The following is a 72089-nucleotide window of genomic DNA, read 5'->3' as shown; positions in this document are numbered from 1 at the left end:
CTCAAAAATTGCTAAGAAAATGGCTTGTATTAATTTTGCCAGAGTTTAGCTACAAAATTTATGTCCCTTTTCTAAGTAGTCCTAGTATCCATTTATAGAGATATGGATGCAACAAGCTTCGGACTTCCTAGAAGAAATATTCTTACCCTAACTATCATTTTCTCAAAAGTGTCATTGTTTTACCATTGAAGTTGAGGGAGAAGCATAACTTTATTTCTGGAATGCATGCTTCTATAATTGACTGGTCATTCAGTTGGAAAATGGCCAAAAGGGCAAGTTCCTATTACCCAAAATCTGTTACACAACCGATAGCTTCAAGATGCAGGTGTATTGTCACATGTCACAGAATCGGTTGGTTCCTCCTGATTAAACACACAACCATGCACCTATTTTCTCTGCAAAATCTCCTTGAATACCTCTTTGCAAATTTACACTTCAAAACAATGTAACCCTTTTGAAGATTTAAATTTTGGCACCAACAGACCAAAAAGGCTTTCTTCTGAGTAATTCTCTTTTAGTCGTTGATCTACAAAGGTTACAAAATGAGCACTTTCCCATTGCAGTATCATGACAGCCATTGGATCACTTCATTATTACTTGGGCTTTAAAGAACAGTCACAACTTAAGCGCCTGCTTTAACCGCCAACACATGACAGATTAAAATTAACAATTGGGACTATTGGCAGTCTATCGCTGAGTCGCAAGGAATAAAATTCTGGGCACTTCACAACCGCGGTACAACAACAACCATTGATAGTCCCAAAATTTTACTTGGGTGCCACTTGTCCACCACCTCACCTTGAGCCAAACCCACCACTTGACCTTGGTTTTATACCCTCTGCTTCGCCATGTGTCACCTTAGGATTTGGCTAGCATATCCACCTGTTCACCAACTCACTCGCCATGTCAGCACCGTTGGACCCACCTTAGGCTTTGGCTCCACTTAGTCGCCCTGTCGCGATGGATATTCTAATGGGCAGTTTCCCATCATGACCTAGCGACCACCGTTGGATTTTCTGTGATCGTCATCTGATTTTCTAATCTTACCGGATCTTTAACACACCTTGGCCTCTTCCTTCTAGAGGACCCCACCATTCAGTCGCTATGTCGCGATGAAAAACCATGATGCAACTTCTGATTACAGTGTAGTGACAGCCATTGATTATTGAGCTACTAACCGTTCGATCTTTAAATTTCTTTTAGAACTTAGCCGCCACCGCTTAATTGTCTTCCTTAATTGCTTGCATTAACTTTTTGCCTTGACCCACTGCTAGTGGTTTGTCGTTGGGTCGCAAGAAATAACTATCGTGCACCTTTATGTCGTGGTCTCACGACAACCGTTAGATCTTCCTCCCGATCATCCGATTTTCCTTGGACTTGCTCAACTTTTACCTTGTCTGAGTGGTTCTCTTCTCACGGGCCCCACCACTTGGTCGCCATGTTGCGACGAATATCCATCAAGCAACTTTATGTCGCAGTATAGCAACCACCATTAGATTGAAAAGGAACTTGCTCAATCTTTAGGAAACCCGACAGATACATAGGAAAAAACATAGGACTTAGGAAAATATGCGAAATATTTCAAAATTAAAGGAACCCGCCTAAGCCTAAAACATAAAGTGCCCCCCCTTTCAACAATGCAGTGACCCTTCTACTTAAGTGGAAAAAGGTAATGGGCAAATAGAATATTTGGAGAAAAAGCGACACAAAGGTTTATTTTTTCAAATGTTTTTGAAATGCCCAAAAACCCTAAACCCTTAGAACCATAATCCTGCAGACAAAGGTCAAATTTTTGAATTTTGATAGACTCCAACAGCTAAAAGGAAAGATTTTCAACATTATCAAAAACAGTGATAACAACTCATAAGGTGTTTTATCATTACCTTTCTTCAACAGTACCCGGTTAAGTGTGTAAGCAATAGTACTGACTTCTTCTCTCCAAATTATCTTAGGTACATCTCCCTGTATCAACATAGTTTGAGTTGCTTCAACAATAGTCTGGTTTCTCCTTTTTGCAATTCCATTATGTTGTGGTGTCCTAGGTGTAGATAACTGCCTCTTTATTCCATTTTCATCACAATATCTCCCAAACTCATCTGATGTAAACTCTCCACCCCGGTTAGATCTTAGGCACTTAAGATTCTTATCAATTTCATTTTCTACTAAGGCCTTGAATGCCTTGAACTTGCCGAAATCTTTTGACTTTTCCTTCAGAAAAGTAACCCACATCATCCTTGAAAAGTTATCAATAAACAACATGAAATACTTATCACCATAAAAGATTCTAGTCCTCATAGGACCACACAAGTCAGTGTGCACCAAATAAAGAATATGCTCAGAAGAAAAATATTTACTCTTAAATGTAGATGTATTCATCTTACCCATCTGACATTCTTTACACAACACATTGTCTAGTTTAACAAGTTGTGGCATACCTCTCACCATACTAGATTTGCTAACCTTAACCACATTATCAAAGTTCACATGACAAAACCTTCTATGCCATAGCCATATATCTTCAACCTTAGCAACCAAACAACTATTCACATTAGCATTCAGATGGAATAAGCTAACTTTAGTTTTCTTACCAATAGCAATTAATTCTCCTTTGCATCCTAAGATCTTGCAAACTCCATTCTTAAACTCAAGATGATAACCTTTGTCATTCAACTGACCAACACTCAACAAGTTATGTTTTAAACCTTCAACCCAAAATACATCATCAACATTGCTTGTACCATTCAAAGAGATAAAGCCTTTACCTTTAACCATACAAGGTGAATTATTTCCAAATCTTACCACACTACCATCAAATTCTTCAAGAGAAAGAAACTTGTTCTTATCACCGGTCATGTCATGTGAGCAACCACTGCCAATAATCCATTCATCATTGTTATCAATGCGAGATACTAAAGCCTTCTTATCAGACAGATCTTCCCTAACAACAACAAAAACAATCTCCTCATTGTCTTCATCCTTAGATTCTTCATCAGTGATTCCTTCACCAACTGCAACATAGCATTGTTTCTTTCCTTTTCCCTTATATTTTCTAAACTTTTCCTTTTGATCATTATTAGGATAGTGTGCAGCAATATGTCCTATCTTGTTACAAGAGAAACACTTCATGGGAAGTTTACCTTTATACTTACCAGTGCCTCTAGGAAGTCTTTTTGCTAATAGAGCTTCAAATTCCATCAAATTATCTTCATCATCCACATCAACTTTGCTACCACCATGATGACTTGACCTGCATTCATGACTTTGAAAAATATCTTTCCCTTTTCTCACTGGTACACTAGATATAGATGCTTTGAAAGCATATTTTGTTTTAGGTACATTGTTATCAAAACTATTTAACTCAAAAGCAATGACTTTACCAATCAAGGAATCAATAGTTACCTTATCATTACTAACAGATCTCAACTCTTGAATAGAAGACACTTTGATTGCATAGGGTTCTAAGCATCATACTTACAACAATGTCTTCATCAATAGTACCACCAACACTTTTAATACCATCGACAACCTCTTTAATCTTTTGTCCATATTAAGTAATATTTTCACCTTCCATCATTTTCATATCATCAAAATTTCCTCTAAGAGTCTCTTCCTTAGCCTTTTGAACATGCTTATCACCACCATAGATTAGTTTTATATTTTCCCAAACTTCAAAAGAAGTCTCTAAACCATGGACATCAATATATTCAGTATCAAACAGTGTACTTACTATGGATTCCAGTGCTTGATTTATTTCTTGTTGCTCCTTAAGTTGATATGTAGTCAGAGGACTGGTAGGAGATACATACTTAGTAATAACATGCTGCCAAAACTGAGCACCCATACTTTTGATATAAATATTCATTCTATCTTTCCATATCCTGTAGTTGTCCTTAGTGAATTTGGGACCCTCTTTCTTCATCATCTTCCTCGGATCTTTTCCTCAAGCAGTTAAGCTTCTGCACACAGAGGGCCTAATGCTCTTATACCAATTGTTATTGTGAGGATTTAGTTATTACTAAGAGGGGGGGTGAATCAGTGATAATTATAAACTGCAAAATTTTACCAATTTGAACAATAATTCACAAAACATTTCATAACCAGTACTGGTAGCTGATCTAACAATCACTTAATGCAGATTTACCAAAACGTTATTAGTAACAACTTAAGTGTTCATCATAAAGTAAAGACATCAAAAGCATAACTCAATAATCCAATCACAACATGAACACAAGAATTTTTCACGTGGAAACCCAAATGAGAAAAACCACGGTGGGAATTGGTACCCACAAAATTTGCACTCTTTTGAAATGCACCTTGTTAGGAGCCTAGCCTAGTTAGAAGCTTTAAAACAATGCCCGGTTAAGAGAAGACCCTGTTAGGAGTCACCCGGTCAAGGAATTTTAGAACTTATCTCTGTTAGAAGCTTTACCCTATTAGGATTAACCTCGCTAGAAGATTTAAACCCAAACTAATGAGCCACCCGGTGAAGGGATTTACAAGATCAGGCCTGTTAGGACCTACCCGGTTAAGGGATTTTAGTGTTGCTACAACTGTTAAGAAACAATAGATAGATGATCTTATCAATACACTCCTTGCTAATATAGATCCTTGTCAGCTCCAATCTGCTTCTCTCATGTAGACATCTCAATCTGGTTCGACACACACACACACTTCTCTAATCATCGACCCACTTAACCTTCTCAAAATTGACCTAAATAACCTTTACAATTAGGTCGGTTACAAAACCCTAATCTATAATGAATCTACATCACAAATCATATCAAATATTTACAAATCATTACAATTGATCATACAGATCATTACAACAAATTACAAGACAATTACAGTCGTTGAATGATAATAACTCATCACCACACATCGATCTGATAAACTGCCAAACTCTTATCACATTCTGTTAAGCACTTCGTTGCTTCCCAAGAAATTTGATCCTTGAACGCGCCAAAACAACATCTTATCTCTTCACATGGATTTTGACACATCATCATCAACTTATAAACATGAAAAGAATCACCGCCAAACCATAAAACATCACTGGTCAAAGATCTTGTTACCGGTTCTCAAACCCTACACTAAAAATATAACAGTCAATTACAAACATGACTTTCGGTTCTCCAAACATGATGTGGTTCATGTCATAGACTCATTATGATGTTATAAACACACATTCCAAACCGCAACATTTGAATCAACCTGAATCTCAACCGCAACTATCTCCTTCTCTGTTCCTTCTTACCGGTTCACTGTCACTTGACAGTTTTGCTTTCCAACTCAATTCATTTCAATCCATTACCAGTTAGACTTAGATGACATACCAAGCATAAACAAACATGGACAAATATGGTTTCCATCAATAACAACACAAATAATTGATCAACAAGCATCATATCATAATTATATCAATATCAATAGTCCTTTAATATATCATCACCAACAGTCCTTTAATATATCATCATCTCCATCAGTTATGCCAACATGCCAACACCAAAACACAACAATATTAAACACAGAAGAACAATCTGCATACCAGAATCCACAACTCATCCAAATCACCACATAGCATCATGGAATCAATAAAGAATGAGGTATCTGTAGTTGATTCAACATCCCAAACAGATAAACCAACCATATCAACTCAATGCAATCACCAGAACAACAAACACAGGAATATGTTGACATCAATGACAACAACATATCCTAGCAGCAATAATATCCAACAATCTCCCCCTTTGGTATTGATGACAACATATGAATGTGAAAAATAGTCAATAAAAAGGAATGAATCAACACCATAAAACTCCAACAAACTCCCCCTAATATCATGCATGCAAAGGAATAAAGATAAAGAAGTTTTTCACATGCTTCTCTCCCCCTTTGACAATAATGCCAAAGATAGAATACAAATCAAGCTCTCTCCCCAAAACTCATCCTCAAAGAAGGACAAACTCTCCCCCTTAGGATAAACTCACAACTGATCATTTGAATAAGTGTGTGATTCAAACACTGACTACTCTGGTTGAGTAGCAGCACCAATTCATCAACCCAGATAAAAAAATAAGGCTCTGAAATCCACCGGATAGATGCAACTCAATGCATCTAGTTCTCATCAGGAGGGGAAAAGATCCCTAACTTTTCTCTCAAATAGACAAATGTATTTGCAAGCAAAGGCTTGGTGAAAATGTCTGCAATCTGATCCTTTGTAGATACATATTCCAATCTGACTTCTTCATCACTTACTTTCTCCCTCAAGAAATGTTTCTTAATTGATACATGCTTTGTTTTAGAATGTAGTACTAGATTCTTGGAAATATTGATAGCACTTGAAATATCATAATATATAACAGTAGGCTCATCCTAAATTACTCTAATATCCTTCAATATTTGCTTCATCCAAACTATTTGAGTACATTTGCTGGAAGTAGCAATGCATTCAACTTCAACAATAGATAGAGATACAACATCTTGCTTCTTACTGGACCATGAAATCAACTCATTTCCCAAAAACAAAGCTCCAATGGTAGTTCTCTTCCAATAATCAACATCACCTGCCCAATCAACATCAGTAGGAAATCATCATTCTTCAAATACTATAAACCATAGTCAACAGTCCCCTTCAAGTATCTGAAAATACTCTTCACAATAGTAACATGAGTCTCTTTAGGATCATCTTGAAATCTAGCACAAAGACAAACAACGTGCATAATGTTTGGTCTAGTCTGAGTTAAGTACAACAATCCACCAACCATAGATCTATACAAAGTCTGATTAACTTTACGAGATTCATCATTTTTAGACAACTTGCATTCAATCACCATAGGAGCTCCAATAGGCTTAGAATAATCTAACCCAAACTTCTTCAATAATTCCTTCACATACTTATATTGAGAAATAAAAATGCCTTTGTCAATTTGTGTAATCTACAATCCTAAGAAGAATTTCATCTCACCAATCATAGATATCTCAAATTCCTTTTTCATGTCTTCAACAAACTTCATACTCAAATCATCATCTACTCCAAAAATGATATCATCAAAAAAGACTTTAAAAATCAAAAGGTTATCATTATCAACCTTAAAGTATAAATTACTATCAGTGGTACCTTTACAGAATCCCAACTTCATCAAATGCTTATCCGATCTAGCACACCAAGCTCTAGGGGCTTTCTTAAGTCCATAGAGTGCTTTCTTCAGTTTGCATACCATATCTCCTTCATTTGATAAAGAAAATACATCCGGTTGCTCAATGTAGACTTCCTCTTCAAGATCACCATTCAAAAAGGCTGACTTGACATCCATCTAATATACCTTGAAATTCTTGTAGGCAGCATATGCAAGCAACAATCTAATAGCTTCAATTATGGCTATCGGAGCAAAAGTCTCTTCATAGTCAATTCCTTCCATCTGAGAACACCCTTTACATACTTGATTTGTTTCTAACAACTTCACCGACTTCATTCAGGTTTATTCTAGAACACCCATTTAGTACCAATCACATTCTTATCTTTAGGTCTCAAAACAAGCTCCCAAGTGTTATTTTTCTCAATCTGATTCAACTCTTCTTCCATTGCTTTTATCCAATTATCATCTTTACATGCTTCTGCAACATCTTTGGGTTGAATCTTTGAAATCAAGCATCTCTTTTCAGTAGCAATCCTTCTCCTAGTCATCATGTCTTTATTCTTATCACCAATAATCTGATTTTCTGAATGATTCAATCTTACATACCTTGGAGTCTTTTGATTGTTCTAATTCTTAGGCTCTTGAACTTCTTCACCGAAAACAACAATATCCAAATTATGTGCCTCTACCACATCATTCTGCTTCAAGATCTCAATCTGCACAGGCTTTCAAACAACATCTTCATCATCAAATTCATATCCACATGCTTTGATCTTCTTTCCAAGATATTCATCAACCTTCACATTTTCACTCTCTATTATCTTCTTCAACCTCTTATTGTAACACCGATAGGCCTTTCTCTTAGTAGAATAACCCAAGAAGATTCCTTCATCACATCTTGCATCAAACTTTCCTATATACTCATCTCTTTTGATATAACATTTACTTCCAAAAACTCTGAAATATCTAGTAGTAGGAATATGACCAAACCACAACTCTTAAAGAGTCTTACTAGAATCACTTTTTATATGCAACCGGTTGAATGTGTAAACAACGGTGCTAACAAATTCTCTCCAAAATGTTTGTGCAACATTTCCTTCTATCAACATAGTCCTAGCAGCATCCAAAATGGTTTTATTATTCCTTTCAACAACTCCATTCTGCTAAGGGGTTCTAGAAGAAGATAAATGTCTTAAATATTCCATTCCTCTCACAGAATGTGTCAAATTCTCCTGATGTAAATTCTCCCCCCTATCAGATCTCAGGCACTTCAGCTGAACAACCCTATCTCAGTCTCCACTCTAGCTTTGAATATCTTGAATTTCTCCAACGCTTCTGTTTTCTCCCTTAGAAAGGTAACCCACATCATCCTAGAATAATCATCAACCGAAAACATGAATTATCTATCACCCTGCATGCTTCTCACTCTAGTAGGTCTACATAGGTCAATATGCACTAGATCTAATGATCCATTAGATGAATACAACTTACTCTTGAATGTAGTTCTTGTTTGCTTTCCCAACTGACATTCCTTACATAGTGGATTAGATGGCTTCACAATTTTAGGCAAATCTCTAACAACTTGAGTAGAACTTATCCTTAACATGACACATCCTTCTATGCCACAACCAACTTTCATCAATCTAAGCAATCAAACAACTTTTCTCACCAACATTCAAGTAAAAGATATTACCTTTAGTCTTAGTCCCTGATGCAATCTCTATACCAGAGGCATTTAGGATCTTGCATTTTCCATTCTTGAATTGCAAATCATATCCCTTGTCAACCATTTGTCCAACACTCAAAAGATTATACTTCAAACCTTCAACATACAAGACATCATTAGTATTATGCTTCCCATTAAAAGATATAGAACCTCTACCACAAATCACACAATCTTTATCATCTCCAAATATCACTATACCACCATCATACCTCTCCATAATCACAAGTCCACTTTTATCACCTATCATATGATGTGAACAACCGTTGTCAATTACCCATTCATCTTTCTCTTCAATCTTAGCAGCCAAATATTTCTCCTCAACAATGCAGCTTGTAGGATTCAGTGCTACCGAATCATCTTCCTTGATAGCAATAAATACAAACTCATCTTTCTGAATTCCCATTCTTTGATTCTTCATCTGACACACCTTCATCAACAGCATAATAATATCTCTTCTGATATTTGAATTTCTAGTTAGGCTTATAGGGCTTATCATTCTTTTCATGCTTCCCATATCTATCACACTTATATGATCTATCATGCCTTTCAAATTTATCATGCTTATCATATCTAGACATTCTCTCAAGGCACCTAGAAGAAAAATATCCTATCTAATTACAAGAGAAACATTTCAAAGGTAACTTTCCATTATACTTACTGGCTCCCTTAGGCAATCTCCGAGCAATAAGGGCTTCAAGCTCATCCAATTCTCTTTCTTTCTCTTCCATCTCTCTCTTTTCTCTTTCATATCTGGATACCCAACATGAACTTTCTCCCTGATCATACTTCTACTTCTCGGATATAGAGGCTTTGAATGCAATCTTAGATTTGCTATGTGATTCTCCAAATTTTCTTAATTCAAATGCAACAAGCTTTCCAACCAACATGTATTTGGTCATAGTAGTCACACTCCAGATTTCATCAATAGCAACTACTTTATGCTTGTAAGCAGTAGGCAATGATCTTAGCACTTTAGCGACAATCTCATCTTCTTCAAGAGTTCCACCGACACATATGATGTTCATTACAAGATCATTCACCTTAGCCATAAATGATTTTATATTTTCATCTTCTCCCATCTTCAATGCCTCATACTTCCCTTAAAAACTCTACAACTTAGCTACTTTGACTTGCGCATATCCTTCATACAAGGTCTCTAACTTCTTCCAAATCTCATGTGTATTCTGCAAACTCATCACATTAGTCATTTCTGAATCGGTCAAGCCACTCAACAATACTTCCTTAGCTCCTATGTTATGTTCAACATCCTTGATCTTAGAAGCAATAACCGGTCCATTATGAGGAACATTGTAGACATTCTTTGTAATATTCCAATACTCATCTCTAAGACACTTCAAATGAACTTCCATCTGGTCCTTCCATACAGTATAATTGCTTCCATCAAATCTAGGACTCCCCTTCTTGAACACATAAATTGCCATCCCAGATCTCCTCAAGTGGTCAAGCTTCTTTCAGAGGATCTAGCTTTGATACCAATTGTTGGCAACAACAATGAAGGAAGACTAAGGGGGGGGGGGGGGGGGGGGGGGTGTGGGGGTGGTGAATCAGTTTTCACCGGGTTATACACTTTAAGAACAATCTCATATTTCAATCAACTCCAACAAGAATAAAGATAAAGACAATAGCAACAACACACATAACACCAAGATTGTGACGTGGAAAACCCAGTTGAGGGAAAAAACATGGTGGGAACCTACCCACAATAAGATGATACTCTATAGTAGTATGTGTAAATATTACAATAGAGAATGCACATGCATTCAGGAATAATGCCTAGAGCTCACTGCTCAAAATACAATGACCTAGAAGGCTCCACCCTTAGGAAAGGTTCACTACCTTACAATAATGTTCAGACTACAATCTGGATTACATGAACTGCAAAGATAACATCTGCTAATGCTTAATGACAGTTCTGGTTAAGCTTATTTGTCTACCCTGCAACAATCTTTGCTCAATACACCGTATAAAAGGATAAATTTGCTTATGCGCACATACACCACTCTTTGACAATGCAAACACCACATTGACACACAAATTACATGAGTATAACACCTATTATACTGTAGCTAGGAATCTGGAAATCATCAAAGCAAATAGTATTAATAATCTAACTCAATCACAAAAGCTCAAATGCAATGATCTATCCTAAAACACTCAATAAAGACATGAAAACAAAACATTCAATATTTGAAAATTAAGCAAACCAAGTGCAGATTTGAATGTCTCCTTCATGTGGCTCCATTTTCCTTCTTTCTTCTTCAAATAGCTTTGTTGTGGATCTCACCTACTAGTGCATGATCATGATATGAAAGCAAGTAGACAAGATGATTGCTCAAGAATACTCGAAGCGTGATTGATTCGGGAATCGATTTGAAAAGTGATTCGTTAGATAACGTGATTAGCTGGGATTGAAGAAATTCATCCAATTTATAGACAAATTGGAGAGATGATCAAATTAGCATGAAGATATTCAAATGGAAATTGCAAATCAAGAATGTCAATTATGACAAATTTGCACTTTCTATGCAAAATTGATTGATTGATAATTTATGACAAGATTATGACAAATTTCTATGTCAAAACTGATTGATTGTCAATTATGACAAATTATGACAAACTATGACAAATTGAAATGTCATTCCCATGAAATTAGGAGAAAAATAGAAGAAAATTGAATTAGAAATTAGGAAAATTAGAAAATTGGAAAATAGGAATTAGGAAATTAGAAAATGAGGAAAATAGGAATTAGGAAATTAGAAAATGAGGAAATTAGGAATTTAGTGAATTAATTAATAATTTTTCATTTATTAATTAATTCACAAAGAGGGAATTTAGAAATTGATGAAAAATTAGGAAATTAGGAGTTAGGAGAAATTAGGTAAATCAATTAATAATTTGTCATTTATTAATTAATTCACAAAAAGAGGAATAATTAGTTAACTAATTAAATTAAACGTTTAATTGTGACACGAAGACTTCGGATAAATAAATAAATTATTTAACCTAGAGGGAGAAATGACAAACAGGGTTAAATGAATAACATCATGAAACCCTAAAAGATGAATTAGAAATGCAAGGATGACAATTAGGTCCTGATTGAAGGGTCGATTTGATCATGATTTTGACTTGATAAAAGACCAATGTCGATGAATGATTTGATTGATAAATGTGCCAATTGATGAGGAACAATGACTAATTGATCCAAATTGACATGATTGAGAAAGACGATGATCGATGACAAATCGATCGCAAAATGACAAGATTGACAAGGACAAAGATCAATGACAAAATAGATCACAAGACGACAAGATTGATGACAAATTGATAGCATGATGACAAGATTGATAAGAGGACAAAACCCTAATTAGGATTGACGATGTCCAAAATGATGACAAATGAATACGTACATAGATGCGACAGGATAAGATTGACCAAAATCATGACTGAAGATTGTTGTCGACAAGACCAAATTTGAGAGCGAGATAAATGAAGAATGCAGAAGAATGACTCTATGCTCGCAAATGATAAAGACCAAGTGCGTGACATAGAAGAAATTTTAATGCGACGCAAAAACCATAAAATAAGGCAATGCGCAAATGTTAAAGTATGATTCCGCAAGCATTGACCATTTTTAGGTGTCTACATTTTGCCCCTCTTTGAGACAATGCAATTTTAAGCATTGTTTCAAAGAACAATAATGAAAATGCCCCAAATGGTGACAATGACATATGCATGCCCCCTCGAGGAATTGGCCAAAAACATCCAAAAAAGAGGCCAATTGATCGATAAAAATGATAGGAGCGAACGGACTGACAATTGGAGATCGGATGCATGAAGGACAAGCAATTAAAGATGCAAAAGACCATGACCAACATAAGATGGAGCGGGTGCATGTCCATCTATGCACTGACAAAGATCTATAAATGAGACAAAGAGAGTGAAAATTGCTCATTTGCACTAGCCAAAGAGGAGGATTTGTTGCTCTAGAAAAGGACACTTGCAAAGAGATGGTGAACATTCCAATGGCAGATCACCTCGGAGAACGTGTACGCATGTACAGATGATCGGATGACATAGGAGCAGCGGTATGTATCTCAAAAACCCATGTTTTCAGTTTTATAAATTTGATCGGCTTGCAGGACATTGCAGGTCCATAGAAAATGCAGAAAATGACTTCTGCACTTGAGTAGGGTGAACCCTGTGCTTGTGTAGGGGGACACAGGTGCAGGTTATGTGACACAGGCGCAGGACTTGTCACACAGGTGCAATTGTGCAGTGTAAACCCTAAGTTTGGTCAAAAACAGCATGCAAATGATCCGGAAAGGGGGGATAAGGGTAGGATAGGTCAGAATAGATGAAAAACACCCTGATGTAGACATGAAATGAGGAAATGCAACCCATAGGAGCAAACCCTAAAACTGATAAAATGTGCCCCAATTGTGATGCAGAGTCGACAGTATCCATTGATCATGCGGGAGAACCGACCTGACTACTTCATGTTACGACATAGACTCAGGAGCACAGATAGAGATACACTAGCAGGACTTGGGATATACTATATCACATTCATGCCCGAGATTAGGGCAAACACAGGACTGCTTACCACATTAGCAGAGTGATGGCATTCAGAGACCTCCTCATTCCATTTGGCGACTGGAGAGGCGACTGTGACACTAGAGGATGTATGGTGTATCCTCCGCATTCCGATTCATGAAGAGATGGTAGAGTATGACCCAGTGACAGGGAGAGACACGTTGTGCAAATTATTTGAGTGCGACGCAGATGATCTAGATATTGTAGAGAGGGAGATTGGCTGGGAGACAATGGCATCAGAGTATGATCGACGATATGTGGTGATAGCATGCCTACTAGCAAGAGACAGACGAGGACATGGATTCCCTATTGGATGGGGAAGAGTGCTAGAGCAGATGGCGATAGAGGGGACAGTGTACACATGGGGACCATGTTTACTACCTATGTTGTATTTTTAGTTGCATCAGATAGCATATCAGGGAGTGCAGACTTTGAGCTGTGGAGTCACATTGTTACGGGTATGGGCATTTGAGCATATAGCCATATGTCGACCAATTGCAGAGAGACAGGTATTACCACATCGACCATATGTGTACTGCTATGGGGGAGCACTGAGACAGGTTCCGTTTGGATACATACTGTATTGGCGGCACGAGCTAGACAGACTGAGAGAGTTCACATGGAGGCCATATCATGATTGCCCTAGATGGTCAGATGATAGTGATGAGCTACCATATTGTAGACAGGAGAGGTACCTGATTGGGTGACCAGTGAATTGCCAGAGAGTGATTGAGATGTACCTACCAGAGAGAGTCAGACGACAGTTGGAGAGAGGCAGGATGTACCTAGGAGGACTGCACACTTTGCCCGATCTCACAGAGAGATGAGTCAGTGGGGAAGTATGATTCAGCCACACATAGCATATGCTAACTTCACATAGCTATAGTAGAGATAGTGGGATTGGAGATCAGATGTGGAGGATGCCAAGATGACAAAGGAGTATGAGAGATGGTTTGCACGATGGCGGCCAGTGCCATTGACAGATCCTGAGATTCCAATACCGAGGAGACAGGAGGACTTCCCACTCACAGGAGAGGAGGAGGGAGATGATGAGGATGAGGAGGATGAGGGTGGTGATGAGGATGATGAGGATGACGAGGATGGAGATGAGGATGGGGATGACGAGGATGAGCCAGATTCAGGCGAGCAGGAGGCATTGCAGGATATACCCATAGAGCTAGAGACAGCTAGCATAGAGGAGATGGAGATGTGCAAGGCTACCATAGCGAGTCAGCATGATCACATTGTGACATTAGAGAGATAGAATTCCATCTTGAGGATAGAGCATGAGTAGTTCAGAGCTGAGATAGCCAGACTCACAGCGGCTCGAGATACAGCAATAGCTCAGGCACAACGAAAAGAATAGAGAGTCACTGAGTATATTGGGTCGATTAGGGATGTCAGTGCACGGGAGATGGCACAGATGTTGGTAGAGACCGGAGAGGAGATACGCCATTGGAGGACACTATATGAGAGTGCAGTTCCACCAGAGCAGAGAGCAGCATCATATCAGGCACGATCAAGGACAGAGAGCAGGGCACGCTCTCGGAGGTCATTGAGTAGCATGGGGGTGAGTGGACCTATGAGACCACCACAGCTAGGACCAAGAGGGACATCATCCATGAGACATGGCAGGGATGAGGAGGATAGAGGGAGCACCCAGTGACAGAGGCATGTGCTCCTTATGATAGAGACATATGTAGTGTGATATTATATAGTCAGCCTGCGGGCCATACTTAGGACAGACAGTCCAATTTTGTACTCCGATATTATTGTGACATATGATATGATATGCATCGATATGATGGGATGCAATATGTTATGACTGATGTTATTTTCCATGTATGGATGACTTATGCACTATTGATGTATTATTGTGGAACATGGATGGATGCATTTTTTTATGTGTTTTTGATGCATTTATAATATGAAATGGATAAAATGCTTGATGTGATGCTCGATGTGATGCAAATGTACTAACCAATGAATGCAGGATGCAACATATGTGTTTGGGGAAATCGGAGCACTAGACCGAACTGACTATCCGAATGGACAGAAGAAATGTTAGTAAGAAGAAAATGAGACAGAGGACAGTTAGAGACGAAGAAAAACTTGCTTCCAGTAATGCACTTTGTAGGTGAGAACCTTTATTTTAATGTAGCAAAATGGATGCGTAGCATCATGGCATTGAAGGCTAGAGCTGAAATGCAACCCTTTTTGGAAAAGACAGACACATCATAGACAAACAACAATCACAACAATAAAAGAAAGGGACCATGAACCATCCCGGTCACTCTAAATCACTCAGTGACATCATCGAGCAACATAGGAACATGATCGAAGATAAATCAATAATGATAAGACTCGCTAATTCCAACAAGTCAAACAAACATCTTGATCTTCATTGTCAAAAGTTGAAAGTGTTGATAGGACGATCATGCTATCTGGTTTCAGGACATGCAGTACCCCATCTAAGACAGGACACAGTCTAGTTTCAAGTATACCACACCCTGTATAAGACCCATGATAGTAGTGACAAGGACAAATGATAATGTTGATGCTGAGGTTTGATTGATAAGACAATGTTGATCAGTTTGAATGTCTGGTTTGATTGAAAGAGTTCATCTGTTTACGCATGATTTCTTTAAAACACAGTGTGTGATTGCATGTCGTTAGATGTATACTTGGTGATCTGTCTATGCACAGAGGGGTTATTTATTGCAAAATGCTTTGTTTTTGGATTTTATTTGACTTTTTAGGGATTTTTTCAAGACTTTTTTTCAATTTTTAAGAGATTTTTTTCAGGACATTATTTGATTTTTTTGGATTATTTCAAGACATTTTTCAATTTTTATGATCTTTTTGAGGACATTTTTCAATTTTTTTGAATTATTTCAGGACATTTTTCAATTTTTTTGAATTATTTCAGGACATTTTTCAATTGTTTTGAATTATTTCAGGACATTTTTCAATTGTTTTTGAATTATTTCAGGACATTTTTCAATTTTTTTTGAATTATTTCAGGACATTTTTCAATTTTTTTTGAATTATTTCAGGACATTTTTCAATTTTTTTTTGAATTATTTCAGGACATTTTTCAATTTTTTTTGAATTATTTCAGGACATTTTTCAATTTTTTTGAATTATTTCAGGACATTTTTCAATTTTTTTGAATTATTTCAGGACATTTTTAGATGCAAAAGTTCCAGTGATTGATCATGACAAGGGGAACGCACCCAATGCACATTTGAAAGACATATGTACAAGAAACCAGATTATGCAAGACAATGATGTTGACCAATCACAGGCCTGGAACAGAACATTGGGTCAAGACAAAGATAGACATGATAAACCGGTCGAGAAAAAGCATAGCTAGAGGTCATGATAGATGACGGAGCAATGATCTCGTTACACATGGCACCTGATTGCCAGGTTTTCACCATGATACTTGCCCAAAGCGCCTGTTTGCTAGGTTTTCACTAGAGGGCGAATCATTTTTCTTTACTTTTTTGCTCTTTTTCTCTTTTGCTTTCTTTTTTCACTTTTTTTGTATTTTTTCAAGATCATACTTGAAGAAGTGCTGATAGAAAATTATGCCCAGTACTTGCGAAGGTGCATGCTATTTACAGGATCGGACAAAGGTTCACCTTCTAGGGTGGCAAGCTGATATGCCCCCGAGCCATATGCTGCAGTCACTATGAAAGGCCCAACCCAATTAGGTTCAAACTTGCCTTTGACCATGTCAGTAGATTGTGCATTCTTAGGGTTTGCCTTTAAAACCAAATCTCCCACTTCGAAGTGTTGCCCTTTGACCTTCTTATTATAAGAGTGACGAAGACGGTTTTGATATGCTTGCAAATGTGTCAGGGCTGTTTGACGTTTCTCAACTAACATCTCAAGCTGATGCAACCGAGAGACTCTGTGCGACCCATCATCAATCAGATGTTGCAAGGAAACACGCAAGGAAGGAATCTCCACTTCCAAGGGTAAAATGGCTTCTGCACCATACACCAAGGAATAAGGTGTTGCGCTAGTAGGTGTGCGGATAGAAGTGCGATAGGCCCATAGTGCTGGATTCAACTGTACATGCCAATCTCGACTAGTGTCATTGACAACCTTTTTCAGGATCTTGATAATGGTTTTATTTGATGTTGCGGCTTGACCATTCCCCTGTGGATAGTATGGACTGGAGAAATGGTGTTGGATATGAAACTTTTCACAGAGTTCCTTGACATCTTTATTCTTGAAGGGACGGCCATTATCTGTGACTATGGAAAGGGGAACCCCATATCGGCATATGATATAATTCAATAGGAATTTTGAAATTTGCACACCAGTGATATAGGTCATGGGGATAGCCTCGATCCATTTTGTAAAATACTCTGTGGCTGTAATTATAAACTCGTGTCCATTTGCAGATGTCGGGTGAATCTTGCCAATAAGATCCAATCCCCATTGAGAAAAGGGCCACGGAGATACGACAGAATGAAGCTCTTGGGCTGGTGCATGAATGTAATTTCCATGGATCTGGCATTTGTAGCACTTCTTAACAAAATCGTGAACATCTTTTTCCAGAGTGGGCCAATAATACCCAGCACGAATCAACTTTTTGGCTAAGCTCAGACCATTGAAATGGCCCCCACATATACCATCGTGAACCTCGTGTAAAGCCGTTTGTGCTTCATCAGAATCCAAACACCTGAGGAGGGTATGGTCAAAGGAATGACTGTAAAGGGTGTCGGCGATGATGACATATTTGGCTATCTGTCGAATGAAGGCTCGGCATTGGTTAGCGGAAAGGTTAGGTGGTAAGGTTTGGAATTTCAAATATTGATATATGTCATTATACCATGGGGAGTTGGGACCAACAAGAACGCACATCACATCTGTTGTCGGAATGTCAAAAGAAGGGACAAGCAATTGTTCGATCAAAAATTCACATTTGTCCATATTGTGGGGCATATTTAACATGGAAGCGATCATAGCCATTGCATCTGCCGACTTGTTTTGCATTCTTGGAACTTGACTGAAATGGATAGCCGTGAATTTTGTCTTGAAGAAATCTACCATATGCTTATAGGGAATAAGCTTTTCATCTTTTGTTTCGTAGTCATCATTCACTTGTCGGATGACTAATTGAGAATCTCCATAGACTTGTAAATGTGTGATGTTCCAGTGGACTGCTACTCGGAGTCATGTGACCAGTGCTTCATACTCGGCAATGTTATTGGTACAATGAAAAGTTATCCTGTAGGACTTGGGAATAGCATCACCTTGGGGGGTGAAAAACAAGATTCCTGCTCTGGACTCGAACTTGGTATGGGATCCATCAAAGTATAACTTCCATTCATTAGAAGATGTGAGAGCAAAGACTGATTCATCTGGAAAATCGGTCAACATGGGATGATCATCATAAATAGGAGCCTCTGCAAGTTGATCTGCTATGACTTGTCCTTTTATTGCCTTTCGCTCCATATATTGAATATCAAATTCACTGAGAATCATAACCCACTTTGCTAGGCGACCCGTCAAAGCTGCTCTGCTAAGCAAGTATTTTAGGGGATCAATTTTTGCAACCAACAATGTTTGGTGATTTAACATATAATGTTGAAGCTTTTGTGTTGCAAATACCACTGCTAAGCATGCCCTTTCAATAGTTGAATAATTTAGCTCATAGCCTACTAGTGTCCGACTGATATAATAAATAGCTCGTTCTTTACTGTTCTCATCCTGTTGGGCCAAGAGAACTCCTAGTGCCGTTTTAGTTGCAGAAATATACAATATGAATGGCTTTCCTTCTATAGGAGGCATTAGAATAGGCGGCGACAACAAATAGTCTTTGAGAGCTTGAAAGGCTGATTGACATTTCTCGGTCCATTTAAAAGAGATACCTTTATGCAATAGATGCTGGAATGGATGACATTTGTCAGCCAACTGAGCTATAAACCGGCGGATTGACTGGAGCTTTCCTTGCAGACTGCGTAATTGATGGAGATTAGAAGGAGGAGGCATATCCATTATTGCTTTAACCTTGGTAGGGTTGACTTCAATGCCTCTGTGAGAAATAATGTACCCTAGTAATTTGCCAGTTGTAACACCAAAGACACACTTCTTTGGATTGAGTCTGAGCTTGTAGGTCGCCATTCGGTCAAAGATTGGGCCCAGGATGGCTAGATGACTATCTCTTGTGACAGATTTGCATAATAAGTCATCAACATAGTCCTCCATCAAAGTATGCATGAAATCATGAAAAATTGTCGTCATCGCTCTTTGATATGTGGTGCCTGCATTTTTAAGACCGAAGGGCATCACATTCTAGCAATAAGTACCCCAAGCACATGTGAATGCAGTCTTATGTTGGTATTCAGGAGCAATGCGAATTTGGTTATAGCCGGAGAAACCATCCATCAATGAGAGCATCTCATATCCAATAGTCATGTCAACTATGATGTCGATATTTGGTAGTGGAAAATCATCTTTAGGGTATGCTTTATTGAGATCCCTAAAATCCGTATAGATTCTGATGCCCCCAATTACTTTGCTTACTGGTACCAAATTTGAAGTCCAGTCTGCATAATCGATGGGTCTGATAAAGCCCACATCCAATAGTTTTTTCAGTTCTACCTTGACCAAAAGAGCCACCTGGGGATGCATCTTTCTAAGTTTCTATTTGATAGGCTTGGCATCTGCTTTTAATGACAAGTGATGAAGGACTAATTCTAGATCGAGGCTAGGCATATCTGCATAGGACCATGCAAAGCTGATCTTCTTCTCAAGAAAGAAATTGACAAAATCTATCTTTTCCTGTTTTGATAGAGAAGCAGCAAAATGAATGACCTTAGGGTTGTCAGGTGTACCCAAATTGATTTCCTCGGTCATTTCCAAATGCAATGTTGATTTATCCTAACTTGATAGGGGTATGTCCACTCTTCCACCTTTGGGTGCCTTAGAGAGGTTTTCACCCTCAAGTATGTCTTTTATTTTTACTTTTGCATGATCAGAGAGTACCTTACGGTTTTCACTCAAAGATCTATTCTTTTGATTTTGTATTTTTTCTTTTCTTTTTTCATTTTGATGACTGGAAGATGGAGTTGACTCCCCAAAATATGTTGTGGAATCTAGGTCAATAGCAAATCCTGCCTTATGATCACCTTGTGGTATGCCTTCCCATAGTCCAAGGAATTCTGCAATTGCTTTGTCATTTTGAAAACAGTCCAATGTGAGTGGTTCTTGTTGGTCATGTTGGATAAGCTGGGGATAGATGAGGGGCATATCATCATCGGTTGTAAGGAGAGAGAGGGCTGATATGGTAAAGATGTAAACATCTGTGGTATCACTATCCGAACTACTTGTATCCGATTCAGAGCTTGGGTCCCAGAATGACTCTATCCAAGCATTAGGACATGTTTTAGGAAGAGGAGTTATTTCATGTTTGTCTTCCATAGGCAAATTATCAGGGTCAAGGAAAATATTGTCAAGGGCATAGGAGCTAGAAGAAAAAGAACTCCACTCCCATTCATTGGAATCAGTTTCGGGTCGGGTATCCTCAGGTGTTATTCCATCATCAGAGTCACGCCCTTTTCCACACGTGGTCACTTTGGAAGATGAGGGTCCAATTTGCAATGGTACAAAACCTAACCCTAAAGTTGGAGGTCGCATCTTGGGTATAACAGGTTCTAGCCTTCCATTGTTGTTCAGGCCTAAGCCACTACAGCCGTCATATCCTTTCTTTTACAGCATAGTAAATCCTTTGCCGTACCGTTCCACTGGCAACCTGACAGGTGGAGTTTCAGTTGGATCCTTATAAAGCCAATCTATGACATCATCATCTAAAGTTTCTTTGTCAAGTTCACCCCATCTTGTAAATGTAGTGGGAGGCTGATATTGAATAATGACCTTAGGTTCCTTTTGCAATAAATGCGGTTTGCCATATGATTTTGGAGATATTGGTAAATTCTTGATGAGGAATGTTTGATCCATTGAATATTCTCCACATCCTTGGTCCTGTATCTTCAATTTTCCTTTGACAACATCTAACAATTCATTAGGATCCACATAACTATGTGGTTTGGCCTCTCTATTGACTGGGACTTGCTGCTGCGGAGAATCCTTTAGGGTAGCACAAAATTGAAATGGATTAGGATCTCCTGGAATTGTTATCTCAGTTCCATTGTAAGGATATTTTAAACATTGATGATAAGTGGATGGAACTGCTTTCATTATGTGGATCCATGGATGGCCAAGAATCATATTATAAGGGAGATCAAGGTCTAGGACCTGCAAGAAAGTGTTTTCTATCACTGGACCAACTCTGATAGGCAATGTAATTATCCCTTTGGATGGGCGCTCAACATCATCATATGCTTTGATTGTTATTCTTCTGGAAGCATCAATGTCATTTTCTGTATAACCAAGGCCAATGACCACTCTCAAGGTACAAATATTAAGACCCGCTCTGCCATCTATCAAGACTCGTCGGATTTTGCAATTATGGACAAAGACTTCAAGGTGTAAAGGATCATTATGAGGGAGCTTATCAGGTGAGATATCATTATCAGAAAATGCGACATTTTGGGAAACAGCTAGATGTCCAATTTGGGCTTGAAATTGGTCAACATCAATGTCTGTCGGGACAGTGGACTCAATTAAAGCTTTATTTAGGACTGCATGATGCATGGGGGACATTTTCAACAACTCAAGGATTGATATTTGTGCAGGTGTCTTTCCTAGATGATCCAAGAGATTATACTGACTTGCAAGAGTTGGTTTGGGAGGAGCTACAGGAGCTCCTTTCAGGACTATTTTGGATCGACGAGTGGTGACCGCGCAAGAAGGATCTTGTTCCTTTATTCTTATGGTAGAAACATACTCATTTGATGCTTGGAAACAATTGATGACATTGTTATAACCAGTACTTGCATAAGTTGCTATTTGGGTAGAGTTTGAAGAAGACGCTTTACCCTTGTCATGATCAAGCAAAGGAGTTTTGAAAATGGTATGATCAGTGTTAGAGGTCGCGTTGGGCAGATCTACCTCAATTACTCCTTGCTCTAACAAGTCTTGGATCATATGTTTCAATTGAAAACATGACGCGGTTTTATGTCCTTTTGACCAATGGTACTCACAGTATGCATTATCATTCCACCAATGCGGTTTTACCACTGGTTCTACCTTGATATCTGGTAGCTTAATAAATTTTGCTTGTATTAATTGTTTCATTACTGATTCAATAGGCTCTCCCAATGGCGTAAATTATCGAGGAGGCCCATCCCTTGATCGGAAAGGTTTGCGCTACTGGTTTTGTTGCTGGCCTTGTTGTTGATTATATTGTTGAGTGTATTGTTGAGCATGTTGTTGGTATTGTGGTTGTTGAGTAACATTGCTCACTAGTGTTTGATTTTGTCCCATAGTTGACATATTAGGCACACTTAATTTCTTGATTGTGAACAGGGGTTGATTTGCATTCACCGCTCTTGCATCAACAACTCCATCATTAGTGACATTCTTGTTCTTATACCAAAATCTATTTCTGTCCCCTGAATTGGCCATGTTGTCACTGTCTTTGTTAAGCTTAATGATTCCCTTGGCTACAAGAGCAGTTTTAATGTTCATCCCTTTCTTAATGAGTTTCTCTATAGTACTGGGACTTTTCAATTTTAGTTCGTACATCATTTCTAGGACCAAATTTTGGATAAACAGATTCCCTTTTTGTTCTTTAGGTATATCTAGGGAAGAACGACTATACAAGCTTCGCCATCATTGCAAGAAAGTCACTAACGGCTCGCCTTGCTTTTGCTTGGTGTTGCATAAATTTGACATGGTCACGTCACTGTCGATGTTGAATGCGAAGTGAGATATAAACTTTTGAGCCAATTCAGACCAAGTCTTTATATTTCCTGGCAGATGCGAATACCAATCCATGGCTTGTCCAGTGAGACTTTGTGCAAATAAGTGCATTAAATATGTTTCCTCATAACTCACTTCAGTACATGCCGCGAAAAATGCTTGAATGTGATCTTTTGGATTGCCATTCCCTTTATATTTCTCAAAATTAGGTGCCTCAAAATGTTTAGGGAATGGAGGCATGTATAAGCTCTTATCAAATGGATTAGGACATAAATCCTGATCTGTATACAACTTCTTTGTTCCTTTAGTTTCTAATGCGTCAACTTGTTGTTGCAACTTCTCAAGTTGTTGCGCAATTGTATCAGATTTTGAAGGTCCATCATTAATCCCGGTGGGTACTCTTTGTTGATACATCGTGTTTCCGATCGGTTGTTGATGCTCTGAAATGGCCGTTTTTGGTGTCTCCGGCATATAATGTTCTTGATACATATCTTGTTGTTGTGGTTGTGCCATGCCTTGATATTGACCTTGTTGTTGTGCTTCTTGTAGCCTAGGTCGATATTGCAATTGAGGGTGTTGTTGATATTGCACAGGCGCCAATTGCGGTTGTGAAGTATGATAGCTTGTTTGCCTTGGCACATATTGAGGCACATGTTGTTGTTGATGCTGACGAATCAGAATTTGCTGACTTTGTGCCAATTGTTGTCGTGGTGTAAATCCCATCATTTGCAAAAAACTTTGTTTGGGCGGTTTTTGTTGTTTCTCCTTAAGATGGGGTATGGCACTTGCATTAACTTGTAATGGGGCAGAAGGTGTTGCAATTTGTTGTTGAATGCGATATTATTGTTGTTGTTGTACATTGCTTGTTTGCACATTCGATTGTACCTTTTGTGTATTACTCAATTGTTGCAACAATTGTTGTTGGTGCAAACCACTATCCATAGTTCTTTGTGTCGCCATTATCGCAGGATCTGTCGCAATAGTGTTTGGCAAATATATTGAGCTTAACGGGACATAAGAACTTTGTTGCATTGTGGAATTGTTTTGGACATTGGTGATATCAGGCATTCCAGTCGTGAAGCTTTCCTGCATCTTAGATTTTGATCCAATTTTATGCATGTAAGGAACCATTTCTTGTTGAGGGATAGTTGTCAATATTTGTGTGGTCTTCATTTGATCTTGCGTTATAGGTGTTGTATTGAATAATGGATTATTTATTGTCTCAAATGGTGACTTTTGCAGAATAGTCACTGTTAATGCCTTTGAAACACGTTTACTCATCAAGGTGGGTCGAGTTTCTTGTTGCACATTTTCTTCATTTGGATGTGGAGAGAAACTTAACAACTCACCGCCTTGTTGTTTTTGCACATTGATTTGCTCACTTGAGGAGGTCACATTACTCATCATGTTAAGATATTTTTGCGGGAACATCTTAAAGACCTTGTTCAAGAATTTATCCATCTATTTTGTCAACTTTGGATCTTGAAGGAACATATCAACATCATCAGAAGCATCAGAATCTGATGAAGAATCTGGTTGGACATTTGGATTCGTTTCTTGTTGAATGCCTTGATCTGAACCAAATCCTTGTGAAAGAGTTTGTTCCTCATGTAATGTTTGAATTTCATGTTGCAGGTTTGGTTGATTCCAATCGAAAGGTGCATTTCCTCTTGGAGTTGGTGGAACACTCCCATGTCCTGGTTTCATGGGTACAAACACTGGTTCATATAATGGAGGTGGTCCAAGTTGAACCATTCCATATGGTGGTAGTGATGTGTTTGATAAACCTTCAATTTGTATTGTTTGACTTGTTTGAAATTGTGAATTTGATATGTTGTCAATGGGTTGATACGTTGGTTCACCCATCTTTTTAGATTTTGATCTTGTTTCAACAGGCATGTCACTTATACAAATGCAATATTTTTGAAAAATTTTCAAGGACAATATATGATATGCAACTAAATGCAAACTAAATAAATGAGAATGCAATCTATGGCAAGAATGCAACCTATGTTTTTGGTTATTTTTCAAGATTTTGACAAACTTTTTGGAATGCAAATCTAAAAGAGACCCTTAGGAAATTGAAATGATGTCTAGACCTCAAAGGACAAAAGGACCAAGTGACAAAAGGACAAATGACAATGTCTCCCCTATATGCTTGGATACTAAGCTAGGTTTGACCAAATGACATTGATGACAAAAAGACAAAAGTTTGATATGGTCTAGACCTCCTAACAATAACTTAGGGTTTATCAAAGATTTGGATTACTCAAGTATGACAAAACCTAGTTTTGACACTATATGCAAAGGGACAATTACTATGCAAATGACCCTAATATGATATGATAATGACCTAAACTTAATGAAGAGACCTAGGGTATGCAAATGCAAATGTATGACAATGGTATTACTCTAATGCAAGAGGACACATGTAAATGGATGACTTTTATTGATATGCAAAAGAGTATGACCTAGGTGAAACCTAACCTTGGTACTTGACAATGACTTTGCAAAATGCAAACCTAGGATGAACCTAAATCTAAGTGACATGAATGTTGAGACAAGATTTTGAAAAAATGTTTGACAACCATGTTTGAAGGTGTTTTGAACTTTGTTGAATGAAATACTCCTATGTTTAACCTTGTTTTGAATCAATTTGTCTTGAGATGCAATTCAACTTTTGACAAACAAAGAAGACAAGATATTTCAACTTAGACTCAAGACAATCATGCTCATTAACACATTTCTTATGGTAGGCAAGGACATTAGGTACTTGAGAGGTAGACTCGTTATGAGATTCAAGGAGAATACATAGATGCTTGACCCCACGGGCTCCCCTCCACGACACTCAGTTCTCAGGGTAGCCAAGCATCAGTCCCCATGGAAATCTCCCCATGGCGAACTTAGTATCTCTTCCAAGTATCCGAACTTGCCCTTCTCAAGCAACTAGAAGGATTTTTGGCCTCTAAATACAAGGTGTTTAGTAAGGATTTTTGTTAAGCATTACTCCTTGATGTCACGCAAGTGTGATTGAGACATTAAGCCCATCAAGATACCAAACAAATGTAGTTGCACAAGCATGATTTAGACCGTGAGGTCCTACTTAGATGTTGATATGAGAAAGAGTTCAAGGGTCATCACTTCCCAAGTAACTGCAATTCCCACGTAACCCTTCCTTCAAAGCTTTCACCCATTAGGTATTTGTTTATAGTGAGTTATAATGCCAAGGTATTCTAGCCATACTCACTTTGGGTCATTCCCTTCTCACGATTATCACTTGCCTGCAAAAGCAAATGGTCGGGAAGGCAGGGCCTCTAAAGGTGACACACAATAAAAAACATGAGCATGGTATCAAAGATCTGGATTTCTGATCACCTTAAGAAGGATGAGAGCATACTCTCCTACTCCAATGTCAAACTCAACAATCAAGGCAAACATACATTCATTCCATCCTATTTAGAAATCACTAGGTGCCTAAATATTAATTGCAAACACAAAGTTTAGTTGTAGTCCAAGGCAACCTGCAAAACCCAAGTGAAAAGTTTGATATGTTTAGTCTTTGACTATCGAACCTGCATAAAACGTGTTAGTAGTTTCATTTGTTGTCTTTGTCATGCATATGCCAAGGTTCTGCATAGAGAATCAGTACCAACAAACCAAAAAAAGCAGAAACAGAATGCAAAAGAAAACAATTTGCAAGTGAAAAACACTGTCTTTTACCTCTATTTTTGGCCCTACACAGGCGCAAAATGTCTGACACAGGCACAAAATGCTTGACACGGGCGCAAATTGTCCTTGACATAGGCACATAATGCATAACATAGGCGCAGAATGCTTGACACAGGCGTAGAAGTTCTCAGAAAACCCTGCATTACCCTGTTTCTTGGGTTTTTAACCTACAAATCAACTCAAAAGCACTCAAAAGCATGGTTAAGTGGTTAGTTCACGCCGGGTTCACAAATTAATGTAGCTAGGAATCTGGAAATCATCAAAGCAAATAGTATTAATAATCTAGCTCAATCACAAAAGCTCAAATGCAATGATCTATCCTAACACACTCAATAAAGACACGAAAACAAAACATTCAATAATTGAAAATTAAGCAAACCAAGTGCAGATTTGAATGTCTCCTTCATGTGGTTCCATTGTCCTTCTTTCTTCTTCAAATAGCTTTGTTGTGGATCTCACCTACTAGTGCATGATCATGATATGAAAGCAAGTAGACAAGATGATTGCTCAAGAATACTCGAAGCGTGATTGATCCGGGAATCGATTTGAAAAGTGATTCATTTGATAATGTGATTAGCTGGGATTGAAGAAATTCATCCAATTTATAGAAAAATTGGAGAGATGATCAAATTAGCATGAAGATATTCAAATGGAAATTGCAAATCAAGAATGTCAATTATGACAAATTTATGACAAATTTGCACTTTCTATGCAAAATTGATTGATTGATAATTTATGACAAGATTATGACAAATTTCTATGTCAATTATGACAAATTATGACAAACTATGACAAATTGAAATGTCATTCCCATGAAATTAGGAGAAAAATAGAAGAAAATTGAATTAGAAATTAGGAAAATTAGAAAATTGGAAAATAGGAATTAGGAAATTAGAAAATGAGGAAAATAGGAATTAGGAAATTAGAAAATGAGGAAATTAGGAATTTAGTGAATTAATTAATAATTTTTCATTTATTAATTAATTCACAAAGAGGGAATTTAGAAATTGATGAAAAATTAGGAAATTAGGAGTTAGGAGAAATTAGGTAAATCAATTAATAATTTGTCATTTATTAATTAATTCACAAAAAGAGGAATAATTAGTTAACCAATTAAATTAAACATTTAATTGTGACACGAAGACTTAGGATAAATAAAATAAATTATTTAACCTAGAGGGAGAAATGACAAACAGGGTTAAATGAATAACATCATGAAACCCTAAAAGATGAATTAGAAATGCAAGGATGACAATTAGGTCCTGATTGAAGGGTCGATTTGATCATGATTTTGACTTGATAAAAGACCAATGCTGACGAATGATTTGATTGATAAATGCGCCAATTGACGAGGAACAATGACTAATTGATCCAAATTGACATGATTGAGAAAGATGACAATCGATGACAAATCGATCACAAAATGACAAGATTGACAAGGACAAAGATCAATGACAAAATAGATCACAAGACGACAAGATTGATGACAAATTGATCGCATGATGACAAGATTGATAAGAGGACAAAACCCTAATTAGGATTGACGATGTCCAAAATGATGACAAATGAATACGCACATAGATGCGACAGGATAAGATTGACCAAAATCATGACTGAAGATTGTTGTCGACAAGACCAAATTTGAGAGCGAGATAAATGAAGAATGCAGAAGAATGATTTGATGCTCGCAAATGATAAAGACCAAGTGCGTGACATAGGATAAATGTTAATGCGATGCAAAAACCCTAAAATAAGGCAATGCGCAAATGTTAAAGTATGATTCCGCAAGCATTGACCATTTTTAGGTGTCTACATATACAATTCATCAACCTTGACTACAAGGTCGACCGAACCCTCAACCCTTAATTACAAAATTACATCACATGATACAAAGTAAACCACCAGACCAATACAATGCCATAGACGACATAACATGCACCTAAATCAAATCTTCAAACACACATCACCACCAGAAATCTCGCCAAGATCAACGACAACACGTTACACCACCCAAAATACCGCATAACACAAAAAATATCATCGAATCAACAAAATCACCAATAACATGTACAAGGATCAATGTGGACCACCAAAACAAATAAGAAATGATCAAGAAACACCAACAAGCACATTAGAACCATTCGCAATAGCTGCACCAACACAACTTATTCAAATCTTCATTGATCAACACACTAACTAACAACAACAATTCAAACTAAAAAGATAACTTGCGGAGCACCAAATCACGAACCATTTGAAATGTAGATACACATGAACATCCAAAACACTCTCCCAAATCTACAACCAAAGATATAATTATACCGGAGCACAAAGGATCAAATACCAAAACATAGCAATACTGAACACAAAAGACCAATTTGCATACCGGAATCCACAAGTCAACCAAATCACCACATAACATCATGGGATCAATAAAGAATGAAGTATCTCTAGTTCATTTAGAATCCCAAAGAGATAAACCAAACAAATCAACTCAATGCAATCACCAGAACACTAAATATAGGAATATGTTGACATCAATGACAACGACATATCCTAGCAACAACAATATCCAACAAAATACCGGTTTAGGAATTAACCTTGAAATTGAAATGGAATTGAATCATGAAGGAATATTTTCCTTTCAAGGGAAGGAGTAGATCTTAATTTGAATGCTTGTAATTGAAGTTGATACTTTGATGAAGCTTGCTTGAATCCCCATGTCAAGGGTTTAAGATGTCATGTAGGATGTCTTCATGGAAGGTTGATCATAGATACCATCTTGAATGCTTGAACTTTACTTGACCTCTCCTTAAATTTTTGACAAATGCTTGATTGCTTGCTCACTTTAATTGAATTTTCTAGAGTGTAATTGAGAGAGATCCATCCATCTATCTTTCAAATGAGAGGGGAAAGCCTCCTTTTATACTTAAACACCCAAAAAATATTTGAATTTTTGGACCAAGCCGAGGGACCTAAATTCCTACCCAATTGAAATGACCATTGATGGGACCAAATTTGGGTCTTGTTTAGGAGGACCGTGACAATGGGGGTGCCCTAGTCCTAAGCCATGACCAAGATGCCCCCGGTGCCCTAGTCCTTTTAGTCAAGACTCAAATTTGAATAGGGGTTAGAAAGAGAGTTGAAAATGTAGATTCTAGGTAGGTGTGAGTAGAATCAAAATAGACATTAGGCACTAAAAGACATAGTGACAAGGTGAGGTCTAGGTGAGAAATAAATTGTATGTGATACAATTTATGATTCTACATGCATGTGCAGTGGTCGTCATCTTTGGGTATGATTATGTGTGATAGGCATGCCAATAAGATCCACTAATTCAAAGATGCACTCAAATGTGCAATGTTTTTTGACTTACACAAATGATTATGATGTTGATTAGAAAATGAGAATTTTCCAATAGGAGGTAGTAGAGGTTGTAAAGAGGACTTCACCTTGATTGAGGAGTACAATGAACATTGAGGCCACACTTTTTTTTGTAATGAAATGTGAACTTTGCACTGTTCTTTTCTTGCACTGTGTCAATGATGATATTTTAAAAAATGGGTTGGAAAGTTTAAGTTTTTAATGGAGAAAATACTTTTGACATTGTATCTTTCATTCACTTTAGGAGGATAATTAGCCTGAGGATGAGGATGATGAGCCGGTGGATGAGGTAGAGGAGGATGAAGACTAGGTTGATAAAGATGATGAGGCTCGTGATGAGGATAAGGTTGACAAAGAGAATAACAATATTGATTATATGAGGACACAAAGGGCGAGGCTAATGATGAGCATGCTAACATTGAGGGAGAAACTAATTTGAAGGAAGGTGTAGCATCTTAAATTGTACTCACCTACAATTTTGTCCTCACTTTGGCGTTTCATCCTCTAAGGTTTGATTGAAGCACTCATTCTTCTCACACCCTTCATTCATGTCACATTTTCACCTATTTTCCAATTTGACCCTCTTTTCTAGAGCCTTGACTTGCAAGGCTAGGGCATAGGACCATGCCGCTCACACCTTGGGCCCAATCAGGACTAGGACATATTCAACCTGGGCTCCTCGATTGAGCCCCAAATTGGCCCCTCTCAATGGTCACATTTTGGGAGTGGGAAACTATATTTTGTGTCATCTTAGGTTAAAAATTTAATTAATTTTTTAACAAGTATAAAAGGAGGTCTACCCCTCTACTTTTGAAACCTAATCTAACAAATTCAAGATCTCAATTACACTCTACAAAATTCAAGTGAACAAGCAATTAGTCTTCTATCAAGGATTGGAGTAGAAGTAAAGTCAAGATTCAAGCATTGGAGATGACATTCATGTTATATGTTCTATGAAGGCAATCTATATGAAACCCTAATTCCTTGGTGAAGACAAACAAAACTTTATTAAAGTTCTATCCTTGATGTTCATTTATTTTCAGCCTTTCCCTCAAACAGAAAGTATTTTACTGTAGTACTTTGTTTGTATTTTCAATTCAATTTCATGGTTAATTCCAAAACTAAGGTTGGACTTGGTGCAGGAGCACCTAGTTTTGAGTGCATTTTCTAGATTTTGGTGTGTTAGTCTTTAGTTTGGTTTTGGTTTGTGAATAATGGACTACTCTTAGGTCCACATGTGTTCTTGATATGCATTTGGAGGATGAATTCTAATTAGATCATGTATTTACTCAATTTTGGCTTATGAGCCCTTGTAAGCCTAAAATGGCATACACTTGCATTTTGGTGTCAAATGTCTTGAAAAGCCTCATTTGGAATTGAGACATGTCATATTAGTGTTTGTAAGTCATTCTAGGTGGTTGAGGATGAGTGACAATGCATAAAATGCAAAAATGCACTTTCTGGCAAAAGTTGTCAATGTTGCTTGACAACATTTTACAACTTTTGAGCAACTTTTTGAAAGTTTGAGCATATCAGTGGTTAGGCAAATGATGGAGAGCTGGTTAGGATCTAAATGGCATATAAAATTATTTGTGAATGAATGTAAATAGGTTGGTGAACGCCTTGAGCAAATTGGAATACATTGTGAAGACTTTTTTTTCCAGATTTACCTTGCATTTTCTCAAATTTTGAGCAACGGTCCGTGCTTCATGGATTGATTTCATTACTATAATTTGATACTTGATTTGTACATGTCCTTGTAGTGCTCAGAAGGCATTTGAGTTTGTTTTTAGTGCAAGTTTTAATTAAGTATTTGATTTTATAGTGCTCTTGGCATGAGTAAGGGTTTTAGAGCCCAAACATGGTTCCAGCTTGAAGTCCTTTGAGTTTCTCTCAATAACCCTTGGGACTCAAGCCATGGAACCTTTTTACAGTGTATAAAAGATTTGTTTTGGTTTGGAAGGCATTAGAAGGCCATTTGACATCATTTCCTAGGCGAGCTCAGTCATAGCTCGGTTAGGAAATGATTGAAAATTTGCAAGTGCTTGCAGGGATGATGAGGTTTGAAGATGCCAAGTGTTTGGAATGAGTAAGTGGGGTGTGGTAGAGCCTATGTGGAAGTTTGGAGGTGTGGTAGACCGGGGAAGACATTAAACCCTTGGAAGAAGACCCAAAAGACCCAAAAACCCTTCAAAAATGCCATTTTTGGGTTCCATACCTGTACAAATAGACTTGGTTTCCTCACCTAATGAATCTAAAATTTAATCCAAAAGGGTACTCAGATCATAAATGATTTTTCCTGGTTCTTTGAGACAATTTTGATTAATTCCACAAGAACCGGTTAGGTAGGGCTAATTGGGGCTCTAGGGATACTAGGCCTAGAAAATAGGAGAAAGAGAGAGCGATGAATGAAATCCAATTGCAAAACTAGTTGATTGGCTTGTAAATGCCTTAAAAAAACCTACTACAACCCCTACAAGCATATGTTAGAAGTTTGATAGATTGAGGTTGGATTTACCCTTGTGAATCTAAACAATGCTTGGGCAGTCATTGAGCACAATTTGATTGGGAGCACTCCTAGAGAGTTTGAATGTTTTGATTGGTTGATAGACCAGTGTAGAATGAAGGGAGCCCAATAAGACATCACTCAACTTCCTATTGGGAAAGGATTGACTTTCTTTGAGTACCCCTCCCCATCATGACCTAAGGCAAACCCCTATTCCCAACAATTTTCCCATTTTCACAGTGTGCAAGAACATGTACTGAGATGCATTTGGGAGGATTGATAGAATTCATAGAGATGAATAGGTTCAAATTTTGATTACGATAAATTTAGAGGACCATGGCGAAGTGATACTACCTGGTCTCAAAAAACCAGGCCGAACTTTTGAGAACAAATCTGTTTCATCTTCTTCTACTTAGATGCAGGTTGGTGACCCTCCGTATGACATCTGTAGCTCACTCTTTCTATCATTTTGCTTCAATAATTCACTATCTTGCCCTAATCTTCAACAATTCAATTGAATTCAATTTAAGGAGGATAGAGCCTTATCGAAGTAGCCTGGAATCTGATGATCATAATCTTGGTCTATCAAGGATAGATCTATTAGATTCCTCTCCTCCTTAAGATATTGGTAAATTAGGCTTATTAGTGGTTTTATTATCTTAATTTAACCCTAACCCTAATTTTGCCACCAACACATTTTGATGAGCCCAACTTCTCACATCTTAATTTTTCATTTGTGTTCTCAAATTTGATTGTTTATGCATTTTCAAATTTGCATTCATAAGTTTTATTTTCAATTGAATTACATAAATTTAGAGGTTAAATTCACACAAACCCTAATTTATAATTCTAAAATTGAACTTGTGGGTTGCATAATTTTGAATCATTGTCTCAGATCTGATTGTTTATGCATTTTAAAATTTAAATTTTCACTTATATATCTCATTTTCAATTGAATTATATAAATTTAGAGGTTAAATTCACAAAAACCCTAATTTATAATTTTAACTTTCACATATGTGTTGCATAATTTTTCAAATATATTTTAAGATCCAATCTCTATGGCATGCTATGCTATGATTTAGAGGCATTTATTTTTCAAATTCACAAATAAAATTACTTAATTAATTGGTTAATTAATCATTTTTACAAAATTTGCATTGTTTAATCACAATTTTCAATTTTTGCATTCAAATTTCCCTCCTTTGTGCATGAGTTTTGTTACCATTAGTCCTACATATGATATTATTGTGAGAAGAAGTTGTAGAATTAAGGCTTCCCAAATTTTAATTACTAAGGATATGGAGCCTAATTTGGATAACTTATTTCATGAGAATGATGGTAATTCCTCCAACCCAACAAATGATGTCATGCATCCCCATTTTCTTCATAATTCTCATGATGAACATGAATCACTAACTAGGGTTACCAATGACCAATTGGAGAAGATTAGTAATGAATTTAAAAATATTCAACAATGGATGAGTCAACAATACTCAAAAAGTGAGGCAATCCCATTGACTGGAGGATTAAAAAGAATGGTGCAAAGTGATAAAATTGACCTGTTGATTTGTTGCGTGGCCTTGTTCATATTGTTGACACTAATATCATGCCCATCAAAAGTTGTGCCGAAGTCTTTGGATATTCTCAACGCACTAGTCAACTCAATCATTCATTCCTATGCCTACATCCTTCCCTAGTGTGCCTACATTTACATCTTCTATCATGACTACTTCCACATAAAATGTTAATCCTACGCATGTTACACATGGGGTCAATCTGGTTAATCAATATTCTTACATACCTCCTTCCGAGAGTTTTCCATTTGTGTACCAATCATCTCCCATACCCACATATCATAGTGTTCCACCTCCTCCTTACTCTCAACCTCCACCTACATACAACAATGTTACCCCTCTATCACAATCCAATATGTCCAATTTCAATCCATCTACCGAAGCAATCATTAACAACCTTCCCAAACTGTTACATCCCTACAACAATAATTGGCTTCTATTACCCAATCCAAGTTTAATGTGCCTGCATTTGATGTACTTCATTCACATTTTCAATTCAATTTCCTGATTAATTCCAAAACTAATGTTTTACCTAAGGCAAACCCCTATTCCCAATAATTTCTAAGCCATTTTCACTGTGTGTAGGAACATGTGCAAAGTTGTGTTCGAGAGGATCAACATGATTCACAAAGATGAATATGTTCAACTTTCAACAATAAGAAATTCAGAGGACCATGGCGAACTAATATTACTTGGTCCCAAAAATCAGGTCAAACTTCTAGGAACATATTTGTATCATCTTCTTCTGCTCAGATCCAGGTTGGCGGCTTTTTACGATAACTGTAGCTTAGTGTTTCTATCAAATTGCTTCAATTATTCACTAACTTGCCTTAATCTTCAACAATTCAATTCAATTCAATTCAATTTTGGGAGGATAGAGCCCTATCAAAGGAGCATAAAATTTGATCAGAATCTTGGTCTATTAAGGCTAGATCTATTAGATTCCTCTCCTCCTTAATGTACTAGTAAATTAGGCTTGTTAGTGATTTATTATCTTAATTTAACCCCAAACTTAATTTTTCCACCAACACAGAAGGAAAGGTGGATATAATATTGTAATTGTTTTTTCACTTGACATTGTACAAATGTTGTGCATTGAATATTTTTCATGAAAAAGGGCATGCTATTTTATTTTCAAAATTGTTTGTGTAGGTATGTACTCATCATAGAACTGAATGAGTGGGTAGTAGATTACTCCACTTCTGTGATTATGGTGCATGTTTCATAGGAGGAGTTAAATTTGGGGGTTTGAGAATGCTAACTATGCATAAAATGTTGAAGCACAAGCTTTATTTTGTTAGGCCACAAAAGTACGACCAAATTGCTACATGACAATGAAAACATCCACATCATTCCCACAACAAAATAAAAAGGCATATCGAAAAGAGGGAAATAGATGTTGGTTACCAAATGCAGGGGTGATATAATGCACAAAGAAGACATGTAATTGGAAGGGTATGTAGAGTCCAAGGCAAAAAAAAAGAAGAAAAACTATACGAGGAACTCCCTAGAAAAGTAGAGGAGGAGGTTGAAGTTACAATGCAATCTTACAACAACAAGGAGAAGAGGGAGGAAAGAAGACAAAATATATTAGTTGCAAGAGAAATAATTTCAACCAAACAACTATTTGCAAATCTACTCTAATTTTTTTTTTACTGCACCAATTAAGTATTTGCATGCATATGAATTCAATGTAACATTCACATGCATGTGATGACATGCATTGGTCAAGGAGTAACTAGTGGGTCTCAACAAGATACCGTTGATTTAAGAGAGAAAACACTACCTAAGAAAGCAAAACATTATTTCTTTACTATATTCCCCACCCGCTTTGAATATGAGAAAGTAAAATTATTAAATTATATAGTGTATTTTCAACCTACATTTCAATAGAATTGATTCACATTTCAATTCACCCATTACTTGAATATCATTCTTTACTTTATCCCCACCTACAACTGCAACTTTTGTCCGGAGACTCCACTCTTTATCTTTGAACAATATAAAGTGTAATTTGCTTGCAAAATTGTTATAGAAAGTAAAATCATTAAAAAAGAGAGAAATGACAATTGAACATATATTGACTACGATAATAGTATGAAATGTACCATTAATAACAATAATGTGCAATTCCATGTCTTCTTTCTCATAATACGCTCTTTTCTATCATCATATGTGTGAACCTTTGTTAGGATACTATATAATATAATGTATTTTATAATAACTTAGACATACCATTTTGTAGGAAGAATAGCCCAATCCATTTTTATATTTATATATAGATATATCCACGCTAATTCCTATTTATCCACGTACACTTACCCACACACACTTCTTTACTCGCGCAAAGGAAAATGGAAAAAAATATCTGTATATCCAAAGGCTGAGGCTTTCACACTTCTTTGCCCTACCGTATATTTTGCAGGCGTAGTTTTATGAGCTTTGCTTGAGAAGAATTGGTGGTTACATTCAACAACAATTGAATTGTGTTCTGTTCAAATTGATTCACTCTTCTCTCTTATATTAAAAAATCAAATATTGTAGTACTGGGTTATTTCAATTATGGCTGTTCTAGCCCAGTATTGGCATGGCAACCTGGGCTCCTTGCCAACCGTGACAATGTCGTATAGAAGCATGTGTTCAGGATACATTGAGAGGTACCATAAAAAAATGTACATGGGAAGCAAGCAGGCAAACTGGAGCCATCTGCAAGGTGTTAACAAAATGAAATGGAGGGCTGTTAAAGGAGGAGGTGGTTTTGAAGAGGGCATTGATGATGACAATGAAGAAGAAGAAGAAGAAGAAGAGGAGGAGGAGAAAGAGGAAGACGAAGAGGATGAGGAAGAAAATTTGAGCTTTTGGGAGAGGAAGGAAACTCAGGATAAAATGAAAGAATTGGAGGACATGAGAGAGTTGATTAAAGATGTAGAAAAGTTTCAAACTGAAGAGGAAGGTGCTGCAGCTGAAATTAAAGATGAAGCTTCTACTGAGAATCAAGAATCTGAAGAAGAAAGGAAAGCAAGATTTCGTGAAGAGCTTGCCAAGGTTAGTGATTTTTAGAGGTTTGTATTTTCTGAACTTTGGAATCCAATTGGGGCTTCTTTTGTTTTTAATTTTCTTCCGCTCTTATGCAATGAATCCCAGAATACATGGATAGGACTTTCGGTTTGATATTGGTCATGTCTTGGCTCCTTTCTGTGTTGTTTTAATCTACCTATGTTCGTACAACTCTTATCTCTTCATATCTCCTTATCCCTCCACTGTAACGAGCCTCCCTTATCACTCCTATCCTTCATCCTTATACCTCCCGTTATCTCTCCAACTGGCACCCCCTTATTTCTCCTATCTCCTTATCTCTCCAGCCACGTCCCCTTATCTCTCCATCTTCACAACCTTATCACTCCATATTTCTCCTTGTTCCTCTGCGATCCGCCTTATCCCTCGGATGCGCTGAACCCGCTGCCTCAACTGTAGTTGGCATTAACACCAACGCTGTCTGCTTGTTCCTGAGTTCGCATCATCAAGACCCGCTGCCAGTTGTGCCTGTGCTGGTCGCACCAGCTGACATTTCCATTCCACCGCAAGGTTATACTACTAGCATCGTCAGGGTAGCTTCAACGTGGGGTCAACAATTTGCACCGTGGCACATGAGGTACCGATGTGAGAGGCAACGACACGATCAACCTGCATTCACACATGTGAGTCGCCTGTAATCTCCACCGCAGGAAAGGTCCCCGGTGAGAATCGAACACAAGACCCAACATTAACGCTGGGATGCAAGTGCCATTGCGCTGCGGCGCCAACCCCAGGATTGAATCGTTTATTAAATTATTATACATTATTATTTTTGTAAGTTGGTTTTTTTTATAAGTGTAGTCTGTAAATGTGCAATGTAATGATATTTTTCAATGGATTTGACAAATTTGATGTATGAATAGTATAATTATAGGATTCAATTCTTTTCAAGTTTGAATCTTAAGAAATAGGACCGTGAACAATACAATCAAGAATATCTTCTCACTCTTTAGGGCACAAGACAGTTTTGCTTCTAATTACCTATTTCAGATTTCGGAAACGAGAGTGTACTTAAAGTACATTCAAGTTAACTATAACCGATTGTATCATTGATACAGTCATCTGCACAAAATGGGTAACTTTTTAAAGAGGAAGAAGATTCCTCTATTGTGTTCCTGAATAGTGCCCCTTTTTTTGGTTTCATCAGGTATTTTTTTTAATACAGGAGTCGTTTTTTTTATTGTCCTCAAGTTGTCTTCATGATTAGGCATTTTATTTCTGATCTTTAGTTGGTTTCATCATACCGATTTAATTGTTCTTTAAATGAAAATCCATAAATTTTAGGGGTATGCCATAATTTTACCTGACTCTTGTTTCAATAATGCTTTTAATATAAGGTTTCACCGAACATGGGATCTACTTTTGGTAGACTGGTGTGGTAGCTATACCCAGTTTCAGTTCAAGGTAAATCCTGGTTGGCTTCCATGGAATAGGTGCCTACCCTGCATTTATCTACTTGGTAGCTATGGTCCTATAGATAAGAATGAACTGTGAGTATAGTTATAAATTTAATCTGGATACTTAATAAATAATAAGCATGCCAACCGGGATGAAAAGGGGTCCTTCGGCTCCAAAGTCAAACATAGTTTACTTAACAGGTGAGGAGAAAAGAAAAGAGAAGGGCTTTCAGCTAATCTGTTGCTGACAAAGTGATTAAACAGAAATAGCACAATCCAGTAACTCTATATAATGCAAGAGGCGATGTCACGTTCCTCTCATTCGCTGAGCAGGAGAATATTATTTAACTTGATAAACAGTGTTTATAAATACTAATTACTAACAATAAAATATCAATATTCTTAATAAGTAAATAATAATATTAGCACCTTCCTGGGGTCAGCGCCAAAGAAATAAGAATTCAGCTTCCTTTTCATGAAAGTTGGCCCTATCAAATTCATATATATATATAATTAATGTATATTTTTTGGAGAATTTTGTCTGAGTTATCTGCCTTCTACCTGAGACGGAAACCTCAGCGCAGAAGCCAACTAGGTGGGGTGAAAAACCTTGCTTGGAGTCTGAATTTAATGCCTAATCAGTCTGTGTGGGACATAACTAATCTGCCCTGTTCTAGGTTGGAGGGACAGCAAATCCAAGGGATGAATAATTGTGAATCGTGGTTGCTGGGAGTTGCCATACCATGGGAGGCCAGATGAGTCTATGGGTAGTGCACAACACTCACAGGACACAGCTTAATCCACCAATCATGGGACTGGAGTGGCAACAAATTTGCAAAGGAACCAAATAGGACCGCGAAACAAATGTCAGAGCCAATTTCGAGCGACTGGGTTAAACATCCTTCTGTGCAAATTAACATCTATCATGCCTGAAGATCCGTGTATGTCTGTACCCCTTTGTGGTGGCTGATTGCAGACTCTAAACATCTGTAACAGGTCGCCTGTATACTCAGCGACACAAACAGTGATATACTGTAAGGATTTTCATTTATGTTTTCAGAACCATTTTGTCTAAATTGAGTGATGAGGATTGTTATATGGATGTATGAATATTTACTTTGGAAAAGGCAAAACTGTATAAACTTCTTTGATAATTTACTGTAGTCTGTACATTTGCAATCCTAATGTGCTGGTTCCTTCAGTCTGATAATTAATGTTATAAAGCACTATTTATGATGTCTGTTGTAGTTAGAATCATTAAAGTTCAATTCCATTACATTGGTATCAGAGCAGGCTGTCCTGCCAGACTAAGGGCATTTTTGTTTGATGCATTTGAGTCAAAGGGACAAGTGTGCCCTAGAGAGGGAGAAGAAAATGTTAGAGGTAGCATCACAACAGGTGGGAATTTAAGGCAGGGGTAAGGAAAATGAAAGGAAGCTAAGGTGTGGAAAATGCATCCTAACACTAATCTAGTGGGGGAGATAGTACAAAGTTTCTTACATATCTTCACTATTACAAAAATAAAAAACACATTCAAAAGGAGATAATGGACATGCATAAAGTTATACAACAATGAATGCAAGATATATCATGGGGAAAACCCTTTCGGGAGAAAAACCGCACACTCCAAAAGCACAATAGTTTGTATTACTGAAATAATAGTCACAATACAATAGCATACACTGCTTCTTCAATAGGAGTCTACAACTGTCAACCCACAATCTGGATTAATTTCGGCAGCATTACACTTCACCTGCAAAACACAAGATACATAATGCTCTCCAATTCCACCTTGTATAGAGAAATTCAACTCAAGAATGAGCTTCTAAATGAATATACAAGATGGGGTGGTGCAAAACACTTGGCACAATTTTCTACCCACTGAAAAGCATGCAAATGACACATGCACATCTCCAAATGACTCCCCATTCAAACCTCTTTAGTTGAGTGTACAAAATTTACTATCTTGATTTATGACAAATGCTCTTACACATCTTACAGCTGTCATACAAATCTGTCATAAGTATTGTCATAACTTACAACACTTACAACTGTAAGAGAATTTGTCATAACCGACCATGAATAGCACATTCTCTTGCAACCTGTCATAACCCAATTTGGGTGCCTACCTTTTCCATGCAAAAGGTATCTCCTGACACTTCTCCATTCTGTTATAGAAAATGTTATAAAGCTGTCATAGGAAGGTGTGTCATAAAATCTTGTCATATTTTTGTCATTACCTGACACTTGTCACCCACCTCCACAAAAGTCCAAGTTCCTCCAAGTCGGATGCCTACCTCCATGTGAGGACAAAATAGTCCATGTCACCTTCCCAGTAGGATGATAAGTCAACATGCCAACTCCCACTAGATGATGAAATAGCATGTGCAAACAAAAAAATCCTTGTAGGGTCATAAATTAAACCAAATATTAAATAAATAAAATCAAATACCAATGTTAGGACTTGCAAAGGTTTAGACACTTTAATCCCAATAGAAAAGATGTTTGATCGAGGTGAGAATTGGGATGCCTTCATGCAAATCGAGCAACAAATTGCACAGATGCAAGAGCAAATGGCCAAACAGCAGGAGCAAACAACTCAAATGCTCCTTTAAATCCTATAGAGCATGAACAATGCAAACAATCCTAGACCTACACAGCCCTCATTCTTACCTAGAGTTGAGCTAACATATGAAGAGGAGCTGAATCCTACAAGAAACGATTTCAATGCAATCTGAGAGGTCTTTTCTCAACTTGATCCGGAGTTTGTCAAATTACATTCATACAATTTCATAATGCGAGAAGTGGATCAAGAGGGAGACAACCTATGCAGCATTTTAATAGGGATCTTTAGTATAGGGTGAGGAAGTTGACTTTTCCAACTTATGACGGTTTAAGAAAGGTCACTGCATGAGCTTGGGTCAAAAAACTAGACACATACCTTTCACTCAGCCCTTTGACAAAAGAGGAAGCCATGAAGTTTGCTATCCTCCATTTGGATGGTACAACACATGAGTGGTGGCATCATGGGTTAATCACACAAGGGCACCGCAATGTTGTGACATATGTTGATTTCACACAAAGGCTCATAGAAAGGTTTGATAGGAAGGATCTTGAGATTCACTTCAGATAGTTGACATGCTTGAAATATCATGGTTCAATGGAGGACTACAAAGTGGAATTCCAATTTAGTCATGGTTCTAGATATTATAGTTAGGAGGCTTATATTCTTTTTCATCAAGGGACTCTTAGAGTCACTTCAAGGCTTGGTTAGGGCTTGTGAGCCTACTTCTATGCAAGATGCTATTCAAAGGGCCTCGAATTTGGAGGATACTACAACCAATGGCAAGCCTTACCCTAGAAGTGCACCATTAGGATCACATGGGAGACCTTTTCACAAGGATGTTTTGCAACCAAGGGCACTATCTCCTAAGCCAAGCAAGATGGAAGTGTCTAAGAATGAGCTTCAAAGGAAGAAGTTGTGTCTCACATGTAGAGAGCCATGGGATTCAGGGCATACATGCTTGGGCAAGGGACAAGTACACTATATTGAAGTAGCACCCAAGGAGGTTTTTGAAGTTGAGGAGTCCAACCTCAAGATTGTGGTAGAAGAGTTGGAGCATGAGAAGGAAGGAGATGCTCCAAGCAATGCACTTGCAGCACTTTCAAGAACACCTAGATCTCACTTGATTCATATTAGAGGAGCCTTACAAGGACAAAGGGAGACAATTTTGATCAATAGTGGGGCAACCCACAACTTCGTTAATTAAGGGTTGGTGGCTAAGATGGGTTTGAAGATAGAATACTTCAAAGGGTTTAATGTCATCGTAGCAAATGGGAACACTATTCCATGCAACCAAATTATGCAGTAGTTAAAGTTGACTCCAGGAGGGCACAAGATGCTAGATGACTTCTATGTGATTGGCATTGGGAAGATAGAGCTAGTTTTGGGAGCGCAATGTTTTCCTTCACTTGGTGAGTTCACACAGAACTATTAGGCCTTGGAGTTGAAGTTCAAATCTAATGGGAGGGAGGTAGGTATTTGTGGCCTTTCTAATGGAGGTCCCATGGTGGTTTCAGCCAAGAGGATGGAGAGAGCTTTTTGTAGAGACCAAGTGGCTTGGGCAGTAGAGTACTTGATTACAGATATGGGTCCATCCAAGGATTTGAGGTCTTGCCATGTTGATATTTATCACATCCTGGATAAGCATAGCAAGGTGTTCAGCAAAATTCTTCTTGGTCTACCACTAGATCAAGCTTTTCAGCATGTGATTGAGCTTGAGGAAGGAGCAAAGCCTGTCATCACTACTCTATATTGTCACCCTAGGAGATACAATGAAGAGATTGAGAAGGGAATTAAGGAGTTATTGGACATGGGACACATCCGACCTAGTTCTAGCCCATTTGCTTCATTTGTAGTTTTGGTCAAGGAAAAAGATGGGACTATGAGGATGTGTATTGATTATAGAGCTCTCAATAAGAAGACAATCAAGAACCACTATCCCATAACCAAGATCGATGAGTTGATAAAAGAGCTTCATGGTGCGGTGTACTTCTCCAAGATTGACTTAAGGTCGGGGTATTACCGGATAAAGGTTAGAGAGGAGGATGTGCACAAAACAACCTTCAAATGTCACTATGGGTAGTATGAGTTCTTGGTTGTGCCATTTGGATTGACCAATGGAATTGCCACCTTTTAGTCATACAAAGTATATATTGTGCAATTGTGAAAGTTTGTATTGGTTTTCTTTGATAACATCCTGATTTTCAGTAAAACATGGGAAGATCATTTGAGGCACATAGATAAGGTGATTGGCATACTTGAGCAACATCCATTCTACACCAAGGAATCCAAATTCGAGTTTGGTTTGACTAAAATACTATATTTGGGATTTAAGATTAGTGCTCTAGGGGTTAGCATGGATGAGGAAAAGATCAAAGTGATTCAGCATTGGCCTAGACCAAGAAATTTGTCACATGTGAGGGGATATGGATTTTGCAGCTACAATCATAGATTTGTGAAGGGGTTTTCATAGCTCGCAGCCCCATTGACAAATTTGATGAAGAATGGATCTTTCTCTTGAAGCCTTGTAGCACAGAGAGCTTTTGACAAGCTCAAGGAGGTGATGAGCTCATGCCTAGTTTCAGCTATTCCAAGTTTTTCATTTCCTTTTGTTTTAGAATGTGATGCCTTAGGAGGAGGGATTGGAGTTGTGTTGATGCAAAATAGACACCCAATAACAGTTGAGAGTAGAAAGCTCAAAAACAGAGAGGAGCTTCTCTATTTATAACAAAGAGATGTTAGACATTATTAATGCACTTGCTAAATTTAAACAATACTTGGTTTGTGGGAAGTTTGTGGTGAAAATGGGTTATAACAACTTGAAGTTTTTCCTCAATCAGAAGGATTTGAATGATAGACAACAAAAAATAGGCAAGTAATAGGCAAGCCTATGATTTTGACATCAAGTATGTTAAGGGGAAGAATAATGTGGTGGCTGATGCACTCTCTAGGAAGCCTTATTTCTATTCTATGATTGATATAATTGGAAGGTTTCTTTAGTAGCGGAGCATGCCGAAAATATCTTTGCTATTGACATTTTGGAAGGGAAGTTAAAGGATGATAGGTACAAGGTGGTGGACGTATTCATTCTCTGTAAGGATCAAGTGTGCCTTGTGTTGGAATTGAAGGTGAAAGAGAAGATTTTGAGTGCATGACATGATACACCACTTGCTGGTCACCCAAGGCATTTCAAGACATACAAGCAGGTAAATGAGCACTTTTCATGGAAAGGGCTCAAAAGTGACGTATAGAGGTATGTTAGGGAGTGTGTGAGCTGACAACAAAACAAAACAAAGCATTCATTTTCAGCTGGTTTGTTGCAGTCTCTACCCATTCCAACTAAAAAAAGAGCGTATCTCCATGGATTTCATTGTAGGACCTCCAAAGGTGCAAGGTAAGGATTGTATCTATGTGGTTGTTGATAGGCTCACTAAATATGCTCATTTCCATGCTATATCTTTAAAGTATAGGTGTAAGAACCTTAAAAGGTCCTCAACTGAGACAACTGATGTTTAGCTGAACTTGTTGCGTTTCAAGTGTGTTCTTTGCAAATTTGTAACAGCAAATATAATTTTGACAAACTTAAGCACAAAAAAGCAACTATAGGGAAACGCTAGAAATCAATTCTAATTCAGTAATAAACTGATCAAACCCTTATTGCATGTATTCAACCTTTATTTACCCTCAATACATAAACAGACAATAAAAGATAGGAACTGAAAAATACCAAGAATTTTTGGAAACCCTTATTTCTTCCTTGCTGGTCATACACAGTCCATTATGACAACATGCTATAACTCACTCCAGACTGATCCAAACAGCTTGCATGGTAGCTCAATGGATAACTCTAGGCTAGGTGCACCTTCTCCTTATTTTATTTATTTTGTTGGATCCTTCCAACATGCAAATCGCAGCCCCTTAGGTGATTGGCGCTACTCCCCAGGCAGCCGTACAGCCATCAACAAATATCTTCTTTGGGTATCTTTGTTTCCTTGTTTGCTGCAGCAACAAAATACTGATAAACAATGGTAGCTCTTTGACTAGTAAGCACAAACTTGGTCCCTGAATGAGACCAACTGTAAGAGCAAGATCAACTGATATTTCACAGCCTCTGATGCTGTTGTACAAGAATCCCATGTTTCCCTGTACCGATACCTCTGATCACTGTAGGAGAATCTTCTTTTGAAACCCTTGGCCAAAACTCCTCTTAGAGCTCCAAACAAAAATATCAAAACTTAGCATAATAAAAAGAAGACCTAAAATCTTCTTTAATCTTCTCCATTTAGGGTTGGCGCGATTCCCAAGAAAGGTGCGATTTGGCCTTTAATGATGTTTTAACTTTTATTATTTATTTTTGACTATTGAAGTGTCAAAAATAAATCATCTTCCATTTAATATAAAAACTGGCCCCATTTGATGAGAAATAGACCCTCACTTAAGTTATAACTTAAAGTGACTTTTAAAACATTAAAACATTAAAGTTCACCATTTAATATTTAATTAAAAATAATCAAATATTAATATCTCTCTAAGTATTCATCAGAAATGCCTGCCGTCTGAACTGGAGACTGCCAAACCACTATCTGTCCTTGCCCAACCTATTGGCTATAAATAGCAGGACTGCTAAAAATAGAAAGTATCTCAAACGGGGTCCTGGAGACCTCAAACGAAGACCAGACCTGGAGTGCTTGCTTTGAAGGAGGTGAATCAAACTCTGGAGGACCCTCTACCCAACCTCATCAGCCTACGAGGGTTAGTGATAGGCTAATCTACTCAGCTAACAGATGTCAACTAGAAGGGGACATCACAATAGGGCTCCACAAGTGGCTAATCTATTCTTTAGAGAGATTTTCAAACTTCATGGGCTTCCAAGGAATATTATAAGTGACAGGGACAACAGATTTATCAGCTTGTTTTGGCAAGAACATTTTAGATTGATAGGTACAAAATTGACTCCAAGCACTAGTTATTATCCTCAAACAGATGGACAAACAAACATTTTGAACAAATATATAGAAGGCTATTTGAGGAACTATGTTACGAGACGACAAACAACTTGGGTCAAATTGTTGGTGTGAATAGGGGTATTACCTAATTAGTTCCACTATTAGGCCCCTTCCACATCTTATCACTTAAGCTTACTTAGGGTACACATAGGAATCTTTCTAGAAACCTCTAGGTGTCATGTGATCTTATCTTATATCTCTTTATGTCACATATCATAAGATTAAGACATTTGTTATAATCTTATGTTATCCTATGTCTCACCTTGGCCTATATAACCAAGGGGTTCTCTTTATAATCTCATTTTATTGTATATATCCATTCTATTTGCATTCTTGATAGGAATACAATTTTTTTTTGTCATATTGATTTTCCAAGTGTCTCGTGTTTTCCATTAGGCCTCTAGATCTTGGGTGGCTAACTCAATAGCCAAATCTTACATGGTATCAGAGCAAGTTGAGTGCCTTTCTTCTTGAGGATCTTCAAGATGAGATTTACATGGAGTAGCTACATGTATTTGTTTAGGATTTTTCTTTGGTTTGCAGGTTGAGGATGTCTATCTATGGCCTCAAGTAGGCCCCTAGGGATTCGTATGCCAAGATGGACTCCTTTCTTCTCTCAATAGGATTCCTTAGATGTCACCTAGATCCTAATGTCTACATTTTGTGATAGGATGACTCTCATTTGCTCCTTGCTTTCTATGTTGATGACTTGATCATTACAAGGAGTCCATCATCCATCATTGGTGGAGTCAAATCCTCTTTGCATGACACATTTGCCATGATTGACTTGGGCACTTTACACTACTTTCTTAGGATTGAGATCACACAATCTTCTTCCGGGATCACTCTTGGTCACCCCAAGTATACTCTTGATCTTCTAGCCTGGTTCCACATGGTTGATTGTAAGCTTGCATTGATTCCCTTTCTATTAGGAGTCAATCTTGAGGCCAAATGTTCTACTTCACTTGTTTATGCTACCTTGTATCGTTAACTTGTTGGGAGCCTCATCTACTTGAATCACTCGCCTTGACATCTCTTTTGTAGTTGGCATGGTTTTGCGTTTTATGTAGGAATCACATGGGCTTGAAAGTTGCCAAACACATCTTGCATTATATATAGGGTACTCATCACTATAGGATTCACTATGTAGCAAGTATAGTGCTCAATTTGGTTGGATACAAAGATTTTGATTGGGCTGGTGATCTTGATGGTCGTAAGTCTACTTTTGGCTACAACTTTCATTATGGTTCTAGCCCCATTTGTTGGTAGAGTAAGAAGCAACATGCTATTGCTCTCTCTTTGACTGAGGTTGAGTATTGGAGAGCTATTAATGCCACTACTGAGGCTATTTGGCTTCAAAATATTTTGACTGAGCTTGGCTTCACCATTCCACAATCCACTAATCTCCATTGTGACAATGAGAGTGCCATCCTTTGAAGGACCTGGTTCAACATTAGCGGACCAAACACATCGAGATCCATATGCACTACATTAGGGAGCTGATACATGAGTAGGTCATTGATTTGCAGTATTGTCCAACAACAAAGTAGGTTGCACATATCTTCACCAAACCCTTCACTAAGAGTAAGTATCATCATTTGTGAGCTCTCTTGGTGGTGCAAGATATTTCTTCATTGAAGGTTGCTTGACCTTCTTCATTTTCTCTTATTGCGGGGACTTTTTCCTCACGAGGTTTTGTCCTTCTCATCCTTTTTGGAGCATTTTCTTGTTTTTTCTCTCTTTTGTGGAGGATTTTTGTCTCTCTAGGTTTTCTCCTTTTCTCTTTTGTGAGAGATTGCAATACATTTGTACATGGGTACCTAATTTTGTCTAGTTGTCAGGACCCATCTTTGCATGTTTTGTTGTTCCCTCTAAGTTGCACTCAAGGGGGGTGTTGGTGTGAATAGGGGTATTGTTGATATGTTTTTAATGCACAATCAAACATAGAATAAAATACCAAGGTATCTTATCCTCTCTTGAACAAAGTCTCTCAAATGCTATGCTTTGCAATCAAATGAGACAACTCCAAGGTTTCTACTATCAGGTCTTGACTCGTGGATAAGCTCAATGGTTGATGTGATTGTTGGTAAGCCAAGGGGACTTACATTGAATACTTGAATGTTGAATGTTTGGATGTTGCTGAAACTTAGATTCTAACTACTTTCTTGGGAATAAAAAATGGCAAAAGAGATAGGGTTCAAGGAGTCTAATTTAATCCTAAGAATGTAGGAACGATAGACAATCTTTGGTGAAACTTGACTAAGCCTTGCTTTGACATGCAAAGCAACAACTCCTCCACAAAGCTTAGTGCAATCTTCTAAGGAAAGTAAAATGATGTTCAAATTACTATTAATGACGAGGATACCATCAAAGCAATGCATATCAAAGTGTGAATAGCAATTGAAGTTAAGCTCATGTAAGGATTCCAGTTGACCACACAAGACAAACTTACAATCAGCAAATTGCTAGTGGTATGGATATATGAATTTCACCAATGATCATGCACAAAGTTTTTTCATTCATCTAACTATCATGAAAATGAATTGAGAAGTATAGACCATGCAACTTGTTGAATTAACACATCCAATTCACCATAGCTTCAATGAAATCATATGCTCTTTACAACAAAGTCTTGGCAACAATCTCCTTTTCTCCTACTTTACTCTAGCTACTTGCTATCTAATGTCTATTGATCAAATACTAACTATCAACCTTTACAATGAGAAGACCGAGCCTTATATAGAGAGTTCATTACAATTCAAAGGCTCAAATTGATTTGAGATCAATGGCTGAGATTGAGACCCTAGTTAGGGTTTGTTAAAACAAACTTTCTTCTGGCCAATAAGATCATTACAATGAATTGGGCACATGTCCATTTTGATTTCTAACCAATGAGAGAATAGGTTAGGTACATAAAATAGTATTTGATAAGGCGCCATGTTTCACTTGCTACCCCATGAGATGAATCAGGTTCATTGAACTTGGACTTGCTGATGTGGAAGTAACTTGATTGGCTTAAATGCAAATAGGATGCCACATCAGCCTCTTCTGAAACTATCTCCATTCCTTGATCACGTTCACTCTTCCTCTAACTTGGAAATTTTCCTCCTTGTAATGCATTCACAACCTCAACCTTTGAATCTTGAAGTACTTTGTTCCGTAACCTTCTTTGATCTTGAAACACTTTGCCTTGGATTTGGAACATGTTGTCTTGAAAAGTAGACTTTGATCCTTAGGAATCCATGTGATGTGTATCCTCTTCTTGCATCTTTGAGGTATCTTCTATCATGTTGATGACCTTGATGTTGAAATCTGAAGTATGTCCTTCCCTTCGAACGTTGAACTAGACCTCAATGTGTGGATCTCCTTGTTGACTTGGCTCAAATGTGCTGATGTTTCTATCTCTAAGCTTTTCAACCTTCCTCTATGATGCCAGTTCGCCTTCTTCAAGTTGCCTTGTGTATCTTCCCCTGACATTTTCATGTACAAAGCTAGAAGTTAGAAGGTTTAAAGAATATTTTAAAGCTTAATTCCAATAATACTTCTAAGTTCAGATTTTCATGTTAGTGAATAGTTCCCAAACTCGCCGCGAGTCAGGCGAGTTCGCCGAGTTGGCGAGTCGAGCCAAGCTCGGCGAGTTTTGCTGACTCGGGACTCGGACTCGGCGAGTTTTGCTGACTCGGGACTCGGACTCGGCGAGTTTTGACCATAACTCGCCTGACTCGCGAGTTAGGCGAGTTATGGCAAAACTCGCCGAGTCCAAGCTCCAAGACTCGGCCACGACAGGTCAATGTTTTGACTTGTTTGACAGGTTAGTATGTTCGTCAGGATTCATATATGGAATATAACATTTAAGTATAAGTGACATTTCCTTATGTCTTTTCTCTTTCTTATACTTTAAGTTATATTCCATATATATTGTCAGGATGTTTGAGAGTGGTTTCGGACCTCCATGAGTTATAATGCAAAATCTAGTTTTTGGAGGATCCTTCAAATTTCCAGACTTAGTCAAATTTCAAGCCATTTCAGGATCAAGATGACATTCCAGACTTTTAAGGCGAGTTCACTCTGACCTTGATGCAAGTGACGAGACCTAGGAGGACACTATGCATTACACCAAGGTTTGATTTAGCAACATGAAGCGTGACCAGATAGTACACAAAAACCCAAGGAATGATCTAAATAACCCCTAATCACTCAACTGACCTAACCTCCTTCAGTCCACCTTGAGGAGATCCACTTGAATTGATGACCTTTGAGAAACTCAATCCCTTCAATGCAAAGGCTAAGACAGTAAAACGACCAACAACAAAACTAAAAGAGCTAACCCTAGAAAGCAAAAAGTGGGGGTCTTCATTTGCAATGGGGCGATGTGTGAGTACCTAACAATAGGGATGTTTCTTAAAATTTTGAAAAAAGAGGGTGAGTTGGGGACATTTCCTACCTATCCCCACATCCCAAAAAAATCCAGCCATGGGGCACAAGGTTATTTTTGGCAAGGGACATGTCTCTGAAGAGCATAATTTCAAACCCTTATGGCCTCACAATTCCCCCTTCCATCCAACATATATATAGCCTAAAAACTAAGAGGTCCAAGAAAGACCAAGGTCAACTATAGTCCCAAGGTAAAATCTAAGTTCAACAAGCACGCTATTTAATGCTACCATACACAAGCACTCCTTACAGTTTCCAAGTGAAGATGTTCATGATGTCTCATGTTGGTGCTCCCAAAATTTCAATTTGGCCAAAGAAAATACTAAATAGAAGCCCCAAACAAGTAGATACTCTACCAACATGCCTTTCATGGCATAACAAGCTAGCACACATTATAATTGGGCTTTATTCAATAATGGGTGCATGAAACAAGTTTAAAATTGTTAAAAATCTCTTAATTTCAAGGGTTTTTTTATTTTGCCGAGTCATTGCCGAGTCGTTGCCGAGTCATAGCTGAGTCACGAGTCGAGTCGGCCTTGCCGAGTCCGAGCCGAGTCCGAGTCTGGGAACTTTGGCAAATGCTTTCATATTTACAAGATCAAAACTTAGATTCATCTATTAAGTAATAATGCATTCAATTCATGTTCAAAACCTGAGCTTTGTGATCTAGAAATCTGATTAAACTTAGAAAATCAGAAATATTTTTCCCTTTACTTCTGAAAATTTGATAAGACTTTATATCTTAATTTCTGAGACAAATGTGTCTTTAACCAGTACTTGGAATACAAGGCGATTTAGGCTTTGGTCTTTGACCAGCCTTTCGATTTCTTCCTCCCCGAGCTGATGTCTGAAACTCTTTCCTTCCAGCTATAGTGAATGAATTTGTAATGCATATTGAAGGTGAATCTGTGTGTCTAAGGCCAGCGCACTTCTTTCATGCAATGTTACCAACTTTGAGCAATTTTTCTTTCTTCTATCTGTTGAACTTGTTGCTAGTCGAACTTATTGCTGGGCAAATTTGTGATCTCAACTTGTGTTTGCATCATCCAAGAGATCTTCTTCCTTCTACTTATATGACTTGGGGTTAGAAGTCGCACCCCTTCATTCCCCATGCAAGCCAACTTTGTTAGAGAAGAAAAGTTTTTGTTATTTAATGAAATCACATTCTTTCACTGTCCTTGGAGAACCGACCCTAGCAAGTGAATTAAGAAATTTTTTAAGTTGAAATTCAAATGGTTTATCATCTTATGATTTCATTTAACTTCCAGCCGTCTTGGTTTGAATTACCCTCAAATTCGCTTTATTTGTCTAACTTGTTTCTTTAGAGGTTCAACCTTTGAAATTTAATGATTTTTAACGTCTATCTTTACAGCTTGAAGGTCTCATGTCTCATCTTTGTAAGGAGCTGATTTTATTCTCTTTTGTTTAGCGAATTCTTCTTCTCCTATCCTCTAGCGAACTTCGTCTTCCTTACATCTCACTTCCATCTTTCAGCATCTTGATTTTATCGTTCTCAAATTTGCTTCATTTGACCTTCTAAGGGTAGACGTTGATCTGCATCTTTCTTGCTTAGATACTCCTTCCCACGAACTTAGGTTGGACGTTGATCTGCATCTTTCTTGCTTAGATACTCCTTCCCACGAACTTAGGTTGATTTGCATTTTCCATGATCTTTAGAAAGATTAACTTCCTATTGATAGAAGTTGATTTTGAGCCTCTTTCTCATTATTGAGAGTTAAGTTTATATGAGTGAACTTTAGCTTCTTATCAACCTACATTGGTGTGGAAGAACTCTTCATGATGCTTTGTGAATTCCAACCAACCTAAGTTGATCTGCATGATGCTCTTTATCATCCTAAGTCGAAGTGTTCTTGTTTTCATTAAGCTTTTTGAGCTGAGCGACTTGTTGGTGTACATTTTATCATTCACCGAACATTAGAATAAAATATCCAAGGATACTCTATCCTCTCCTGAACAAAATCACTACTTGTGCCAAGATTGTGAGAAAGACCACAAGGCGACTCGAAGGTCTATATGTGCGAACAAGTGACTTTATGTTGGATAGCTACCTTGGTTATGTATGCTGAAATACAAGGGGGACTTACGCTTGGCTTGTTCAATTCACAATGAAGATCCATTGTTTGGGTTTTGAATCATGGACCTCAAGAAAACTAAAAGGGAGATAAGGGTTTAGAAGTTGTAATCTATTCCTAAGAATTCAAGAGACGGTATTGACTCAGTTAACAACACTTTGCTTCGCCATGCTAGGACAACTACACAAAGTGGGTGCAATCTTCAAGGGATGTGCTTATGATTTTCACGCCATGAATGAATTCCATCACAAATGAACAATATTTATCCAGACAGAAGTTAAGCATCCACAAAGTAAGCTTAGACTAACTTTACACAATGAACAAAAATCATTTGTTCATCAAAAGTACGAGCAGAAGATTCACCATAAATCAATACTTATCAGATCTTGCATTCGTCTAACATACATGAAATAAAATCTAAACCATGATGAGGGATAAGAACAATGCAAACTCCAAAATAAGAGAAGTAATCACCATCAATTTGAACAATGCATTACTTATTACTTTGGCAGTCATAAACAACAATTTGCTTATCTTAACATGTTTTGCAACATGCTCCCATGATTTACAAATGAGGGGTGAGCTCAATTTATAGGCTCTTCAATTACAATTCAATGGCTAGGATTGATTTTGAATCAACGGCCAAGATTACAAAATAAAACCCTAATTAGGGTTTGTTACAACTAACTACCCCTCGACCAATGAGAAATTACATTTGGGGACATTTGTCCTTCTTGCTAATATAAATCAATAATAAAATAGAAGGTTGTTGCATTGTGGAGTGTGCCTTCTAGAAGCTTCCGTGGATAAGTCAGGTTCATTGAACTTGGACATGCTGACTTGGAACAATCTGATTGGTTGGAAGATGACGAGGTGCCACCTCAGCGTGTTGGAAGTCCTCCCTGAATTCTCCAATTTGTGTCAAGAAATTGTCTAAGTATTTGTTTGGAATACTCCTCTTGTCACCATCTGATTCTAATTGGGAGCTTGTCTTTAATTCTCTAGGAGATGAAATCCTTCAAGAAGTTGTCCTGATTGCCCCAATAGGTCTGGGATTGTATATGAAATCCCCCAAGAAGTCCGAAACTCTTTTCTATATTTTCACCAGGTCTGAGGATTTTTCTTTCTTGATGCCCTGAAATTCTTTCTAGCTCCTTGAATTTGGAGAAGAATTCCTCTGTGCTTTTGCCACAATGGAGGAAATTGGAATTTTTCTATGAAATATTTCTCATACTTAGCCAAATTTTGGCAATTCATTTTCTAACACTTGAACATGTGGACCTTTCAACATTTAGCCAAATTTTGGCCATCTCTATGCTCGGACGAACCTTGCTTGTGGATTTGTCTATAATTCTGAATCTGGCTTGAAGCTCCATTTGTGTTTTCTGTGATGATCCCGCCTCAGCTGTCATCTATTATCTGCAAAAATTAAAGAAAATAAGTTAGAATCCTCATTTTGAGTGTGAATTTCGTAGTTTTGATGACTAAGTAGGTTCTAATTTTCCAATTCCTCAACACTTTTAGCTTTCAACAAGCTGCGAACAATTAGAAATTTTTGGAAAACCTTGAAAACTCATTCTGATCTGAAGATTTTGGGACTGAATTTGGTCAAAATCAGACTTGAAAATAGATAATCTAGCCCCAAATTCTGCTAAATAAATACCAAAATCAGATTTGAATGACAGAAAATGATGGAGAAATTGTGACAATTTAATTCGTTCTCCTTTAAAATTTCATCAAAACTTTGAAAACCTCAAGAATCTGCCTTAGAAAATCTTGTCACCTTCAGAATTTAGACAAGAGAGAAGTGGGAAAAGTGCCTCTTGACTTGGAAATCTGCACTTTGTCCCAGAAAATTTTAAATCTGCACTTGAAATGTCTTTGAAAAACCTTGAATTGCTCTTGAAGACTCTTGAAATCTTTCTCTCCAAAAGTATTTTGCTCTCCAAGTTCGAACCTTTGAAATGAATGAACAATTCATTATAAGTATAAACTCCCAAAGGAAGTTCAAATTCTGCATTTAGAAACACAGTTCATCCATCCTAAATCGAACTTGATTTGTTTCCAATTTCATCCCGTACATCGAACTTGGACACACAGTGAATGATGTTTCCAATTTTAATTTCAGTCGAACTCAGTCCTCCAAAAACAACTTCTAATTTCATTTTGAGTTCAATTTGGTCTTTGAGAAAGTTTCTATTTTGATTTTGAGTTGAGTTTATTCACTTGAGAAAGTTCTGATTTGGGTTTTGAGTTCAATTTCAGTCCCTGGAGAAAGCTTCTATTTTTGTTTTGAGTTCATGTATCGAACTCATTCCTTCTTTCTCTTCCAAATTTTTGAAACTTTCTAAAATGAATTCTTTGTTCCTTGTTCGAACTTAAACTTTCTATCCCCGACAGCTGGGCGGACTTCATAAGAAACTTTCTCTTGCTGGGTAGACTTCATCAAAATCTTTCCTTATTGGCCAGCGTACTTAACATATTTCCTTCCAGGCTGAGCGGACTTCACAAAATCTTTTCCAGATCAAGGTGGGGTTTACAAAATCTTTTCCTCATTTGCTGACTTGATAAAAAATGTCTCTTTCATGTGTGGCGGACTTAGTGAAATGTTTTCCTCATTGCGAAATTAGTCTTTTCAAGTCTGGGCCGACTTTAGCCTTTTCTTTCTTCACCTGCCTTCCTTAGGTGGACTTGGCAACAAACTTTCCCATCTAGTTGGCGGACTTGAGAAAAACTCTTCCACATGAGGGCGGACTTCAGCATTTCTTTTCCTAAGGCAAGGCAGAGTTTGAACAATATTTTCCAGACTTGGGGCGGACTTGATCCATTTCCTTCCTAAAAGATGGCAGACTCGAGGAAATATTTTCCTTTGCAACTTAAACTCCACCACTTTCTCATCTTTGCCAGGGCGGACTTCGTAATTTCCTCTCTTTGCATGCTGGTCACATTTTCTCCAAGCAGGTCGGACTTGGAAGATTCTTTTCCTTGTCATGGAGTGGACTTCAAGAAAACTATTCTCCTTATCACAAGTCGGACTTCACAACTTTCTTTCCTAGCCAAGGTGGAGTTTAGGAAAGATATTCCTTGCTAATCACATTCTCAAGGCATGGCGGACTTCAACAAACTCTTTCCTCCTCCAAGGTGGACTTCATCAATTTCTTTCACCCATCCAAGGCGAACTTCACATAAATTTTTCCTTTCTAAGGCGGATTTGGACATTTCATTTCCTCAATGCTGACTTAGCTCCTTCAAGGTTGGGTGGACTTTAGGAGATTCTTTTCTTCATGCCAAAATCAGAAACTGCTATAAATTATGATCACTTCATGAAAATTTTGCCTTTTGTGATTTTAAAATCTGAAAATTTCTCTTCATCCTGCCATTGAATCCATTCTTATCTCCACAATTTTAGGAAGTTGATGCCCTTTCGACTGAATTTGAATTTTGAACAAGAATTTCAATCAATTTTACTAAAATTTCGAGCCAAAAGTGCAAACCCTAGAACTCCTTTCCAAAAATAGAAAAAGCAAGATTCCCTAACAAATAGGAAAAACATTCTAAAAATAGCCATTTTGGGGATTGTGCTCAAAGTGCCAAAAACGAAACTTCCTAAAAAATAGGAAAAAGCAAAAAGCAAAAAGCAAAACTTTCCAAAAATAGAAAGTTGTCCAAATTGACCCAACTCAATTGCATTCCTCGTCCCTTGGACTTTCTAGGCACACTGATGGCATCAAGACATTGTTCTGACTGTGATTTGCTCAATTGATTCTGATGACCACCTAAAAACTCTAAATCCTCATTGCAAAAATACTGTTGATTCGTAGTTGTGACGCCAAGGCAAAACCTTAGAAAGCAAAAACAGGGGGGTCCCCATTTGCAATGGGGCGATGTGTGAAAGGTCACAACATGACTTAGGTTGATTTACCTTCTTAATCTGCAAAAGTTATGCTTTAGTCGTTTAAGATAATAGAACCTTCTCACTTTGACCTTGCTTATGATCTTAAGTTGATTTGCAGTTTCATCTTTTTTAGGAAATTTGCTTTCTTATCAATTCAAGTTGATTTGCACTTTCTCATTATTGAGGATTGAAATTGATTGATTAAACTTTGTTTCCTACCAACCTAAGTTGGTGCACAAGGGGTTCACTATTAGTTCAAGTTGAAATGCTCTTTATCAATCTTTCTTACCAACCTAGGTTGATTCACAGACTCTTTCCTATCATTGGAGGTTGACATTGAACTTAAGCAATCTCACTTTCCTATCAACCTAAGTTGATCCGCAGGGTCTCATACTTAGACAATTTTTACTTCCTATCAACCTAAGTTGATGCGCAGGCATACTTAGAGACTTCCAATCAACCTAAGTTGATCCACAAGGTCTCATATTTAGAAAGTTTTTACTTCCTATCAACTTAATTGATGTGCAGGCTCAATACTTAGAAAATTTTACTTCCTATCAACTTAAGTTGATGCATAGGCTCTTGCTTGATGTTGGAGGTTGAATTTTTTTTTATTATTATTTTTTATTTTATTATTATTTTCTAATTTTATTTATTTATTTATCTATTTATTACCTTGATGGTTGATTGATCCTTCAAACTTAATATTTTTGCTTTCTAGACATGATCAACTTCAGCTTGAAGAACTATCTTTTAATTTGCAAGGAAAACATAGCCTTTTCAAAATCGACCCTTCTTGACAACCACTAGCAATTTTGCAACATGACCTCAACCTGATATCTCTTACTCACTAGCAAAGGTTAACGACTAAAGAAACTATTGGCAAGCTAAGCAAACTTAGAAACCTAATCTAAGCAAAAAGTGGAGTTCCCCATTTGCAATGGGGCGATGTGTGAAAACGTCACAACAGGTATTACCTAACTAATTCCACTGTTAGGTCCCTTTCACATCTTATCACTTGAGCTTACTTAGGGTAACATAGGAATGTTTCTAGAAATCTCTAGGTGTCATGTGATCGTATCTTATCTTATCTTATCATTTTATGTCACATATCATAAGATTAAGACACTTGTTATTATATTATGTTATCCAATGTCCCATGTAACAACTAATTTACTAAAATGGAAAAACAACAAACTAAAATGACATTTTAGTGAAAGATTTGCAACTAACATTCAATTTCAGCTGAAGAGAAACAGTTGATTAACTAACTTAACTACCAACTAACTAACTAATTTCATCAGAAAGGAAACTAACTGTCAAATAAATATTATTTTATTTCAACTGAAAAGGAAGAGAAGAGTTTAGAGATTACATGATAAAGAACTCCCTGCTGATAATAGATGCATAGCTTGGCATATCATGGGAGAGGGGGAGCATCATCAAGGGCTTTTCTGCCCAACCATTGACGTAAAGTCTCCTGTGCCTCTTCCTACTGGAAGGGCCTGACCCTTCATGAGGGTAGCAGACTAAGGATAGATCAAGTACCATTAAGCCCTCTGAGCCCAGTATTTAGAACCTAGATAGACTATCCGATCATACTCTATAGGTACCCCCCAACTAGCATGACACTCTGGCTAGTGGTGTATCTGGTTCTTGTGAACTAACAGTCACATGCTAGCTGTAGTGCCACCTTGGCCAAGGTTTCATAACAAAAGTATGATAATGTGCTGTCAATGTTCACCACCCATACTTGGCATAATGAAACAAAAGTGTTATATACTCTCAAACACAATATAAGGGTTGATCTGACCAAATATAAACCCACTGGTTAACCACTCATAATAGAACCGACAATAGTTATTACCGATCCTCTAAGAACTTGGATTTAGGGTTCAACTTGTTGCAGGTTACCGGTTTTTTAACTAAACCTTCTGACTTAGATCAAAACTTACTAACGAACAAAATAATCAAATCATTTAATGAAGTGTTGAGGTTACAAGGCACAAAGATAGACAAACATGTTACTCCTCTGACTTTCTTTCTTCACTTGGTGCATATATAACTAGCATAGATTAAGATTTCATAACATCCATTTGTGATTCCATTAAGATGCTTTACCCTAAGAATTCAGACTTCAGAGTTTATGACAGATCACAGTCATAGCTACTAATAGGAAAATTCATGCTTTCATTACACATGATGAACATCAAGACTGTTAGTTCGACAATAGTACCATGGAATAGGTACACTGAACAGGAACTACTGTTTAATGAATTTACGAACGTCTATAACTCAAGCTTAGTGAATTAATTACATACATATTCAAGAATAGAGATAGTATTGCTCATTATTCATAACAAGTAGAATCGACTCATTATAACTTCATTATGAAGATGAAATGGACAAAAATCATGCCTGACAACGAAGTTTCAGGTTGACAATGCCTGCCGTAGTCCAACTGGATTCGGATTTGGATACGAGCTAAGAGCACAAGCAATATGATCCAAGCTTAGTTTGGAGGAACAATCCTGTCAGTGATTATACTTAATATCTTCCTTCCTTTCATAGGACAATGAATTATCGGTGATTTACAAAACATCATCCTTCTTCTCCTTGACCTTATTGAAATATAATGCTTTCTCCCAAAAGAATTCTTTCTCCAAAACAAATTTATAACTCCCCGCTTGGCCAAGGAATGCCTATTAATAATGAACACATTGAGGAGGCTATCACACCAAGAAGAAACACAAGCCCAAGAAAAATGACAAACAGCTTGCGCATTAGGTGGTAGTGCTCCCTTTACAAAGAAGGATTCGATAAAAGAAAAACATAAGCTTCAAAGATAATGATCCTTCCCGACATGCTTGTTGGTGTTTAATTAAAATAGAATCCGCAATAAAGGCATCACCCCCCACTAACATATGCTTCATTAATATGTATAACGAAGTATATACATATTCATACATGTGCGTTCAATCTACGTACGTGTATAAATATGTATATAATCTGTAAGTAATAATAAATAACAAGGCACTCATTGATTAGGAGCTCATATATATATATATATATATATATATCTATTCACTAGGAAATCTATATCTATATCTTATTCACTAGGATACACACACACACACACTCTTATGCATAATATAATTCATGTATAACTTAACAAAAAAAGAATAAAAATTCATAACAAAGATGCTTAACCACTCAAGCAACACTCGAGATGACAAGGTAAACACTGACCAATATCAACAAAAAGGACGGAATAGACACTTCTCAAACAAGGTGGTGACACTCAAGGAAAACAACCTATTTCCCTGGCTTAGGGCTCAATGGCAATTGTTCTTTTTCAAAGTCTGCGATCCTCTCCTTGATGATACTCTTCCTCCCTCTTGAGGGTGTTGTGAATCCTGCTGCCACTTGGTTACATGAAAAACTAGTTAGCCACATCTTAACCATATTAATGGATTTCATAAAATATTGATAACAAAATTACTTCATCATTCATTTTCCAATCATTAAGAATCTTCTTTCATGGTAAAAGCAAAAGCAATGTCATTGATTACCTAAACACAAAAGCATAATAAGCATTTTGTCCAAAGTCAGGAAAGATGAATGTAACATCTCACCTTGGTCTTTATATGTAATGTCCCCACTTTGAAATAAATTTTAATAATAAATGGTAATAATAAAATAAAATTAGAATATAAAATAATATAATTAAATATGATTAATTAAAAATTAATTAAGTTAATGAAAAGTCAAAAGACATGAAAGGAAAAGTTGCGACTCCCTCAACAATGAGATATAAAAGGGAGAAGAGAACCTCATTTGGGAGGGGGAATAATTTGGGAAATGAGAAGTGCAGATCTGATTTAAATAATAAGTGCAGATCTGATTATGAGAGGTTGTGTCCCTTTCAAAGGGCAGAAATAATGAAGAGTTACACTCTTTCAAAGGGTGCTAATGGTGAAAGGGTGTGTCTCTTGCCAAAAGGTATACATGATGAAGAGGTGTGACCTCTCCCTCACATTGAGAGATATAAAGGAAAGGAATCAAAGCATCCAATAACATCACCATGGATTGATAAGATCAGATTTGTTATTAAGTTACAAGTAGTAACATCTTTGTTCTTGGTGGTATGCATGGGGATGAGCTGAGTATGTATGCTTAATATATGAAACCTGCTAATGTTCTTATGCAGAATTAATAGTAATATCAATATGGACTGCAATATGTATGGCAGTCATACTTAATTTCATATATATCCATAATACATAAGAAATTAGTATACTTATAGACTTATAGTCTAAATCATGTTATTACTGTCAGTATTTAAGAAGATGGGAATGAGATGTTCCAAAGGGGGGCAGTCTAAATCCAAGCAATAGGTTAAGACCCAAGATATGGTGGGGATCAGTGACCCATAAGCCTCGAGGGTATAGACCCAAGATAGGTAAGGGCTTGGATCTGTAAACTTTGAGGGAACCTATTGTATTTGGTCTCTAAGCGCTTTGGTAACATACATAGACCCTTCTCCCTTAAAACTGAAGTAGTAGCAGGGTTTGATATCTATATTAAAAACTATGAATAATGAAATTAATCATCTAATGAGGAAAATAAATAAGAATTTTGTTAATAACCAATTGAAGAATATCAATCAATTTTAGTATATTGAAATAGATCAAGTAGGGGACATTACATTATAACCAAGGGTTTCCCTTTGTAATCTCATTATATTCTATACATCCATTCTATTTGCATTCTTGATAGGAATACTACTTATTCTTGTCATATTGATCTTCTAAATATTTTGTGCTTTTGATCAGGCCTTTAGATCTTGGGTGGCTATCTCCATAGCCAAATCTTATATGGTATCAAAGCAAGTTGGGTGCCTTTGGTTAGTCTTTTTGAGAGATCTTGAGTGTAGATCTTGAAAAGTTGAGTATGCTCGTCTCTTGCTTATACAAGCATCATCAAATGCAATAGTAGATGGAATGCGAGGCTCAAGAACTGGATCACATATGAGAATGCCCAAGTTCAAGTAACCAAAGTTTTCCTCAAAATCAGAATCCACATTAGAAGTTTGATCATCAACGAAAGAATCAAAGTCATCAATAGGAACAAAGTTTGAAAAGGAGTACAACTGAGATGCGTGATCCACCTCCCCAATACTAATGACCTCTCTACTCTCCAAGTCTCAGATGATAATTGATTCAAAAGTGAACAACAGTCTTCCCTGCTCCACCATGAGTGATTTGATAGATGGAAAGGAGATTGTTTGTCAAGTGAGGTACACACAAAACATCATTGAAGGTGCCATCTCCAATATCAATAGATCCCCTCCTAATTACATTCATGTAAATATGATTGCCATCAAAACAGGTGGCATTTTACAAGGCTCAAATGAAGAGAACCTAGACTGCAAAGATGAGATATGATAAGAAGCTTTCGAATCTAGAAGCTATCTCCCTAATCCATGACCTGTAAAAACACACAGAGCTTGTCCTTTGTTCTTGTCCCAAAGCGTGACTCTTTTCCTTATCAAATTTTGTTTGTTTTGAATGAGAAGCTGAAGAAGACATTTTGGAAGGCAGACTGATTCTATTTTTCACAAGAAGATGTTTCAATTCATCAATATCCTTCTTGAAACAATAGTGTTCTTCATGTTCTATCTTCTTGCAACATGCACAATTAGGCCTCTCCTTCTTAGATGATTCTCTCTTAGGAGAGGAATTTCTATGTTCTTCTATGGAATTAGATGTTGATTGTGTGTTCTTCTTAGGCTTGTTCTTTTTCTTATCTTTGCCACTAGAAGACTTCTCATCCTTTACAATCAAGGCGTGGTATTTTGAAGACTTCAAAAGACCCATTTGAATAAGCTTGTCTTGCTCCCTAGTGAGTTGCATAGCAAAATACTCAAAAGAGGGCATATCAAATTTACTCCCAAAGGCATTCTTTGTAGCATAGAAAGTAGATACAAACGCTGAATATTCAGGTCCTAGTTTGAAGAACACTTAGCACCAATTGTGTATCTTTTTTTCTAATTTCACTCCAATTGTTTTTGAGTGACTTGAATTTTGTTATGAAGTCTTGTACGTTGTCAAAATTGCATGGATTGAGACTTATTAATTCATTCTCCATATGTCCTTGAATTTCATTTGTTTGCCCAAACAAATCTGACAATTTACTCCTCCTACCATGGGTGTATCCAAGCTTTTAATGTGAACAATAACTCAGGAAAGACATACAAGCTTAGATATCCAATTGCTTCTAAACAACTATTCAACCACTTATTCTTTTTAGGTTCATCATCTTTTGGCTCACCATGAAGCCCATGAACTATTCTATACAACCTTTTAACTCTTAGCAATTTATTCATTTCAGATTTTCATTTAGGATAGTTGTAAGGTGTTAGAAGTGGATTTGGAGATTGCTCCATGATGAAACAAGAAGGAAAGAACACAAATCAAGAGAAATGCAACCACAATCACAAGAAGAATCCCCCCAAAATTTACTCAATCAAAGATCACGCCTAGCAATATAGAAGCTTGGCACTTTATGGTCACCACAATTATAGATGCCACTTTCCAAAAACAACAAAATGTTCTTGATTTTGGTACATATAGATTGCCAAATTTGGTCGCAAGCTCAAAGTACAATTTTTTTATAGAATGAGATCAATTTTGATCACATCACGGCAAAGTATAGTAAAAATCATGCACTTCGAAAAAAGCGGCACCCAAAAATGTTACCATAGGAGTAGAATGAAGCCCTGGAAGTTCCCAATACGAGAATTGCTCAGCAGCACATGTAAGAATCTGCAATTTTTGGAAAATCCAAACACCAAATTCAAAATCCGTCTTTATTACTGTGAAGAGCACAAAATTCTACCCCAAATTAAAAAAAATCTAGCAAAAGGAACCTGGATGATTGAGATATGAGCCTTCAAAGTCGAGCTTCAAAATGAAACTTGCCAATGTGGGGGTCGTGGGGGAGCGGAAATCTTTTTTAGGTGCCTGCTGACGTCAGTAGGGAATATCTGCTTTGATTGCATTGTAGTGGCTTTTAGGAAGGAATATTCTCTGAAATATTCACCTGCAAAGAAAAAGTTGCCATTTTTTTTTTGCAGAATCTTTTGAGAATACCAAAATATTTCAGTTGATGCTGTAGGGTGTGGGCGTCACATGCCTATGCAAGACACCATGTGGTGGCTTGTAGGGTCTGCATATGCTGTATGCCCCTGCGCAGGCTTCAATTTTCTTTTTTCGATTTTTTTTAATTAATTTTTTTTGTTCAAAATAAAAATTCAGAATTTTGATTTTTTTTTTGGTTTAAAATAAAAATTCAGAATTAGAGCGGTTTATATAGAGATCCGTCTTGTTTGCAGCACAAATGTGCATCCACTCATCTCCACTCATCTCAATTTTAAGTGCTTTACCATTGGTTGCATCCTGCAGAGAAATAAGAACCTCAACATTCATGTTAGGGAAGGAACTTCACAATTCTTCAATCCTGAGCATTTCACTCTAAGGGGTTAAATGTTTGTGGCCAAGGATACTATGAGAGTGGGAGGGAGATGGCGGGGTTGGTGTAAATTGCAAATCTCAATCCATCTATGGTCAACATGCAATTTTATTTAGTTAAAATCTAAACTAGGATCTGATGCGGTCATTTTGAACAAAATTCTACCCATTTTCCAGAATCCTCTGATCGCCACATTTTAGGTCATCTCAATATTCATCATAAAGATTTAGAAAAATGCTTTTGTTTAACTATTGTACAAAAGCTAATGTATATTCTCAACTTCTACACCATAGTGGAGTTGATCCAGTCATCAATGTTTTTCAAAATGGCATTGTTTCTTGATTCAAACAAAAAGAAAGCCCAACCTTTCAATGCCTTAAATGATCAAAATAATTTTCATTTTTCATCTAGGATAATGCAGAGAAGGGTCCTATATTTACTATTTTTTCAATCCAATTCCTTTTTCTCTGCTTCCTCGGGATCATATTCTCATCCATCTTACTTATGTTGGCTGGAGGATCTCTTCATATCAAGTAGCAACAGGCAGTTAGGTTGGGGTAAATTGTAAATCTGAATCCATCCAGGAACCATATGCAATATTTATTGGTCAAAATTAAGTTAGGATCTTATGTATTCACCTTGAACATAAATCTATCCAAATCCAAAACTCCCTGTTCACAACTTTTCTGGATATCTCAATGGTCATCATAAAAGATTAGAAAAAATTCCTTTTTCAACAGTTATATAAATAGAATCAATTGAATCATTAGTGTTTTTTCCCAAGATTGTAATGCTTCTGGATTTTGACTAAAAAGATGCCAACTTTTAAGGCCTTAATTCTTCATTTGTCAAAACAAATTTCATTTTTTTGTTTGAGGAAATGGCAGAAGAGTACCACCTTTTTTGTCTTTTGACTCTATTTCTCTTGCTCTGCTTCTATGGGGTTACATTCCCATCTATATTCTTCTTGTTGAAACTTGAGTCCTTTTGCTTTGTAGGTCTCTTTGAATCAAGCAGCATCTCTAGAGCTATACCTTGGTTGAGTAGACAGTGAAGGCCTTTTTGCAGACAATTTGAAATATGGTTATTTGAGGTGAAATAACATTGTTTCCTTTACTCTCATGACCTTTTCTATTCTCTACACTGACCTTTCCTTCTGAATGAAATGCTGCCATTGTAGCAGAGGCTTTTAGAGCCATGTACTACAAATACTACAAGTGCCCTTTCTACCTATTCAACTATTGTTGATTACTCACCTCATAAATCTGATTACCACTTAATTGAAGTTTAGTACTAAGATAAAGAAAGATCTTGAAGTGGGGTCTTACCAATGCCCAACTTCGATCTTCTTACCACCTTGTGATTCACAACTTATGCAATAACCAGATCAGCAAGTGCCCAAGATAGAACTAATACATTCTCTTTAGAGCTTCACACAGGAGAAAAAAAACTAAGGGGAGAACTGGAGAAGTTTCAATGGAGGATTACTTTTTATCTTCCTTCAACCAGAGGAAGAGCTCCAAGTTCTTCTCTAATTCATTGTCCTTCCAATTTGAGGCCTTGCACTTCTAATAGCTTGATTCGAAGAAGAATCTAGATTACATTCAAGCTTAGTGCCATTTCCTGCTTGCAGATAAATTTTATTGAATTAATCCATTAATTCATCAGAGACAATGTGTTTAAATTGATCCTTTAATTCATCAGAGACAATGTGCTAAGGCAACTTACTTAGCATAAGTTAACTACATTTGATTTGTAATTTATATGGATTCTGAAATCAAGTGTTATGATTCTTGATACCTCTAGATAAACTAAATTTCATGTGCAGAGTCTACTTGATCACGGCAATAATGCTGTCTTATTATTGAATTACAAGTCACCGTGGATGTCATAAGTGATGAACAAATTGAACCCAAATACACTAAGTTCAGTCACATAAAGCTAGCCTTGTGAACTCATTAGTTTTGAAGAAAATCAGGTTATACGGCTGCTGGAATTGGGTTATACCTTCCAACTTAGGATATCCACTACCAAAATTCCCTTCTGTAAATACTTATCTTTTGTTTTCATTTGGCCGTTACTTATAAGCATGGTGCTTGAAACTTAGTGAGATTGGTAAATATGAGCAGTCTATTCAATCTTACTACAGTCAAGCCTATGCAAAGCAAATAATATTTATTGTTGGAAACTGATATTCAAAATTCCCAATCAACATTAAGCTATTTAACTCCATAATGTAACATGAATTTTAGATCAGCACCTATGGTGCCTGCCATTATTGACTTCAGTTCTCTTTGCATTAATAAGTCAAACTATATTACACGGTTTGAATTTAGTTCTCTATCAAGTAATATCAAGTATGTGTTCTGCAAATTGCTATTGGAGAAGTGTGTGGGTAATAGAAATTTGTTCAATCTTCTTAAGCAAGTCATATGATATAAATGATCATGGTTACTACAAACCTGTAATGCCTTATTTCTGAACTCACTCTTTATAATTGGTCCATTGGGCCTGTGTTATTGCTTGCCTTTATTTGAAATCCATCTCTCATGACATGACATTTGTTCAATCTTCTTAAGCAATTCATATGATATAAATGATCATGGTTACAACAAACCTGTAATGCCTTATTTCTGAACCCACTCTTTATAATTGGTCCATTGGGCCTGTGTTATTGCTTGCCTTCATTTGAAATCCATCTCTCATGACATGACATTGCCATTCTACCAAAAATGGTTGGTTTATACTTATAGTCACAGTAGAGCTTCCTGGGTTGAGAATTTTGGAGGGCTTCTTTGCATATAAGGGACACAAAGCTTGATACATTTTCTTCTTTGAGATTTATAACTCATCACACAGTTTCGTGTAATTTGCCTTTTCCTTTTATGATTTTAAGTGTTTTGATAAGTTGATAGGAGATGGGCTGGAAAAAGAATTGGATTCTTAATACGATGCATCTTTCATTCATTTTGTAACCATGAGCTGACTCCTGCTCTGTTGACACTAAAGTTAACCTTTTAACAGTTGACTTTTTGAGGAATGCATATTTTATAAGAGAATTTTGACACATCGCATTATTCATTGTTATAGCGTGCAAAGGAGCTTGCTGAAAAGAGAAAAAAAGCAGAAGTAATGTTTCAGATGGGTCAGCGTGCCTATGGAAAGGGAAAGTACAATAAGGCAGTAGAGCTGCTTGAAGGTGCACTTTCAAATGTTCCAGAAGTATCACTTGTAGGTGGTGAGGTCAGTCTAATTTTTCTTATTGTTCATAAACCCTAATAACATTTTATATTGAAGGCCCTTGTGATGGCTCTCGACTAGGATCTATATCCTATTAGCAAGCTTTTTGCCAGACTCGAATTTCAAACTCCCAGTGGGAAGTCCAATTTGCACAATTTTGAGTTAATAAATCTGAGTAACTGGATTTATAGGAATTGATTCCATTATTGTTGACAATTTTGTATGCTGATACATTTCTGTACATAATAATGAATTCTTCAGGTGATCTCTTTGTATTATGTAAAATATGCAGATATTGCTTAGTTGACGACTTCTGCAAGAAGAAAACAGTAGCTCTTGAAACACCATATTTTGTAATAGGCACTTATGCTATGAATGCAGATTCAGCTCTGGCTTGCTATGGCCTATGAGGCTCATAATCGCCATAGTGATTGTATTGCACTTTACAAATTTTTAGAGAACACCCATCCAATTAAAGCCATTCGTCAAAAAGCTGCTGGTTTGCGGTTTATCCTTGAAGCACCAAAATTAAAAATTACAGAGGAAGAGATGGTCAGCATTCCCCTAATGCAGTCAAATTATGACAGGTATAATTTATCTCACCCTCCAATTTTTTAATGAACACTCAAAGTATTATTTGATGGTTCCTGTCTGCTACAGTCTCAGAAATTTTGACTATAGAAAAGGTGTGAAATCATGTGTGGCATGTTGTTGGTTACTTTTGTTCTCTGTGTTATCAGCTCTAAGGGATCATGGAGCCAGACGTACAGAAATAGGAGGACAGCTACCATTAGTAAAGAAACTCCACGTACAAAAGACTATTTTGTAGATTTTCTTGTTTGGAAAAGTCCACAATGGGAGCGCAATCCAATATTTTGGGTGGCCGTTGCTGGGTGGCTCACATTAGTTGGGGTGGCTCTTGTTTTTCAAGACTAAGCATTTCTGCTGCTTCCTGTGGACAGAAGTATGGAAAATGATTCATTGTAAGTTTCCAGTTTTTCTTCGTTTGATTCGATTGTTTTAAAAATGGGACCAATTCTGAAGTAATTCAAAAGCGACAATATATTGTTCTGCTGGAATTGACTGATGATAGGGCATTGAATTAAATGCTTGAGGGTTATTCGCGGGTATTCTTATTCATCAGTAAAACCTAGAAAATTTGACAAAGGAAATTCTGTACATATTATCAAAGCCAGGCTTGATTGTAAGTAGTATATATTCATTACTTGAGAGATGGATGATGACTCGAGTTTTAGGCACATGTAAGGAAGCGGATATGAATGATTAACAAAATCGAAGGCAAATTCATAAGCATCAAAGGTGGGTAAAATCTCCAATTCTGCAACAGTCACCTTTACTATTAATTATCGACAGCTTCTACTCCAGGGGTATGAGAACAACAAGATAATAGTGTTTATTATTGAATCATCTTTGACATGTAGTTGTTTTGTTTAGTGTCTCTATAATTTGGTTGGAAGTTTATAATGTAAACTGCAACCTTATTCTTTTGTGCCGTCTCTAGTAATTGATTGGAAATAGGCAAAACAAACTGCAAATTTCTACTAACTTTTTGATAGTCAAGTGAAGTCATATATTTAATCTAAATTAAATTACAGCTTAATTTATAGCGGTAACATGAATTTATCTTGTTACGTGAGCAGTAGGCAATTGTCTTATCAATATTAATTTGAGTTTCTGTTTGAGATGAGATGATTTTTATTGCCCTTTAAGCCAAAATGAAATGTAGGTGTTGTCAAAGTTGATTTCTTGTTTAGAACATTGATTATTCGGCTGTCTAGTCTTAGAATAAATTATTCAAGTTTTGTTGAGCTTAATAATTCATTTAAAGTAGTTGCTATTGTAAAAATGATGAACAAGCTACTTCGTGTTGAATGAGTTTGTAGTACTGTACTATTTCAAATAGGCCATGTATTATTATAGTTTAGCGTTTTCCATGAAAGCCAAAGGCAATCTAGAAAGAGGTACAGATTTATTTCATTTCCAAGTAACAATTGAAGAGCTTACGTGCTTAATGACTTCTTGAGTCTTGGACATGTTTAAATATTAACCGCCAACTACGTAAATATAAATCCAGTAAAATTTATTAATATTCAATATATTTTATATGCATTATCTAACAAGAGACGCAAAGCATCATGTTCCTGCCATTAGTTTAGAGTAGATAAAAGTAGAGATGAAGATAGAGGGGGAGAGGAAGAGAGAGAGAAATAGATAGAGGGATAGAGAGAGGGAGAGGGAGAGTTATAATCCCCATAAAAACAAGGGATGTAATGTGTCAAGTTCCTAACAATAGTTTGGTTAGTTTAGAGTAGAAAATAGAAAAGGATTTGGTTAGTTTAGAGATAGAGGGGGTAAGAGTGAGAGAGGAAGGAGGAGAAAAAGAAAAGTAGTAAAAAGAGGTATTGAGGGAGGCAAAGAAAAGGATAGAGAGGGGAGAGCATAGAAAGATAGAGATAGGGATAGGGATAAGGATAGGGTGAGAGAGAGATGAGTGCAAAATGAGGGATATAGATATAATAGAGGCGAGAGAGATATAAATACATAGAGAGGGAAAGATGTCCAAAAGGGGGGAGTAAGAGGATATGGAGAATTAGAGATAGAAAGAGGGAGATGATGAGAGAGAGGGAGATGGAAAGATAGAAAGGTAAAGATATAGGAGGTGATATAGAGAGAGAAGTAGAGATACATATATATACATGATGGAGAGATGGAGTGAATAAGAGAGAGATCTATATATATATATATATATATGGAGAGCATGTTTGAAGAAAGAGATAAAGGGGGGAAGAGTGAGATATAAAGTTAGAGATAGAGAGAGAAATAGGAAAGGAGTAATATGGTGTGTGTGTGTGTGTGTGTGAGTGTGAGAGAGAGAGAGAGAGTGAGAGAGAGAGAGAGAGAGCTTTTATATTGTTAAAATTAATTAAGACATGTTTTTATATAAACCAACTTAATGTGTAATTTGAAATAATTTAGATTTTCACTGACTCATTAATAGAAAAAGAACAACAAATAAAATATATAATATATATTGTAGACAAATCTAAACTCTTAAAATATACAAAATAAACTAAAACATAAACTAATTTGTTTAGCAACTCCTCCATAAAATCATCTTAATATGTAATTTGAAATAATATAGATTTTAGAATTATTAATAAGAGAAAAAAAAAAAATCTGAAATTTGAAATTTACATCACCACACACAAACATAAATCAAATAAATATATGATAAATTTATTAGATAAATCTAAATTTTCAAAATATACAAAATAAACTAAAACTAATATTAAGTTTATATTATTTAGCGACTTCTCCATAGAAAATATTAATTTATACACTAATCGGTATGCATCAAAAGCTTTCAATCTAAAGACTATGTATTTAGAAATAAGAATAGTTGGGATTAGTAGTTTGATGTTGTATTCATTTGATATAGTGCGTAATGTGAAAGTGAGTATGTGCTAGCTTGACTCACTAAGTCAAAAAAGTAAATGCAAATAATAAAGCTCTAAGATATGAGAAAATGCATCAATAATAGTATGATTAGGATATGGGATGTTGTATACTACATTAATATCGCATATATTATATATAAGACATTTTAATCAAATAAAACTCAAAACATAAAAAATAGACATTTATATATTTTATATTTGTAAAACACACACACACAGATATATATATATATATATATATATATATATATATATATATATATATAAAGAAATATTATAAGATTAATTTAAAAAAATTAATAATCATAATTACTAATTTGTAAAATGATTAACTTTACTTGTTTGATTATCATTTATTTCAATTTTGTTATCTAATTTTAAATTTATTTATCTAAATTTATTATTATTTAATTGACCAAAATATTGAAAAAAAACTCATACAACTATTAATTAATTCATTAAATACATCTTTTTGTCATCTTGTCCATTCATTTCTAATATTTAAATTATAAAATCCCCTTTCAAGTGTCCTTAAAAAAACAAGTTCACAATTATGTATTTTATAAGCATTTCAACGAAAGAAATGTAAAATCAGAAGATAAATATAGGGGAAGAGCACCAGTAGTTGAGCATGTACCAATTGTTGTGAGCGTTGTTGATACCTTTTGTTCCAAAAATTGAACAAATAAAACCTATTGTTTGAAACAAAAAATATCAATTTTTGTTAGGAAATGTACCAACAGTTGTTAGGAAATGTACCAATAGTTGTTAAGAAATGTACTAATATTGTAAGAAGCAACCAATTAGGTGATGCCATATCAGCTACACAACTATTGGGGTCTCTTTTGCACGCCTA

At 36.8% G+C, this 72089-nt stretch overlaps 1 protein-coding gene across 1 annotated transcript; it reads left to right on the top strand.

Annotated features, from left to right (window-relative positions):
* The first annotated feature begins 36829 nt into the window (after window positions 1-36829).
* Window positions 36830-69320, top strand: LOC131041498 (uncharacterized). The gene is made up of 4 exons (XM_057974618.2): window positions 36830-37563; window positions 67605-67757; window positions 68136-68341; window positions 68495-69320. The coding sequence occupies exons 1-4, from the start codon at window positions 37081-37083 to the stop codon at window positions 68688-68690; spliced, it is 1038 nt and encodes a 345-aa protein (XP_057830601.2). The 5' UTR covers window positions 36830-37080; the 3' UTR covers window positions 68691-69320.
* Window positions 69321-72089: the final 2769 nt, after the last annotated feature.

Source organism: Cryptomeria japonica, chromosome 7, assembly GCF_030272615.1.
Source record: "Cryptomeria japonica chromosome 7, Sugi_1.0, whole genome shotgun sequence".
NCBI lineage: Eukaryota > Viridiplantae > Streptophyta > Pinopsida > Cupressales > Cupressaceae > Cryptomeria > Cryptomeria japonica.
The sequence above is the reverse complement of the archived record's forward strand: the minus strand, read 5'-3'. Positions and strand labels throughout refer to the sequence as shown.

What these genes read in the sequence shown, in the direction of transcription:
- LOC131041498 (XM_057974618.2), top strand. Translation starts at nt 37,081, where the DNA reads ATGGCTGTTCTAGCCCAGTATTGGCATGGCAACCTGGGCTCCTTGCCA. An exon ending in TTCGTGAAGAGCTTGCCAAG is followed by an intron (nt 37,564 to 67,604) that starts GTTAGTGATTTT and finishes TCATTGTTATAG; the next exon opens with CGTGCAAAGGAGCTTGCTGA. An exon ending in TATCACTTGTAGGTGGTGAG is followed by an intron (nt 67,758 to 68,135) that starts GTCAGTCTAATT and finishes CTATGAATGCAG; the next exon opens with ATTCAGCTCTGGCTTGCTAT.